Raw genomic sequence first — 72,089 nt, 5'->3', positions numbered from 1 at the left:
TACTTTGTAAAATTAGTTGAAATTTTGTAGAAAATAGGGTAATAAAATTCTCACGAAGTAACGATTGAGTATTACTGAGAAAAGCCTTTGTAGAAGGTACGTCCAGATTACAGTATCGCCCAGGGTCCTTGATAATCCTGATCCAACCCTGGGGAGAATGCGGAAGGCTTATTCTCATGGGCTTGTCGTATGTTTTCACACGCGGCGGGTTCCGAAGGCTGCGTATATAAAAGATTAGGAGATATGGTACACTATACGACCACCCATTAACTTTATTACTTAATTATAGTGTTTTAATTCAGGCTGTAATCAAGGGAAGTAAGTTAAACACCAAACTGTTTGAGAGTATAGGAACAGGGGTTGCGGATGGGGTCGGATTCACTAAGCCTCGATTTATGTTAGTAAGCAGAGCTTTAAATTTAATGGTGTAAATAAAACCTAAACACCGTCTCTATATTCAACTAGAAATTGTTAGAATGAGATTTACAATGTTAATGGAATAACTCACTTGAAAATAGTAAACTCTTCGAAAATTGTTTTGTAGTAGTTAGTACACAAATGATAGTTTGTGGGATTATAAGGGTACGTATAGTGACAATTATAACTTGAGGCACGGTGGTGGCGCTATTTTTGCGATTTTAGTAATGCAAGACTATTTTTCAATCACCGTTCCTCAAGTTAAAGTTACTGAACTCTTCCCTATTAACGTACCTACCAAAGCAAACAAACATTAGGTTTGATTTTATCTTATACCTGGTGATAATACTTAATGCCTGGAATGCATTGTAGCATTTTTATAAGCATTGTTAAGGCTATACCTCAGTTGAGGCATGGTCTAAAAAGATCGTGGCTAGGAGATGCGTGGATTGCGGGTCGCGGGTGCAAATGACGCATGCCGAACGAAATATAATTTGTCATATAAATCCAACATGCGTCCATTTAATGTACTGTTTATTGTTATATTAGTAACAATAATAATATATTCATTGACATGTTTTCTTTTTAAAGTAAATGGTTAACGTTTTTAGTCATCTTTACACGATTTAAGAATAAATACCCCCGTCGCCATTACAAAATTGACGTATTCACACCTCGACGTTCGATCTCCGAGTGCCAGCGAGTCCAAAATTTTGTCACGCCTATAGTTGAAAATTATTTGCCGTTTTACTGGAGTATCGCTTTAATGATTTCGGAGTTATGTTTTATGTTGAAATAGATATTATATAGAGTAAAATTATTGTCAGAAAACATGATGATGTTTTCTTGCCTAAATATTTTACGAGTTTCCAAAGTGGACCACGCCAAAATAATAATGTCTAATATTATATATTTTGAATAATTTTAAAAACTAATGACTAAATCGAAGGCTTACTTCTTTTGGCGACGAAATTTGTGTTATTGTGATATCCCGATATATCTATATGCCTTCTCATGGATATTTTATAAACTTACGCAGGCGTGATATATTCCGAGGTTCTAAACTCGAGAGAGATAGAGAAAATACGCGCGGTTTGTGTTGTAACACATTGTTATTGGGATATTTAGTGTCACTATTCTGGTTTTTGGGTAACTGGACAATATTTCGGGATACAATGTCAACTAACGGCGGCAGTAAAAAATATGTGCTATGCGAGACTTTAAAAAAATACTGTAATACAATTGAGTAATAAAAATGTATCATCAGTTAACAATTTTATATTTTAAATATACCTACCGGCAGTATTCAATTTCCCAATATTTAATATGACTCCCAAATGTAACTCAGAATTTTGTGCGTGAATGAAGTGAACCCTGGTTGTTTTTATCTCCTTCCAAATAAATATCAATTTAATTATTACAGGTAAGTTTACAGATTATAATTTAGATGAGTGAAATCACGGGAATGCGTTCCGATGGATTACAAGTTCGACCGGGCGAAGCTAAAGATAACCTTGCGGCTAAATCTTTGATAACTGAATGACGATGTTGCTTTCTTCTATTTAGTGTTTTATACTGATTCGATACAATAGAAAATGCTGCTATCAACTACTTGAATATTTTTGATAATCATGCTTATGATGTTTTTGTGCAATGCATGATTCGTTTCGTAAATTATAAAGAATTGATTTTAATTTGAACGATTATGCAGTTTCAATAATTGCGCAAGATTGATTTTCATACAAACAACTTTTGTGCATATCATGGTAAACGTACATAGCATTATTTATTAATTTGCGATATTATTCGTTAATTGAATTATTATATTATTTTGCTAAATTAGCTTTCTGTTGAAATTTGATTGACTCACATAAATTACTTGTTTTGCAATTTTAACAAAATTATGTTGCAAGATACATTGTAGTTATAAATTGATGGTTTCCTGCCAAGTCATGCTGGATGGTAGAGTCCTAGAACTACAAAAAGAGACTCACAGACGGCGCTTCCCATTGTCTGGATGTCACAAGCATTACGTAGACGGATTTGGATTTAACCCTATGTTAAATCCGTAATTTTTACTCACAATCTCGCAGCCTCAGCTTAGTCTGACTAGCTCTGAGCCGTTTGATCATAACATATTATTATGTCCTCTATTTTGAAACTAAGCATCTTACACTATCGAGGTTCGTTTCTAGTGTGTTTATCTAGTTGTCAAATGCGATACCTACCTGAACTGAAATAATTCTTTAGTGAGGTCATCTGGTTATTGGGTCGGGCGAGTCATCATATCTCGTTAATCTATTTTCGTGTACCGTTTGAAGTATTCTCTGTTATTTTTGATTAATCTTTGTGAACTCAGAATACATACTAAAACCGGAAATATTTATATGATATAAATAAACCATCCTATAAATTTTAGCTAGAACTGGACATAATACATGTCTGACCTGATTAACCTATCGATATGATAATAGTTATTAACAACCAAAAAACATTTATGTATAAAAATGGCATTATTATGCATTGTTGTTACGTACAAATATTTTATGTGCGATTTTAAAGACAGTTTTCATATTGAATCCGTTTAATGAAGATTAAAAAGTATTTGAATAAAAACATCAAATAGGTTGATATAATTTGTTTATTTCAAAAAAAATATTTTTCAAAAAATAATATTCTGAACGCAAAAAAATAATCTGATTTTTAAAGCCATACAACGTTTAATTTGAATCTAAAATTATTTATTTGAATCCTGGCAATATTAAAAAAAAATAATTATACTACACGGCAAGTGTCTGTACAAATATTTTATAATTGTTTTTAAATAATATACAAATTGTATTTTAATAAAAACCATTTATATTTAAAGTGTTTTTCAATCAATTTTTGTTTTTCAATCAATCAGGGACATTTTTAACATGCTGAAAATGTCAGGAAATGTCGGAAAACCGGTCCTAATTTATTGATTAAAAGTGGTATAAGTACTACAAAAAATGCGTTTTATTAAATTAAAACAACAATACAATGCAGTTCCACCATAAATTGACAGTTAACAAAATAAAAGAAAAAAAAATATCGAGAATTTTCTTATTTTAGCGTTCCATTTTTTTAACAGCACTCTTATCAATCGCTCGTGGCATACCAGTTGGGAATTTCTGGTATAGTAAAATAATAATAAACTATTTTTTAAAGCTAAAAATTTTGTAAGAGCTGGTCTTGTGAAAGTATCTTGAAGGTTCGGCGAGATTTCGTAAATATCAAATTATGGAACTGGACTGCCCCACAAAAGGCCCTGTGCTACTAAAATCCCTAAATTTAATACTATTTGTGACAATAATGAGTCAGAATTCTTGCCGAATTTCAGCTCGCTACCTTAATGACTACGATCACGTCCATACATTTGTGCCAACCTCAACTAATCGATAAGTAAAGCCAACATCAATTTTATTAATACACGTTATGTAAATCAATTGATTATTACTGCTGTTGCTAGTATTTATTAAATATGTGCGTAGAAAGTATTTTCTGAAATATTTTTCGCACAGAAATGGATAGCGTTTGAATATATTTCTGCCAACGAGAAAATGATCCAAAAAAGAAAATAAACTGATCGTTTCGAAGTCAGCTGAATTTTTCTGTCTGAATCTGATTGATGATGCGCGAATGTGTTATTTTTCTTTTGTGTGCTTAACAATCATTCTTCAATTTTATTTTCTCAACGTACTGAATCAAACATACAAAAATGAAGGTTTTAACGATCACAGACTTATTGGCTGTTAAAAAATGTGTTTATTTTCAGTTATTTGTGAATGTTGTTTAAGATCATGCAAGTCAACTATAATTGAGATGATATTATTATGAAATAGCGAAGACAGGCGTTTAGTAAACAAGACATAGTAATGTACCAACTATTTCGTTTTTTTTAAACCTTTTGTTGTATTGTTCCGTTGAAAGTTTTCGAAATATTCAAAATGTCTATTAACAGTTACGTAATTATCGTTAAGAATTTATTTATAGTCATAACGAATTATTTAAAAAAAAATCTAATTACTCTATCTATGCATGTAAACCTTTGTATGTGTTGAAGCTATAAGTGCCTGTGATCATGAAAATCCTAAATTGTTTTGGAATTACGTAAAATCATTAAGAAGAGATGGTGGTTTTACCGATAGGAGTTGGAAGGGCGAAGAGGTGACCGGACATGGAGTGGCGGAAGCATTTGCTGGTCATTTCAGGTCTGTCTACGCAAGTAGTATTCCAAATCTGGATGTTGCCTCAACGTCAAGAAAACCGTCACGTGGTGCCCAATCCTTCGATATTTTTTCAATTAATGAGGGCGATGTACTTAAGTTTATTAAAAAACTAAAGAATACTCGCTCTTTGGGACCTCATTATGTCCCTACATTTTTTTAAAGGTTTGTACTGACTTTGTCAAAGGCCCGCTTTCATAAATATTTAATCTCGCAATAGAGACAGGTATCTTTTCGGAAACGTGGAAGATGTCAAAGGTTACTCCAATCCATAAGAGTGGTACAGAGTCATCAGTGGAGAATTTTAGGCGGGTAGCTGTTCTTTCTGCACCAGTAAAAGTTCTTGAGATGATCATGCACAAGATGATATCTCCAAAAATTGAGTCATTTATAATAAATGAACAGCATGGATTTAGAGCAAGCCGATCAACGGAAACTAACCTGATGGTACGAGTATTTACCGATTATGTGTTATCGGCATTGGATAGAGGCCATCAGGTTGACTGTTCTTAGAATGACTTCTCAAAAGCATTTGAAAAAGTCAATCATGACATCCTGATGGAAAAACTCTAACTTATTGGATTGTCGGATCGATTTTTGAAGCTATTCGGGAATTATTTTAGGAACCGTCAACGATACGTATCGTACGGCTTTTATCAGTCACAGACCTTTTACACATTTTTTGGTATCCCCCAGGGCTCAAACTTAGGGCAGTTGCTGTTCACGATTTATATAAATGACATAGCATTGGTAATAAAAAATGCTATGTTTTTGTTGTTCGCTGATAACTTGAAACTCTTTTTGGAAGTTGTCACCTTGGACGATTGTCGTTTGCTCCAACTTGATATATATAATATATTAAATTGGAGCAGGCGTAACAAACTAGAATTCAATATTGATAAATGCAATCTTTTATCGTTTACCAGAGCCTCAAAAGTGTTGTTTTTCCAATACTCGATGCATGGCAGAGTTCTGTCACGAATATCATCTGTAAGGGATCTTGGCATTACGTTTGAGAGTAAACTGACATTTATTAGCCATATAGTTACCATTTGTAACAAGGCGCTTAAAATGTTGAGCTTCGTCATGCGTACTTCCCGTGTCTTTTCAGATGTTACGGTATTAAAACTTTTATATAATGCTTTAGTTCGAAGCAGACTTGAGAGTGGGTCTATTGTTTGGGCACCGCATCAGTTGTAGTATGGCCTTATGGTGGAGAGGGTACAGAAAAAAATTCTTAAGACTCCTTTAGTTGAGGTTGTATGGATACTATCCGTGGTTTTATCCAACTGACTTTCTCTTAGGCATGCTTACATACTGCAGTCTGCAAATTAGAAAATCTTAATTTAGCTACCTATTTTTTTTCGACGTATACGAGGTATAAATGAGAATTCTGCCATTCTGGGCAGTGTTGACCTGTATGTCCCTGATAGCTATCTTAGAAATAGAGACCATCAGTTGTTTATTCTCCCAAGGCGCAGAACCAACCTGCCACTGGTAATGCCAATTGGGAGGGCGATAACTATGTTCAACGAAATGGCTTCGGGAGTTGATATATTCCACCTACGTGAGAATGAGTTTAGGTGGACGTTGTTTTATAAATTCTTAAAATAGGGTCTGCTTTACTCATCCGGTGTACCTCCTTGTACCTATCTAATTTATCTACTGATCTATCTCTTTTTTATGTAATACTGTTTTATATATCTTTGTTTCTAAATGTCATGTTTTGAACGTCTTAAACTTATAATTTGTAATGTCCACAATATGTTAAAAAAATAAATAAATTGAAATAAATAAATAATTTATGCTGACGATGACCGAGTGCTTATGCGTCTGGCATAAAATGTCGTGGGTATCGAGTTCGAATCCCGGGTCTGGAAAATTCACATATTATTTTTAAACATGTGTTGGAACCCAGAGAGTCTATTTTCTGTTTCAGTAGGTTAAGTAAGTGGCCAATACTCATATATAAATTTTCATAACTTTATAGAAGGTACTTATTTATTTGCTTTGCTTGTGTATATTGCTAATACAGAAAGACCTTTTACGGTAATCAATGGACATTGTACCCATTAATGAGTGCATTAGACTCAATAATATTATATAATAAAAAAAAAATATTTATATTATTTATATATAGGTACGTAGTGTTTTATTATGTGTAATAATGTAACAGAAGATACCTCCATTAAAATGATTGGCCTATACCTTTTCCAAAATATGGTGTTGTATGTGAAAATATATTCCCAACGAAAATGTACTCCATTTGCATTCCTAAACTCTAGCCATTCAATTTTGTAGTAATTAAAAAATGATTACTAATAATACATATTTTTAAAACTAATTTTATATTGAGAGTAAATATTATACAGCCTGTTATTGTCGTTCATTGAGCCATCCACCCTGGTCGCCAAAATGGCCAATTTTACAGCTTTTAAAAAAATCGGCGTTTTAGTGCGGACGTGGCTTTTTTTATTAACTTAGATCAACCTCGTAAACTCGGTTAAAGCTCACTTGAGAGCCTTGCGACATCTGTCTTGTGTATCTGCTCCTGCGACATTACCAAGCTTAAACAACTGCTGATTCTTCACATACATACGTAGATCCTCGTGATACGTAGAGGGTCATCGTTAATGGTTATCTGTCGCTATTCGGGGTGAAGTGTCGAACATAAACTAGTATATTATGAGGTTCATGCGACAGGATATTTTTATTCTGCCAAACTGTCACACATCGGAAAATACACTGAAAAACGAAATCAAATAAAGTTAATTTTTCTTTAAATTCATAACTGTATTGTGTATATGGGTTTATTTTATATTTTTACATGAAAACCACGGTGAAAGTTTAGATATACATTATACGAAACATTAACAAAAAAGTTTATGAATGTTAGAAAACAGTTTTATGGGTACTATAATTAAGTAAAATGGTAGTAAACTACTTTATTGAGGATGTACATATCCCTACATATACAACAATTTAATGAAAAATCTTTTAGAAGTGTTATGAAAAAACATACTGTCATCACTTTTATAGCATACTAGCTGCCAATTCATGGAGAATTGACATTGTATTATTTAAAGAAATGTATTATGTAATGCTAGGTAAATTTGGAATATAACATTATTTGAGTAAGATATTATATTATTAAAAATATATATAATTAAAATTTGTACGTACTTTGTCTTTTGGTTGCGACCTGTTAGCCTTGAAAATCGTAAGGTTATGATTATGTGAAAATATTTTTTTTCTGTTAATAGTAGATGTTTAGTTATTAAAATTATTATACATGGCAATTTCAGAAGCAAACCTATTAGGAATCGATGTTAGGTTGTTCCAAAGTATGTGAATTTATGCATTGAATAAAATCATATTTTTAATAGAAATGTCAAAAGAAAAATATGGCAGTATGGAGTATTACGTAAAACTAAAATTTGCAGCGATCCTAAAGATATCTAGGAGCCAAAGTTATTATCGATAATTATTTATTATCTTGATTTAAATTACAATAAAATAATTAGTCAATATTAACAAAATTTGAAATGCGTAGTATAACTGAGAGTATAATTGGTAAAAGTTACTGTCTGGATTGCGGTAAACCTAAGTCTAGGGATTGAAATAGCGAATGAAAATACCAATACTAAATTCGTAAAATACTTGTAAAAAACAGAAATATCTAATAAATATATACCAATGTAAAAATCTCTTTAAAATGTTAATATTTTATAGCACGTGTCATTTCTGGTCACCAATCAGTCGATGAAGAGCTACGGAAGTAAATCAGACATCACGTAATCTGACAAAAAATTAACTTGTTTAGCCTTTTATGTTTATTAATAGCTTATATTGTGTCGACTTTCAATATCGAATATATCGAATTCGTTTTTCGTCGTAATCGGTTCGATTATTATTCTGAATTGTTTTTTATAATTCATATTTGAGAGGTTGTTCGAAATGTATATGTAAAACGTTAAAAGTATGTATTATGCAATGAATTAAACAATTATTGTATAAAAAAATAATATTGTCAATATGGCCAGTGAAATTTCGTTATTAGACGAATATTTATTTTTGTAGATTCTTTTAATAATTTCAGTTATCAACTGTTAAGCATTTTCCATTGTATTGTAATGCGCTGATAATATAAATAGGAAAATAGGAGTTTGCAATGATGGTTTTCACAGCCCACCCCTTTGTGATATTTTGATCTCAAAATTATATTCAAATCATTTTATTCGAGATGTATGGACGAGTGTATCTTTACACACTTTATCAAAGTATAGAAAAAATGTATTTTCAATGTTGGTATAAATTCTAAAAAAACTACAGAATTTTTTTTTTATTTTTAGTCTATCAAACGCAGTTTTTTCAATAAAAAAATCTGAAACTAATAAATTGATGTTAAGTAAAAAATTAACAGTAGTTATATTATTTATAGTATAAAGTAATGGTGTTTAATTGCATGAGGTCGATAATAATAATACCTATATAACTAGGTTATGTTTTCACGGTTAATTCATAATGGAAAGACATGCTTATAAAATAAACAAATATGTTTAACAAAACCTTTTTCTACGGAGATTAAGTTTAAATGTGCATAACTTAAGAAAAAAAGGTACCCATGGTCTTCTGATCTAGTTATCTATATGTAATTCTCGCAAGTTTTTCACATAAATGCATTAAGATATAAAGCTTATATGACTTTTAACAGTTCTAAAAGTCAAAATGAAGCTTAAAAAGTATAGTATGTATCTACATTGAATTATTTTTTCTCAATAATTTTGTGTGTCAATAAGAAAATTATTGATGGTCGGAAAACCATGGTTGTAAAAACCTACAACTCATTTTTGAATTGAATGAAAATTTTATTTCTACAGTATAGATACCGTTAATATTGAATTAGTGTTCTTTATGATTAAAATATTAAAGTATTTTTAGTAAAATAAATAAAAAAAGTTTAATATTAATTAATATCTCAAAAATTACATACATAATAATATACTTACTTAATAATACAGTAAATTCTAAAAGTTTGATAAGCGAGTGATTGGACAGAAATTGAATTTGGATCATTGTTCTTGGTTTCATATAACGACATCTTTTGATTTTATACCTACCATTGGCAAATTTAATATGTAGTCATTTAAAAAAGTGTCGAAAATTTTGTCTATTCAAATTTGCCCCTGCCACTAAATTTCATACAAATGACGTGTTTGTTTATTTTGTTGTTAATGGGTAAATGAAAATAACTGACATTTGCTTCAGCTTTTTTGTTAAGGGAATAAAAGAAAACTACATCTTCTACGCAATATCTGTGTTAAATATAAGTACAATATAAGCGTTTGTTATTAAGTTATAATCATTCAAATATTAGAATAAATGTTTAGTTCTCATATAATACCTATCTATGTTGCTTCTTCTTATTGTGCCATCCCCTAACGGAGGTCAGCCACCATCGAAGCGATCTTAGATTTGTCGTCTGCTACCCGGAACAGTTCAGTGGAGCTGCACTCGTATGAATCACGGAGGTTCTTAAGCCACAAAATGCAGCGCCGTCCTCTGCTACGATCATTGATCTTTCCTTGGATGACAAGTTGGTGAATGCTGTACTTGTGTCCTCTTATAATGTGGCCAATGTACTGTAGTTTCCTGGTTTTGATACTACGCAGAACTTCTCGGTCCTTCCCCATTCGATTGAGAACTTTAACATTTGTCACCCGGTCAGTCCAAGGAATTTTGAGGATGCGTCTGTACAGCCACATCTTGAAAGCTTCAAGTCTCCGTGACATCTATTGATGTAACATCCATACTTCCAAAAAAGAATTGAGAGAACATAGCAACGTGTCATACGCAGTCTTAGACCTAGGTTAAGGTCTCGATTGCTAAGAAGGCGTTTGTTTACTGACCATTTATTTTATAACCACAATTTTAACTAAGATATTCTTTACAAAATACGAGTACATAATGATATTATGTTACTTTACATTATTAAAAGTTTACTCAATGAAAATCTTTTGAAATTATAATCATCTTGAATGTTAAGTTTGATAAGAAAATTTCTCAAAGAAAACTCAAGGCAAAAGATCAGGCGGTGTGAAAATTGAAAATTTCTTACGAAGAAATGCCTTGTCGAATTACTTGTAGACTATAATAAGTAATGCGAATAGACAGAAAGGAAATGCACTCACTGCTAGAAGTATATACGTGAAGCTCACATTGTCCAAACGGAATATTCTAGGTTCCCTCGAGAATATGTGAATGCCAATTATTATGCATTAGCTACTAACATGGTGAAATTTATGTCAAACGCTTTGTTAATTTAAACTACGGATTTAGAGCAATTGAATATTAAGCATTTCTATTTTCCTTTTCACACGAGATATACGACATACAAGTTGATGGAAGTAATACAAATAGAAGTGAAGGTTTATGTAATAATAATTATCAATATGTGTAAGGCACTTTGTCATTATTAGTGATGAAATATTGGTTTATTTGTTTATGTACTGAATAATATTAATCCCATATGGTGCAAAACTGCTAATAAAGTATCAAACATGTTTCACAATGAGAGGTAACCGTAATAAAAGAAAGAATTTCATACATAATAAATCATTTATTTTATTCAATGAATAGTTGATGTATTACATAACATTAGTTTTGAAAATCTTGCTCAAAGACACCGGCCCGTCCGACCTGGTCACCACAGAGGCCAATAATTTTGTTGCGTTAAAAAATATTCACATAGTTTTATATGTCCGTGTTGTTTCAGGTTTGTTTTTTGTATACTATATAAATATTTATAAATTAAAATCATTTTTTTTTTGTTAGTTTACCATGCTCATCTCTCCTATATGCTCGAGAGCTTGGCGACCTCGTGTCTTGAGGCTTGTGTATTTGCTCCTGAGACATTTTCAGGCTTAAAAAATGCTGATGCTTTACATCCAAATGTAGAGACTCTCAATGCGCTCGATTAATACCAAACGTAGTGAGGGGCGGATTGGTTTAGAGGGGTCTATGTTTATGTTGATCAAAAACTTTGCAGTAAAAAATATAGAAGAATCAACTTTTCAAATATAAACAAAAATGAAAGTAAAAAAAACCATTTTAAATGTTACTATAAATTTTGTCTAATTAAGATGAATGTATATATAAATATATAAAGCGCAAAGTATTCAACCAGTGTGTACTTCCCGTGATCACATATGCGTGCGAAACATGGACCCTAAGTAAAAGAGAGATCCAGAACCTTAGAGTAGCACAACGTGGTATGGAGAGGTGCATGCTGGGTATAACGCGAAAGGACAAAAAGAGGAATGAGTGGATAAGGAAGCAGACAAGGGTTTGCGATGTAATAGAGTTTATTAAAAGCCTTAAATGGAAATGGGCTGGCACATAGTTCAAAGAAGAGACAATCTTTGGACAAATCTAGTCATCCAGCGGTATCCACGAAGTACAAAACGTCCACAAGGTAGACCTAGAGGCCGCTGGATCGATGAAATGATAAAGTTCTGCGGAAGTACGTGGCAACGCAATGCACAGGACCGAGAGAAGTGGAAGCAGCTTGAAGAGGCCTTCATCCAGCAGTGGATAGATTCAGGCTAATGATGATGATGATAATAAGTAATATATTTATGGTTTATTATTATTTATATTTTGAATTAGATATGACCTACAAGCAATGACATTGTCATTGCCTACAAGGGACACTGGACCTGAAATATATTTCGTCGAAGTAAAACAACTTTTTTTCCTACAAATATTTAAATTAATAATAATAAGCTCTATAATATATATATACTAGCTGACCCGGCGAACTTCGTACCGCCTCAGAATCAATAATCTTGTGTTAACTTATTAGCTGAATTAAAATACTCAAAATGAATTAAGTTCAATAAATGTGCAAAAATCAAATCAAAATGAAATAGATTACATAGTTTTGGTTGGTTCAGATTTCGAAGCATGATAACTACCAAGTTAATCTTCAGTTGTAAATTGTGCGGTGGCAAGCCAGGCAGATCCAATAAGTTTAAAAATTCAGTTGGATAGTTGGTTGCTTCTTCTTCGTTTATTATACAGTCGATAGATTTGAAGGAATGCATTGGACCAACGATTTGATTTTGAATTGTGGAGTTTAAGTGATCCACATCTTTGTTCTTTGCCGCAAAAATTGCTCGTTCACTCAACCAATTGTGATTTTTGTGGTTAGCAATGACGTTCGGGAACACTTTGTTGATGAGGTCGTCCTTCGCTGAGACGAAATTTCGATAATTCGGCGGAAACGAAATCAATCCGTTCGATTCGTCGAGAGGAACACGGCAGTTACCGATAGTCAGCAATTGCTTAGAGAAATCGTTGGCAGATGGATCGTTTAGCAATGCAACTCGCATGTTCGTCGTCTGCCGAAGTTCCTTCACATAGCGCCACAGAGTCTATGATTTGAGGCAAGCGTTCATTTCATCGGCAGCGGTCGATCTTGCAATGACTGGTAGTGTTTGGCAGAAATTGCCAGATAGTAGAATCATTGCGCCACCAAAACATCTTGAGTAATTGCGCAGATCTTTCATAGTTCGATTGAGTGCTGCCAATGTGCATTTGTGCGCCATTGTGCATTCATCCCAGGTGATGATTTTACTCGCTACCAAAACTTTGGCCATTGCTGAGTGTTTCGCAAAACTGCTTGTCGGTGTTTCAGTCATTTGAAGGTTTAACGGCAATTTCAACGCTGAATGAGCCGTTCGGCATCCTTTTAACAACGTGGCCGCTATCCCAGAAGAAGCAACTACAGAAATTTCGGATCTCGCACGAACAGTGGCCAAAATCAATGTCATGAGAAATGTCTTCCCAGTTCCACCAGGCGCATCGAGGAAAAATAAACCACCATTTCCATCATCAATTGCCTTCATTAAGGTATCGTACACTTCCTTCTGTTTGGGGTTCAACATTGGTACATTCGATCGAACCAATAGGTTCAATGCATCTTGATCATATTCACGTTCACGTTCCAATTCTCGATTAAAAGCGTCATTCATTCCACGATCAGGCGTTGGCATTCCTAACTTGACTAACAAACTGCCGCACATGAGATAACACATGTCTTCGATCAAAAGCAAAGCCTGGTTATGTATTTCCTCATTCACTTCGAGATCGGGATTCTCTGAACTGACACGAATTCGATGTAAAATGTCTTCTGACATGTCATCCTTGTACTTGTTCCAAAACTCAGGTGGATTTGATGGGAAGCATCTCGAAATAATGATAGCAAATAATGTGCGTATCTGACTTGGAGATGCAGAAACAAATGCTTTAGTGATTGTCATGTCCCAATGAGTACCATTTTCAAGCAAATTGAGCTTTTGACATGCAGCACAAAATGTTGGGCACACTACACCATTGACAGTTCGAAGTGATTCAAATGATGTCGGCCCACGAACATTTACCAGCAACAACCGCAAGTAGAATCATTCGCCATTCTTCGGATGAACTGTGTAAATGCGACCAAGAGCATCAGTAGAATGCACATCCGGATGATCAGGAACCGCATCGCCTTGCTTCCGACGTTGAAATTTCTTCGATGAAGCGTTCCAAGTGTAATAACGTGGCATCTTACAGTAGAACAACGTTCGTGCAAACGGATCGCTTTGGCAAATCGAAAAAAAACTGGTCAATGTTGGCGCTGGAGATATTTCAGCACGTTGAGCAACATTCGATGCGTTAAAATAAACTTGTTGACCATTCTCCAGATGCACCGCCAAATGTACAGCAGTGAGATGACGTTCATGAATGGAGAATGAGAGAATACGCCAAATTGCTTCATTGCAGCTCACATATCGAATAACTTGATAGTGCGTGATTTCATCGTTGATATTGGGAGTTTGAACGCCAAAAACTACAATATCGCTGCCTTTGGTGACATATTTGCAGATGTATTTGATGGACTTCACTGAATTGCAAAACTCCACGTTGCAATGCGCCTTGAATGTTTTGGAAAAAAGTGACGAATACGGAACAATCCAAGTGTTGTCGACCACGATATCATTTCACTTCATTTTCGTTGTGATAGTTCTACCGTTATCATTGGGTGATCGACTCCGATACAGTGGATAACCATCATTGGCAGTGATAGTCTCCGCTGTTAAACTTTATGGATAACGCTTGGAACACTTGCCGTCGACCATGCATGGTGATTGGGGGTTGATGGCGCCACACTGTCCATGAATCATGTAAGTAATTACAACATCATGCAGGTCTGGATCGGTTTCGGGATCAGGAATCTCGGCACATATGATGTCATCTTTTTGGTCTGTTCGAATTCTTTCGACTCACCAAATAAGAATGTGTGCATGCGGCAAGCTTCGTTTTTGTCATTCAATCGAATACATCCAGCATCGAGTATCCCCAAAGACGCGATGATTAATAATGTAGTTCATCAGCGACAGGATTTTTTGTTTAAACACACGTGCGGTGATGTCGTGCCGATCACTTGATGTTTGTCCGGGGAGTAGCAGTTGAACAATTTCTATTCATTTCGGATTTCATGTAAAGGTGATGAATAGATCTGGACGATCGTAATGACGAACAAATGTCATTGCATCTTGCGCATATTCATGCATATGACGTGGGCTGCCAATGTACATCGCCGATAGAATAGTCAATCGACCAACATTAGCTGCATCTCCTACGGTGCTGATTGCATCGCGTAAATGAATATACTCCTCCGATCGCAGTTTGGCTTGGTTCAACCGAATGAAAGTGAGGCGCTCCGTCTCGATTTTAAGCAATCGACGAAATCGCAGTAAATAGTTGTCAGCATTTTGACGAATCATCAAATGATAAACACTGGAAAATTAATCACATAATTCAAAATTACATAATGAAGCAGTTATCGATGCACACACAATCACAAATTTGATAATCTCACAATTGAACATCTTCGAAGGCAACTTACCGTTTGAAAATCACGATCGAAATAGCTATTTGCGCACCTAGCTGGTAATTGGCTCGATTATTCACGTAGATCGATTGTCGAATGAAGTTCGAATGATGGTTTTTTGAAATTGGTAGGTAAATAATGAGCAATACCAGCAATGAGATCATGTAATTTTATCCTCGGCTTTATTTTTGGACGCTGTCGAAGAAGTAAAAAAGATTCAGGCAGGACAACTTCCTCTAAAATTCGCCGGAGTATACAACAAAGTCTTTCGGGATTATCTGAGGCTGAACTGAATCAACTGTCAAAGGATAGATAATGCACACAACGCCTTTCATTTGTTTCTTGTTTATTCTTTCTGTCATGTATCGTTGTATATGGATTTAAATTTTTTGTGATTTTCTTTTATTTTCGAATGCGCGAGGTCATTTTTCAAAATGTCAAAATGTATGAGAAAATGAATTGTCTTCATAATGTATTTTTTCCGTGATTTATCCGATATTTTAATAGTTATTCTGCTATTCGAGGCGGAGACAAATCTAACAAATCAAAGATCATAAAAATCGGTCCAGCCGTTCTCGAGTTATAAATGGTGTAACTAACCCGACTTTTTTTTATATATACAGATATATATAATTGATGATTTCTACTTTATTGTTTCTGTTGAATATGAAGCAATTTTCTTTCGAGTTTTTGCAATAAACTCATTGAAGCATGAATATTTATGAAAATTATTCATAAATTTATTCATTTAATCATTAGAAACATATTCCACCACTTAGAAATAGATCATAAAATATTTCTTACGTGAATGCGAATATATAAATAAATTAAAATCCGACATTATTTTTTCATGGTGTAATTAATAATGTTGCTATAATTTATTCCACAGCGCTTTTACGGAGAGTTAGATAGATGCCTATTGGAATACATCCAAGCCGACAAGAATGATTTCAATAATCTAGAGTTTGCTTAGATGGATCAGCTCGCGTGAAAAACTTTTCCGCATTTCCATTAAAATATTTAATATCACGCAATGGTGAGTTGTTTTCCAACGGATGTTGCTCCCCAAGGAGTTTCGTCCGTTTCTTCAGGTGGCAGTGACGTGTAATCTACGATGTCCATATTTGAGATTGCAATAAGTGGCGCACCTACAATTTTTTATATAGTTAAATATAATTAAATATATAGTTAAATATAAATATAGTTGTACAAATAGTGGTATACTATTATTTGTGTCAAATAAAAACAGTTATCCCGTCGGAGATAAAAAGCTCTTCAATTTTAAATACGTTGATGACATATTTCTTAATGAAAAATATCCTAAGAGATGATCTTACTCTATCTAGCCAGATGAATAAAAGTGAATTCATCTATCTAAAGAAATATATATCCTTAATCATATTGATGTCTATTTAATATCGTAGTAATACTATACTAAAACACGGTCTACTGCTGAAAGACATAGAACCGGTCAGTAAATATGGTTCTTTAGCATCGAACGTCTCTGATAAAGGTAGAGGCGAAGCTGGAATCAAATGAAGAATAACAATAGATATTATATAAAAAAAACTGCAATCAATTTGGAAAACTAGTCAACTAAAATGAATCTAGTTAGATCTCTTGTGTATCTCATTTTTATATATATTTTCAAGACTTAACTTAGCAAAAAAAAGATAGACACTATACGCGATTGAAATGTGGTGTGGACGAGAATGTCCAGACTATTTCATCATCGACGATCTCCAGATTCGAGACATATTCTGCACGGTTAACTTGCCTTGTACACTCCATTTTTGTATATATCCCGCAGAGAGAATAATAATCTCATGTTAAAAGTAGTATGCAACGAGGCTCTCTTGAAGTAGATGAACCAAATCAATAATATGATGGTGTATCGAACTGATGAATGTCAAGAAGGATGAAACCAAGTAATGTATAAGCCTGCCAGATAACAAAATCAACCGGGTTACAATCCTTAACCATGAAGTCATGCGAATAAGAAAAAGAAAAATTAACGATGTTATTTTACTGTATCAATTTATTAGATCTAAACCAGTGGTATCCAAACTTTTTCGATCACTTACCCCTAAAAAGTAACGAAGTTCTCCCACGGTGCAGAACTAACCTGCCATTAGTAATGCCAATTGGGAGGGCAGTAACCATATTTAATGAAATCGCTTCGGACATTGATATATTCCACTTACGTAAGGGTGAATTTAAGTGGACGTTGTTTTGTAAGTTTTTAAGATAGGGTCTATCAAAGTTCACTCTATGTGGTTCCATATACTTTTATTTTGTTACTTATTTTATTTATTTTATTACTTATTCTCTGTATTTTTATTTAAAAAAAATATTAACACTTATTTTATGTCATGTCGTGAACGCTTTGAATTTATAATTTATTATGTTCATAATATAATAAATAAATTTGATTGATAAATTTGATTTGATTGATTATATTATAATAAACAAGCAAAATAGAGTAACATTATTTTTTTCGTTACAATTATTATTGAGTGTGAATATTGGTACTGAATTTGTTTATAATATTTGAATGTTCTGATTTGATGCGCCTTGATGTGCAATATAATCTTGTTCTAAGTTTAAGTTAACTATTTACTAGATTTATAGGACAGGACAAAGTAGCACCTCACAGAGGTGTGTAGAACGAAACGGTAGAGGTACGAGTACACTGGTTGCTGTGCTTTCTAAATTAGGATACTTTTCCAGGTTCCCTTAGCCATACACAAATTATAAAGATTTTTTTTTGTTGAAATTTGTTAAAGTTGTATTTATTACCTAACTTTCCAAAATTTCCATTTTTATATCTTCAGCAAATGAGGATAAAATCCATTGAAAGTATTCAGTAGAAATAACTGTGAATAGATTAAAAATATATATTACAAAATTTTGGCGTACACCCACGGACCGACTAGAATACTCCCTGTGGTACACGTATGCAACTTTGGAAACCACTGCTCTAAACGACCTAATAACTGAAATTGTCAAAATGGTAGTTATTCATATCTTCGCACGCGTCACTGTACAGAGGATATGGGAAAATCTGCGAGTATTATGTTCCGCAAGGTGACACCTCGGGAAATCTAATTTGGAAGACCGGAAAAGTCTAGAAAATGCACATCTCCTTGCCAACTACGTATTAAAAATAGTCTAATAAATGATACTATATACGTACGTAGCCACGTGTTTGATCCAGAAGCGCTGTCAAGATAATATTACGTGTTTTTTACCTATTGCCTATGAATATATCGATAGCAATACTTGAATATAATATTATTATGATTGATGTAAATAAAAAAAAAAATCATTGTATATTTTTCAGTTTTAAATGATTTTAAGTTCTAATTTTTATATAATGATTTATTTTTTACAATCCTTGTCAGATTACATGATCCTTTCCTGATGATTCCAAACCCACTCGATTTGTTATAAGAATTCAAATTTTAATTAAAAAAAACAGGGAACTTTACAAATAATAAATCCACGTCGTTCACAATGTGACATGAGAAAAAAAAGAAGTTAAATAACAGTATTTAAATAATATGTAAACAAAAAAACAACTAATATTCAAAAAATCACCTTCATAAAAAATATAAAAAGTATATGGAAGTACACGGATGATGTTAAGTTTTCCCTGTCTTATGAATTTATAAAATAACATCTACCTAAATTCACACTCAATTAAGTAGAATATATTAATATCCAAAGTGATTTGGTTGAACACAGCTATTAATTGCCCTCCAAATTGACATTCACAATGACAGATCTGTCCTGAATCCTAGAAGAACAAATAATTGATTATCAGGTGACTTCCATGTTGAACTTATTCTAATTTTATTAGTCTTGCAACAACTATAATGCCTTCTGCTCTTGATAACATACATCTTCAATAATGGTTGTCCTTTCGGGTGACAGTTACCATGCTTATTTTTTATATTTACTGTATTGATGTTCAATGTTTTCCATGCATACCTACTTAAACACGGGTAATACAACTTTTGAAAGATTTATATAATGAAAAATTTACGAGGTTTTTTTTGACCATGTCTGATCCTAATGAGATCATATGGGCATCTTCACAGTGGAGGTTTGTATTAACAGATTTGTGTTTTTACGAGAAATAAATGTCAGCAACTTGCCCAACCTATTCGGTCCATACTCTGACTCAAAAACAAATTGAAAAGCAATATGTATATTTGCCAGATCCAGGATTTGAACCTGGGACCTACGAAGAGGCCGACGCTTAAGCCACTCGATCATCTTGAGCTTTATTTCGTGATTTATTAACATGGAACAATAGTATACAAAAAATCTGACGTATGCTCCCAGTGGCCATTAAGTAGTAAGTTATGGAGATGAGGAGTGGGAGCCACGACCACTTCCCGGCCTGGTACCATGACTTTTCGTATATACTATGATCTCAATTAGATAAATTACAAAAGAAAATGCGTCTCTCTAATTATGTAGTTATACGGATTTATTGACAGTAGGTACTTGGTTTATAATGGAAGTAGATACTATTTAGTTGTCCAAAATTTCTTGCTTTTGCTCTTCATACAATACATTTTTTTTATCTGATATAGACGCAATTGCTAATTCGCTCGACTTAAATTCCATCTACTTCTACTTCTGCATTAGAAAATAAGTTTGCCATATGTATTCACTAATAGTTTGTATCTAATATTAGGATAGCTAAATATCGTACTAGATACTGTTCCTATGACATAATAGATAATACCATCAGTAAAAAAACTTTAGTAATGAAAAGTATCCCTACTATAAAGTTCGTTTATTACCACGTTTTTATTAGCTCGTATTCTTGTTTGTCTAGAACATTTTTTTTCTTGTTTGTCTAAGATTTGTATTAGACGATTGAAGATTTTTAACTAACTTCCCGACTAGCTTGAAATTTTTTGAAACTTTTAGAATATATCAGAACATGATGATAATGCAGTCTTTTAATACTTTTAGCCATCTTTAAGCAGAATTGAATTTATTTTCAGTTAATTCTGTTTTGTATGTATGGAACATTTCAGTATTCTATATTTATTCAGTATTTCTATCGAGTACAAAAAAAGTATTTATTAATACATAGAATTGTCAAGTTTATATGATTCAACAGAAAATTTAAAAACGTGGTATTTAAAAAGTTTTTTTTATCATGCATAATTTCTTGCAAAATATCTCGCGGCGTTTTATCTTGCCATAGGAATAGTTAGGCGGAAGTCCGTACATAAATTGCAATATATTTCACACTTGTTTACCTAGACGCCCGTCGAACATTCTCGATATATTGAATGATGGAAGCTTGACGATGTTGTATCTTATATATATATATATATGTATATGTATACACTCTTGTTTTGTATATTGATACTAAAATTTCCAACGAATGAGTGATGCAGATTATAAAGTTATCACCAATAATAATTGTGATGAACAATTTGATATATCCAGTGGTCGAAATATAAAAAAAATACAATCCGAAGCACTCGATAAGTGTGCTCGTTTTTATTATTATATACCTCAACACCATTAATTGACAAATGCAATGACAGTCATTACCACAGTTACTGCTCACCAGTTAATTACCACATCAGTGCTCAAGACACGCCTGGCGTGTAGCAGTTAGCATGATAATGAAATGTGGTAATTAAATGGTCAGCAGTAAATATATATGTATCTAATAGCCATACACCAGGCGTGTTCTGAGCACTGACTGTGTTAAATAATATCTAATACACACTTACTGGAGATTAAGACAGAAAACGCATTTCAGGGCATGAAATCCTGTCGCTGCTTCTAAGAAATATAATATTCTTATATTTTCTTCCTTTACATGGTCTCTATCCACCACGTATATATATATATCGGAAAAAATATGCAGTAAAATACACATTCTACCAGTGGCGAAGGGTGACTTTTGGAAACAGGTAGGCTGTGTAGAAAGCACACTTGTTAAATGTATGTACGGGAAATAAGAAGATAATCCGACATAACTACTGATGGATAGGTAGGTACACAGAAACCGATGAAATTTCAAAAGCTCACTGATATAAAATTAAGCAATTAATTTGAATTATGTATTTTCCTAAATATAAACGCAAGATACGCTCAAAATATATTGAAAATATCCGTTGATGTGAATCTGTTCCAAAAGAATTTATAATTTAACCCGTAAACTAGACATTTTAAAATACTTCTATATTTAAAACACAGACTTAGATACAATAGCAGATTTCAACTTACATAATTGGCTGAATAAATTGTCTTAGTCTATGAATAAACTAACTGACAAATAAAAATCACGAGGTAAATTATTTATTATTTTTAACAATCAATATTTATATGTGATTGAATCCCATAGAAACTATTTTTTTTTAATTATCTTATTATTTTATCTTATATTATTTTGAATAAATGTGCACTTACGTAAAATGTAAGCGCTCGTTAAATAGCTTACCAATTAAATGGGCCGCCGCAGACGTGTTGAAAATTATGAGAAACAATCTTCATATAAAAAAAGTTTTCGATTCACGCGAACGTAATCCATACAATATGTGGAGCGAAACGAGATGTCGCTTATTTTTTTAAACCTCCGAGACATGCCATAAATGGTGCTTATTGAAATAGTGGAAAAGATCGTAAAATTATTATGACAATTATACGATAGATGTCGTTGGGAATATTGAATATATTATTATGTGATTATATTATTTAATATGTCAATATAAAATTAAAAAATATTTTTCTTAAGAGTCTTCGCCACTGCATTCTACAGTCTAATAAAGTATTTTAAAAGTAATTTTTAAGGTTTCCTGGTTGTCTTATAGGACCTGAAAGAATTTAAATCAGTAATACTGAATGAAGGGATAATAATTATTTACAAACACGCATTTTTCTTAGCCGTAACTCTTTTTTTTCAAAATTATTAGAGCAGTTTGGGGACCAACATTCTGAAGAAAAGACTCTACACTGAGGCTGTATTTCAATTACTGATGTATTATACAAATAATAGACCCACTCTCGAGCCAGTTTTGAAATAAAGAAGTTTAATATTGTGATTTTAAGTCAGAATAGATGTTGTAGTAATGCCGATAAAAAGGCTACATAATAATGACTGTTATTTTCCGGTGTCTTAAATTTACTGGTATCTACGTTTTAAACAAAATTTGTTCGGTTTCTAATAGGCTGTATTGAGACGTGCAAATATCTAGATCAGTACTCACTACACGTGTCGCAAGCTTTTGATAAAGCTACTAACTCCAATCTTACGATCGCTCATAACGCGGCGCCCAGTCTTTGGAAAAGCTGCTTGTTTTATGGATGGAATATCGCAATCTGATATGAGATCCTGTGATAATATTTATTTTTTCCTTGGAAGAGTGTAGTGCTACTAAATTCAGCTAGCAATGCAATTAGCTGAAAATTACCAACAAGTGTTTTTATTAATCAATACCTGATAAATTATGATATATAAGTACTTTAATATATTTTTTAACCCTTGAATACATGATTTTAAAAAAAAAATTATAATACATATTATTTTTTCATTATAATAGGTATTTTAACAATGGTAAAAAAAATAAATAAAAAAAATAGTGTGTGTACTATGTACGCGCGTTAGAAGTTATATTTCTTTGGCGTAACAAAACAAAACTTGTGATAAACTAGATTATTTGACTAGCTCTTATTTATCTTGTTAAATTACACACATAACATTTTACAATTTACAGAAAAAGGACCGCTTATTGGAACGCTGTTGGTTTATCTCTATACACTTTAATTTATATTACTAAATTATATAACGGTTTCTCGTTGTTTTTATTTTTAAAGTACCATTTGTCACTCTGAAGTTTAATCGTTTGTTTACGTAATGAATAGGAAATGGCCGACAATAATAAATTCGCTGCCTAGGCAACGGAAAAATTCTAAACTATAATATTATACTGTATAATCTTCACGATTGCAGTATCATACTGTGGCGTAAAGGTAGTGCGTTCGGCTGATAACCGAACAATTGGTGGTTCGAATCCAATTTAGTGCGTTTTTTTTCGTTCGAAAAAATAAATTATGTGTTACATGTCACACGCCAAAAATACACTCTGATCTGATTTTCCAAACACGCCAAAGGAAGTATAACTTCAAAAACATTCCAAACATCATTTTAATTTTTTAAAAAAAATCAGTCGATTCATATAATAAGATATATTGTTTGTGCATTGCGGGTCTTAAAAATATATTTCGTGAAAATATAAATTTATATATATAATAATTATAATAATGGAAATATTTTTTATTTGCTGTAATTCGTTTCATAATAACGAAAATAACAATGATTTATTACGACAAAAACGTGTAAAATCCAAATTTCACAAATGTCAAATCGGAACTAACATAATTCGGAACCAGTACCAGCTATGTTAGTTTTTAAAGTTTATTATTAAAAAAACAACAGTAATAGACCTTGCTTCTGAAAAAATAGGTGTCCCTAAAAGTAGAGAATTAAAACATAATATGTAGCATATATGCTACATGATGCACTAAAGTGTTAAAATAATTTAACTATAATATTAGTCCAGACTATCATAAATCTACATGTAAACAGATAAAAATTGTATTCAAACGTTGTAAAATTATTATTAAAAGTTGTATAAAACTGTTACCATCATTTTGTTCCATACATTTTTTTGGTTTCCGCCTTGTATGGAGAATATGACAACATATACTATTTAATAGATTTATGTTTGGAGGGAAAGGAGTTGGTGTCATTGGAAGTAACAACTAAGTAACTGAACTGTCCAAACTCTAAATTACGTTTAATATTACGTTTATGCACTAAGTCTCAAACAAATGATCGTACACGTGCATTTATGTAGTGGCAAAAGCTGACAAACCATTGTATTATTAATTATTCGCAGGCATATTTATATTGGTTCGGAACTGATTTTATTCAAAATAAAACTTTAAATACGGTAGATATAGTTAGGATACTAACTGTACACATTATGCGTTTATATTAAGCTTAGAACACGTGCAAAAACGATATTTTCAATATTTACATATGTATCATAATATGCATTAAAATTTGTCAAGTAAATGTAACGCGCATTCAATATATTTGAGAACATTCAAGTGCTCTGTATTTTTTGCGTTTAATGCCTTATTAAGTTTTAAATCATAACTACCGTCAAAATATTGATCTATGGTGACTGGCTTTCGAATTTCTAATTTATTATCTGTTCTGTGATAGGCACTTATTTAGACTATACTTCAGCTGAGGCATGGTCTAAAAAAAACCTGACTAGGCGATACGCGAATTGTGCAAATGATGCGAGCCGAACGAAATATAATTTGTCAGAAAAATTCAACATGCGTAATAATGATAGTATATTCATTGACATGTTTTCTTTTTCAAGTACATGCGGAACGTTTTTTAGTAATCTTTACACGATTTAAGAATATATTCCTCCAACGCCATCACAAAACAAATTGACGTGCTCACACCTCGACTCTCAGTCTTCGATTGCCGTTTCACTTATGTACGCTTTTAAAAGATGGTAATCATAATAATAAATAAGGACTTACAGAAGGTCAATAAAAAATTGTTAGTATTATTATTTTCATATTATGTTATTTCGTATTACATTATAACTACATTTCATGCTGTACACATTCTTGTTTTTTATGACTGACAGATTGGTCTAATATTTGACATTTTATTTCAGTTAAATTCTGTCTTAATCTCATGACAGACAATCATTCCAGTTTATTTCGGAAAGATAGATGTACAGAGGGTATATTACATTGTTATGTCTGGAGTGAGAAATTTCACTTTGTGAGGAATGATGAAAGTCCAGTCAGGTAGAGCGTGCTGGCTCTCGCCGGAAATTGGAAACGTGCCGTGGCCCTCTGCTCTTCATCATGTTCCCTTGGTTCATTTGGGTCATCAACTTGTGTATCTAAGAAACTCACTATAACTAAAAGAAAATAAATTCTTTTATCAGTATATTAACCGATTCTCTAGAATGTTATGAGAATAAATATACAGTGTATGCTTCCGAGAAAAAAAACAGTAAGGACATATGGTGAAAATACGTACATTTGAGTATATTAGAGTACTATTTAACAAAAATATACGAAAAAAAAAGTTGTAAACTGTAATGACTTAAATAATAAATTAAAATAATTCAAGTAATCACCGATATGTTGTATTTTATTTTTAACATATTGTTTTAACTTGAAAATACATTAAAATGAAAACACTTGAAATATAATAAGTATACTCCTACCTAATATTGTTTTTGGTGTTAGTTAGTATAGTATAATTATACTCTATAATTTTTTTATGTCAAACAATGATAAATCTAATATATAAAAATCAATGTATGTTTGTTTGTTCGTATTTTATGCGCTGCCATACCGTTCATCCGATTGCGATAAAACTTTGTCAACTTATAGCTTGCACTTGCGCAAGGATTATAGGCTATATCTAATATATAAAAATGAATGTCAGTCTGTCTGTCTGTCTGTCTGTCCCGTATGCGTTCCTATACCATTCATCCGATTGCGATAAAACTTTGGTGAGTTGTTGTGTGCACACCCGCAAAGGTTTCTGAATTAGAAAAAAATCATCTTCTTCTCCTTCTTCATTCTATCTTCTTTTATTCGTATGGTTCCTATACCATTCATTCGATTGCGACGAAACTTTCGTCAGTTGTTGTGCGCACACTTGCGAAGGTTTCTGAGTTAGTATTATATAAAATACAAAGTTTGTTGTTTGTTTATTCCATCCAATTTTGAATTTTTTTACTGCATATTAATACTATTAATAACGTTTACATATTTTGGATTCGATTTTAATTTAGTGTTCTTTTCTTTGACCTTTACTCCTATTAGAATTACTTTCATATTGCCATATTGTATTACACAGATATTTTAATATTAAAAAGATTTATTATTATTTTTGAAATATCTACGATAAATATAACCACGAAGCGACCCTGTGCGAAGTCGGGTACTTCAGCTAGTATATTATAAAAAAGCTTGACGGTGACAAAATATATTAAAGTGAAGCTAAAGAAATTACTACTAAAATACATGTCAGTCAATTAATTGCATTGCAGATAAATATTAAGCAAATTTCACACTATTATTCCCTACATCTATCTATCTGTAATAAACCGAATGTATTTTAATACAATTTTAGATTCACTCAATCAGTCGATTCTATCCATTTATTATCAATATAAACAGTAAAACTTGAATCTGTTATTCATGCATGTTATTATTTTAATAATTACTACATATACATAGTAGGTTTTGTTGATCATTTATAATACAAAACACATGACTTGAACCAGAACAAAAGCATTTAGATTACCAATCATTATTGCTGTTTATAACTACCTATGAACTAAATACACGAACTCTTCACTATTTAGAGTAATATTTAAACAAGCAATCATAATTAATATCGTGTAAGTCATACGCATATAAAACAAAACGTAAAAAAATCTACTACGGCATAATTTACCTATATTATTTCGTTTCCTATATATAAATGTTTAAGAGCGGTGAATCAATTTATATTAAAATATATTATATCTAAACACTATAATATACGATCAAGCATATCGATTTAAAATAAACTTCTCCTATGAATGGTAACATATTATACTAAGAAAGTTGCGCATGATAAGAATAGCATACTTGTAATATAAATAAAAAACGATAACTGTAGAGATGAGGCGGTTCATTAAAACATCTAAAATAGTGTTTCAAACTGGATAAAAGAACATCGATATCAGGGCCAATTTGGTACTGTTGTTGGTGGCCCGACTTATTTCTATACGCTCATTAAAAATTCACAAGCTTATTATTAAAAAAGACAGCAATATCTTCGTAGTTTACATGTCGGCAATTTAACAAAAAACTTTATGATTATTTTGTATTTTTATTAAAAAAAATGTTATTTGTATTTCTGGGTCTCGATTCTCTTCAAACTTTATACATTTACCCAGAATGGGGTAATTTAATCTTGTTTTTCAGCCCCCATGTTAGAGTGAAATGAAATTAAATTATATGGAAATACTATGATAATATCATAACAGTATTTCATGCTTTTATAAATAAAATTAAAACAATATAAATGAACCTGTTTTAAGACAATAATAATATGGTGTTATCATAATGTTTTTTTTTACTTAAAATAATCGTGTTTCTTTCTGGTATACCTATATTAGGGTATGTTTAGAAAAAATGGTAGTGAGATTACCATCAGATAGTAACCGAAATTGATTTACACAAAAATTAGGTCAGGCACCCCAACCGAACCTTTAATAATAAGAATGGATTCCTGCACAATTATACCGATAGCAGTTGCGTACAAAATTTTGTGAATTTGAATATAATATTTCTGAGACGTTTTTTTACATAACATTATTTATATGAAATATTGTTTTATATTATATTAAAAAGCAATCAGCACCTTTATATTATTCATTGTCACTTGGATTATAATTTGTTAACAATTTTGAAAGCTTAAAATAAAATTGCATAGTGGTTATCAAGTATTTTCTATTATATATAATAAAATAAATATAGTATAAAATTCATTCATACAATCATATTTTGTTTTTGAAATTGTCTAGACTTTGAAATAACATAATTTTAATAATAATTTAAATAATAAATTTTATATATATCAATCTGTTTCAAGGTTTATTATTTTCATATCACGTACCTACAAAAAGTTATGCTTTGTAGATATTTTTGTTGAATTATCGTGTATACTGTATAATATAGTAATTAATAAAAATAAATATATATATATATTTTTTTTTACTAAAATATAATCAGTATAATTTGTAGCCTGCGAGGGAATGGTGAATGGGTAATGATAAGGCAGGCCAGAGTGATGGAGACTTTGTAGACAAATGCGTAATACATAGCCGAGACAGGTGCATTGTCGCACCCACCTTATCATATTTTGTGACAAGACGTTGCATGATCCGCTCTCATATTTTCTGTCGTATCTACATATTAGGCAAGTGAGATAACTGAGCTGCCATATTATTTCACTTTTGCTGCTTAAGGGGGGACATGCTCAGCGTAGGTCAAAATGGAGCTTTTTCTATTTGCGTTTAAAAAAAAATCGGTTAGGTGCATGTTCAAATACGCGCGTTAACATCATTTTACTCCCTACTTCAATTATAGTTTGTCAATTTATGGCTACGGCCGTATGTTGTAGCTTAACCACTGGGGAATGCCATAAGAAATGGCGTATTTCAAAAAAACATTACCTTATCCTTAGGTCAATAATTATTATAAAGCAAACATTATTCGTAGAATATTTATCACACTTGAATGGTCAAAGACATAGCTTATAATTAGTATCTTTAGAATTATCTTCAAATGTGTTAATCTTGCCAACTTTTTGAATAATAAAATGCCTAATTCTTGTCAAATTTGGGATCACAGAGATTATCAAAATATATTATTTTTCGTAAATATGTCAATATAAATTATAGTGATGGTTTTATAAATGCGTTTAAAAATTAATAAACGTAAAAAGTTTAAACACCACTGCACATTTATGTACTGAACTATGACTATATTCTAAAACATTAGAGCGAGAGGTTTAAAAGAATACTATTTTATGTAATAAAAATACTTTATGCAGTCATCAAATGCTTAAATAAATATAAAGGATAATAAGGCTTAAAAATAAATAAATAGATTATCTACAACGTTAAAGGAATGTACAGGATCATGGTTTAAAAATACAAAAAAAACTCAATTTTGACCTACGACGAGCATGTCTCCCCTTAATATTTTGTTTATTGTCGGTTAGTAATCACAGAAATAATTAAATTACAAATTATCAGAACTACCACGAAACGCACGGTAATTTATAAACAATCAAACTCATTACTCAACATTACAAACTTGAAACTACAGAGTGACTCAAAAAGTCCAGTGTAACCGGGAGAGTGTTAGTGCTAGTGAGTGAGAACCAGACTAGGGAGCCAGCCTCATCATCATTAAAGGTCAATGCCTGGAATCTTTGGTATAAACCCCCCCTCTCACAGCATCCAAATCATCTCAATATTTTGAATCGGATATCGAGCTTTATTTATAAAAAGCCATCTACTTTGACGTGCATCCTCAGTTTTTAAAATATGTCGACACCCATGATGATTTATCTGTCGCTGATCAAACGGAAACCTGCTATTGTAAATACATATTCTTGGAAGCAACGCCTATTATCCATATGCTTCAAATTCAGGGTGAACGTGGAAAAAGAACCTGCCAATATTGATATGATTATTCAAAAATAAAATATGAATAATTAATTACATTGTATTTCCTAACCTTTTTTTGAAAATATGAGCAAATGGGCTTCCACAGAGTGAAGATAATATTATTAGTTTTTTCTACGTAAAAAACAAACATTTTTGCCGGCTGTCGGATTCGACTGCTACTCGCGGTTTCAGTGTTCGCCACACAAAAATAATTTATTACCCAATTAAATGAAATTTGAGATACGTTTTTAATTAAAATATCCCCCCGCTCGGTGCCACTGTGGGATGTAAAAAAATCACGGGTGACCAATTCAATTTTCACTTTGGGTCACACAGAAGATGGACAAGATTCAAGAAACGTGTCGGTCGCTTCTTTTCGGTCGATAAGGCTGAACAAACCATAGAGATAACCTGTCGTATAATGCGGTAGTGTTTTACAATTACAAACAAGAGTTATAATATAATTATTTTTCGATTATAATTGCAGAGAAAAACTTGTCCTGGCGAACATAATCAACGTCAATATACACTTAAGCCGAGATGCACAGTAAGTTAAGTTAAATCAAAATATACATAAAATTAGCTATTTCTTTTATTCAACGAATAATTCACAAGATTTAGGAATATATCATTCTGATTATTGAACATATGTTATATATATATATAAAATATGATAATGGAATGACAGCTGCAAAAATTGTATTTAGTGAGGCAACGTCGGAATTGTTGGCATTTTTTTTAATTTTAATGAATAAAATTAATCGACAAAAATTAAATAATATATTATATTACTATAATATTCCTAACTAATTGTTTTATATATTGTTTTGTAAGAACCCCTCTTCGGGTGAAGGTTTATATGGTTTTATTTTGATGTTTTATATGTAAACATGTGTCTTGAATTCGTACGTTAATTTATAGTTTCAAAGATATGAAAACTAAAAAATAAAATTTTGGACGCTGTTCAATAGAATTTATTTAAATAATTATTGACTAAAAATAAACCATATTTATCTTCCATTATCTAATACTCAGGCTACAGCTTATGGTAATATTAATAATAATTATGAAACAAAAAATATTTGACTTGTGACCAAATCTAATGCAAAACTAACAGAATATAATATAGCTTTGGTAATTTAGTTGTATAATAATAATTATTAACATAGAAAAGATACTGCCACTATCGGGTAAAGTGGGTATGTTTCAGTAACTGACAAGAATAACGAAGAGTTAAGTAATTGGTTCTAATCTTTAAGGCTTATCGCTAACTACTAATACAACAGAAACACTATAAAATGTGAACGTCGTACACAGCTCCAATGTTTTATGTCTGACGTCGGCAACTGGTGGCATACAAGCATTATAGGATACATCATTTCATACAATATCTGAATAATTACATGGGAACTTATTTCAGAAAAGATTACAGACAACTGAAAAAAATTATGATAATCTGCTATGTAGTTAAACTTAAATTTTAAGTAAGTAAAATATTTATTTTTACAATAAGTATATGGTGTTGGTCTCAAGATGCGTTCGGTGGAGTAAAATCATAATGATGTATATAGATTAATGCAACTTTTTTACAAATTATGCAATTTTAATGCAATTTGACATCGAATATTAACAATGCAGTTGAAGTTCATTGTTCTTTCACTTTCATCTGTATTTATCAAAACTAAACATGATCAGTATGGTTATGTTTTATTATTTACTGCAAGAAAATATAAAAATAATTACATGATAAAAAGAACTTTTTATATACAACATTTTTAAATTTTCTGTTGAATCATATAAACTTGACTTGACTAGCTTAAACGATCAAAAAAAAGTATACTTGATAGAAATACTGAATTTTATATATATACTATTTTGACATTTCATATTGATTTCCATAGTAACGCACGTATATATTAATAATTTAGTTGCTAGGACCCCAGACCCCTAGCAACCAATAATAGTGTTTTACTTTTTACGAACTTATTCCGAAATAACTTTTCATACAAAACAGAATTGACTGAAAATGAATTCAATTCTACTTAAGATGGCTAAAAGAATTAAAAGAATGCATTCGCATTGTGTTCTGATATATTCTAAAAGTTTCAAATGTCTAGCTAGTCGGGAAGTTAGTTAAAATCGATTACAAGATTTGTACTGGATAAACAACCACCGGACAAACAAGAATACGACCTAATAAAAATGTTTTAAGGGGGATGTCATCAAAAATTGTGATTTCATAGAGACATATTCTATTACACGATTTGCAAAGCATATACGAAAAATCATATTATTGGAATATCATTCCAATTCAATGAATGCAATTTGCAAATGAATCTCACTAAAATGCACGTAGAGTTAATTTTTCCATCACTTTCATCTGTAATTATCAGTTTAAGTATAGATGATAATATGGTGTCATTTTATTATTCTATGTGTTAAATTCTGCTTATTTCCATCGAGTTATTTTGACTTTTTCAGTTAATTAACTGCTGTTATCATCATCATTTCTAGCACAATATTTGGCTGATCACGGCTTCCTTAGAAAAATTTTTTCACCATGGAAATCTTATCCAGTATAGATAACTGTGGATATACATACACTAGTACGTAATTTTCTATACTAGATAATCGTCATTTACTAGAGCTACAAAAAGTACATGAAATTCAATATAGTAATATGTTTGTAAATTGGTATATAGTTTCCGATTATTTAATATAACTAGATATATATTATTATCTTTATGATAAATAATATAAGGTATTTAACTGATATATTGTAAAGTATAGGTAATATGTATATTATTTTGCAAAACTTTAAAAACATACTTATTAGAAAACATCATACAAAAAAATTAGACCGAGTGGGTCTCGAACGTACATCTTTTAATTTGGTAGCTCTATTTTTAAAGCTGTTCACAAATAATTTAATATCATTTTACCAGTATTATAAAATTTTAAGACGTAAGTATATTTATGTAGAAATCTCTATAGTGTCCGTTATTCAATTTATTTAAAAACCATCACTTTAAATATGTTATATTATTCATATATGTCTCGAAAATATGCAATTATTGTCAAATAATGTCATATAAAATTCATGCAATTCTGAGATTCAATCTCTTTTAAAATCAGGATTTTGAAATTATCAAAATAAATGAGAATCCGGCGGTCCGGGATTTTTGGACTGCAAACCCTATTTAAGGGGTGTGATATATTTAGCGTATTTTATTAGTATTACGAGAAAATGTAATATATTCACATAGGGTTATGAAATCTGTGAATATGTTTCATTGGGATTATGTATACGGAACACATCGGAGCTAGCTATTTCCCAGATTTATTTGTTCACACGCTTCCATGATTAAACAAAATATTTACAAGTTTATCGTTTAATATCCGTTATTAATAGTATAATCAACTTGATTAAAAATAAATTTAATTATCTCGAGCACAATATTATATAAGTTACGCCGAATGTGCGAAATTGACCATTACATGAAATTGGCAAAATTTTGCATAATACTTGTAATAGTCAAGCCCGTTGCCTTATTCATGAATTTGGTAAATTATCTGCCGAGTGCGTGAATTCGCTAGGGTATGGAATTATTAAACTGTCAACATGACAGTAGAAAAAGTAAATTTAATACGGATGGTTTTATTAGTTATAATTGGACATAATATAATAATATTATTATTAGGTTAGGTTAGGTTTTGTAATTCTGAATTTAACTTAATGTCCATTTTGAGGTTTGCTAACAAGTGTCAACAAACTATCAAATCATATTATCACAAACAAACAATCGACCATTGCACGATCGATACCGAAGCACGAATCAAACCGCGAAAATACCTTTTAATAAAATTCTTCCGTTGTCATATTATAGCTCTAGATTTTTTTTTGGGGATAGTAAATGGATATGAACGTCATTGTAGTTATTGATTGGTATATTTTTATATTATAATCAATGACTTTTGACACATTTGGTTAGTTTGATTAGTTGCAAAAAACACCACCGGAGCGCTACTATCTAATTTGTCCAATGCATGAACTAGGCAGAAAAATTACTGCCGAATTAACGCACTTGGCAGATATTTTGCCTAAATCATGAATAAGGCAATGGGCTTGCATTTTTTATGATTTAGGCAAAATTTTTCCCATTTCATGTAATAGTCAATTTCGCACATTCGGCGTAACATAATACATATTATTAAGGATAATAAAGGAGTATTAGAGAAGTTATGGTAAAAATGAATGGTATAATAAAATGTGGCTATATTATATTTTAGAACATGGGTTGACAAAATACTAGATTTTTGATCTCTTTAAACTTTTAATTAAATATTTTTTTTTATTCAATGAATAATTCACAAGATTTAAAAATGTAACATTATAATTATTGAACAAACATAATTTTGAAAACACTTCTGAGAAAATGTATTATAACCAATAGAAAAATTCTTTTTTTGAAAAAGTTAAGGCACCCAGCAGGAACCAAACTTGCATCTCTCAGGTTTCGCGCCCATGCACATAGACCACTATGCTATAGGCGTCATACTTAATTGCGACAAATTTTAACTTTGAAAGTACCTACGCAAACGCTGAAAATACACTTCCGGCAGCGTTTATAAAATCTTAATTCGAGTGCAGAAAATATTTCCATATTTTTATATAACATTATTTCTTTTTACTATACAATGAACGAGTTTCTACTTAACTTTCGTTTGGAACTGGTAAATTTGTAGTATGACAGCGTGCTTAAAAGCAAATTTCAACAGAACATTTCTATAAATGTTTTTTAAGCAATTACTTTAATAACAGTAAACAAACATTTTAATATCGATCATTTATATCTAGGTATATTTGGTAGCACTAACTTGTGTGAAAATACATTTTTATAGATGAAATACCCATAATATGTAAAACCTCATTTAAAGCCGGCGTTAACAAATGACGATTTAGTTGATAGCGTACTAGAACAAAAGCATCTAATTAGTATAGTTTTCTTCTTGGCACACCGAACCTAAAACATTTACTATGTGGATTTTACAAAAAAAAGTTTGCTGATCTCTGATTTAGAGTATTATCTTCAGCAAACCCAAAAGTGCGTCAGCAAGAGGTGTTCATTCACCAAGTTACAATTATTTTTTGGCAGACTAGTCAGTGAAACGTACACAATCAAAAATATAAAAAAAACACAATTCTCTCACGTAAAGTTACAAGTTGTCACTACAAGCCATTTTGTATTAGGTAAAAAGTCCGAAAATGATATTAGACAAAATCTGATTCAATATAACCAATTCAATGTACATCAAATACCTCTTTACGAAAACTTTCGAATATATGTTGAAATATTATTATTATTAAGTTTGATATTTCTGTGACATAAATTATAATTAATTTTGTTATTGAATTTTTATTTTTTTATTAGATATTATAAAATCATAAATAATATGACTATGTTTTAATTTATAAACTGTTATCGTTAAATAGGAATCTATCTGATTCAGATTAAAAAAAAGCTTATAGTTAATTCGTGTTATTTTAAATATACTTAAATACTTTTTATTAAGTTTAAAAAATATGTATTTTTTTTATTTGTAAACTTTCCTTTTACCATGACGTCACCTTTAATTACTATGATATGGTAATTGACAATATTATAGTAGGTAACAGAGAAATGTATATTTTGGCAACATAAATAAGTCTAATCAGGTTTCATCATCATTTTTTACATTTTGTTTTATCTATAAAATTAACAAAATGACACCAAAACTCAAGTTGAGTATTTACATACTCGTACATTCTTATAGCCTACCAGTCATAATGCTATCTTGATCTCACTCTTTACTTTCATAGATCTTACTCATAATTGGGTATGTCTTTGCTGCATATGTATTAGCTCGTAATCAAATGCCACGCTCTGTTTGCAATGTGTATTTAAAATTAATGACAGATAAACAGATATTTATCAATTATATGTATTTACTAGATAATGCCATCGATTTTAAAATAATAACATTTTAATTAGATATAATATTGATGACTCTAGGAATAGCCGAAATATGAATATGACGACGTGTATAATAATTGAAATATTTGCAGTTGAATGGGCTGGGTAACCTATGGTGGCATTACATTAACGAGAGTATTAAGCATTAAACTAATTTTATATGAATAACGTCTTTGCTACAAAAATAAAGTAAAATAAGTGTAGGTATTTCTACTTTTCCACAATACATAATTTTCTTTTTAACGAAAAAAAATAGTTTAATATAGGTGTTCAGATACTTTCAAGCTTCATTCGGGCTTGCAGAAGTTTGAAGGGTCATAGTCGTTTTATGTCTGAATGCAGTCCTGTTAGGAAATTTGTGAAATAAACTACTTAATCACTAGACAGAACAGGGGTGGTTTTTTAGTTTATATGAATATATTTAGGATCCATCATTATAAGTAATTCTTTGTCATTTTTGTGGAACATTGACAATCATCAGAGTGTGATTTTCTTGGTTCTATAATAATCAACAAATCAATGCTTAGGTTTGTAACCAGTAAAAAACATGTGTACCTCCTGAATAAAAATATTGAAATATATTATACCTACTTTAAAAATAGACTTTTTTTTTCTTTTATTGTGTTAACTGTCAATGCATGGTGGAACTGCATTGCAGTGGCGAAGGGTGGAGGTAAGCGATTAAGATACGACATTGATTGTGCATACCGAACTTTGTCAGTCACACGTATTTTTTTTCATTGAATTAAGACTACAATGTGTAGAAAGTGTTTGTTAGTTTTTAAATTCAATTACATTTCACCTAATTTATGCCATTGAAGATAATTGTCAAAAAATATTCGTTTACCTATAACATATTTAAAATTATGCCATTAAACCATATGTAATTTTAGATATTTATAGAGAAAAGAATATTTGTTATCGTTTATGGATTGGCTTAGGCAGGGCTTAATGGATTAAAAAAAAACTAACTAACACCATCTGTAATATGTGTTCTTAATTCAACTAAAACCAATAAGTATGACTGAAAAGGTGTGCACCATTTTTGTTCAATCGTTCATATTATCATACCTAAATTATTATGGTTTGGCGAGGCAGGGTTTAATTTAATTTTAAAAACTAACCAGCACTATCTGCAAATTGTATTCTTAGTACAATGAAAACAGATAGATATGACTGAACAAGTTTAGTATGCACTATTTATCTTGAATCTTAACAACCTACCTCCACCCTTCGCCACTGAAGCATTGTATTATTAAAATTATTATTATTACTGACAGATAAGCTATTTTCCAACATTTCGTTATCTTTATTGAGGATTATAAAATAAAATAATAAATTGAATTCGTGAAAATGATTTGGTCCAAGTAAATAGAAAATCTTATTCATACAATATTATGTAGCTGTATTTTTACCATCATTTCATGTCGTTTGTATGCAGACAGGTGCTATTGGTGACCTTAAGCTTAGACATAAATATATATTGTGAAAATAAAATGAACAGTCACTTGAGAGGCTGTATCTACCTTTATGCCTCTAAAGGACTCTGGAAAATGAAACACAGCCTACGAGCGCTGAGTGCAGACCTCATCCAGGGGGATTAGAGTAAATAGAGTTTTCAGATATTCCCAGAAAATCTTTGCAGATTTGAAAGAACTTGCCAACCTTTTTCACGCTTTAAATATATTTTCCAGTTGTACTAGAAATACAAATATATTATATACAGAATAAAGAAATTAACAGATTTTTTTTTTCAGACAGGATTTAAGCGCACGCCATCTCCGCCGCTGCTATCTGACCAACTTACAGTAAAAACAAAACAATGATTCGGTTCGTGGATTGTATGCGTAGGAATACGTATACCGTTGTCAGTGCTACGGGCACACCGACTGCCAGAAAATTAGTAGCACTAGTAGAGCTAAACATCCGTATGCACACCATCAACCAATTGAATCATTATTTTGTTTTTACTGTACCTCCAATTAGTAATGAATTGTTGGAAGTGCGTTATATGATAACAATTGGATTTGGTCTTGAAGTTTTTGAATTAAAATGGAAGGAACGAGAACGGTAATACATACAGATCTTTTTTTTCTTTCAACCATGTCCGATCCTGATAAGATCATATCGGCCTCCATAGAGTAGAGGTTTGTATTGACAGATTTTGTTTTTACGAGAAATGGATGTCAACCACTTGATCAACCTATTAGGTCATAACTCTGACACAAATTGAAAAAAACAATATGTGTATTTGCCAGACCCAGGATTCGAACCTGGGACCCACGACGCAATAGGCCAACGCTTAAGCCACGCGGCCGTCGTGGGTAAAATAATAATAATAATAATAATAAAGATAATTGAACTTTATGCTTAAATTAAAAATCTATCAAATCACACGGTGATTATGTAAATTTGAAATTTTTAGCACCGTTTCAAAATTAGAGGGGTTTACGTTAATTTTAATCATACCTTAAAAATATCCCTGGAATATGCCTACTAATCATAATTTTATAGAGTTAATGGTTTTATAAATAAGTGTAAAATTCATTAGATTTTTTCAGCTATGTCACCAGCAATACGGATCGGCATATACTATATACGGTCTTAAATTATGCGTATTATTTATTGAATTAAAAAATTGTTTAATAATAAATTATTAGCAAATATATAAATAAAAAGTATATTGACACAATCACTGCTGAATTTTTAATTACCACATTTAAATAACACGTTAATTATATCTAATGGCCAAGGACTCCAAACGCGCCAGTCGCGGTGTTTAATGTGCACTAAATGAGTTTTAAGATGAAACTTTGGAGACATATTGATGCTATCTAGGTTTCAAGGTAAACACTATATATAGTGACGTTGCTACCAAAAATCGGTAAGTAAGTATATATATTTAACGATGGATTATGTGTCTATATATATACATATGTATGCTAGAAAATAGATATATCGTAATAGGTAGGAAATAGCTAGGTAATCTGATATATAGAATATGCACATAAAGCACAAATATATTAGCATTATGTCTGATTTTAGTGGGCATGTAAAACTTAAAATGGCAATTATTACCCAATAACATGATTTTGAGACATACCAACTTTTGGAATTAATTATTGTAAATTTCTTGTTTAAAAATCACACAATGTTATTGACAATTTAAACGAAATTTTAGATAATATATTTCCAGATGCATAATTTACAAAATTTTGTTGTAATTAGTATCTACATAATATAATATAGGTATCATATAATTTTAGAAAATACAAAATGAGATGGATGTAAGTTTTATCCTGCCAGGTACACTTAATATAATACATTTCTTCCAATTGGTAAATTTATAACATAATATCAAATTATGTATGTTCAATAACGAATGTCACAGTACTAAACATAATGTATTATTCATTGAATAGAATATTGTTTAATTAAATAATAATATAAGGGTATCCATTTATAATTCATCCATTTTAACACATACTACGAACTATACCGTAGGTTGTTTATCCATTCGAAGAGGATGAAACATAAGCCTTTACGAATTAGAGAAGCATTGTTCAAGCGCGGAGTTAGTTATTTTAGCTAAGTCCTGTGAAACTACGTGTAGCTTTAATAATAGGCTGGAGGTAAACGATTATTAGTATTAAAAGACAGGTTGTTTGTCGATATGGTTGTGTTATAAAGAGAAGATTACAAATATAATACAATATTTAAATCACGTTTCTCTTCTACTGCATATCGAGAATTACTATGAGAAAAATCATTACTGGAAACGAGCAAATAAACTTCCATATTGGTAGAAACTAATAATATGTTTATCTATATATTATATATAATAATAGTCAACTAAAGAGTATAATTAAAAAATATATCAACATGTTATTTCATCATAATATTTTAAATATATTTTTCTTTTACCTGCAGTATTAGAATAATTACTATAGGTAATAATATAAACCCTAAACCATAATAATTACTGACCTCATTAACCTTTTCTACCAGTTGATTTAAACTCTTTAAACTATCAGCAATCAGCACAGTATCATCGGCATATCGTATATTGTTAATATGTTTGCCATTAACCATAATACCCACCAATTCACTTTGTAAGGTTTTCCTTGAAAATAGCTTCTGAGTACATGTTAAATAGGAGAGGTGACAATATACACCCCTGTCTTACACCGCGACGAATTTTTACCTCTCCACTGATTTCGTTTTCGATCTTAATACTCGCTGTTTGATTCCTCCTCCTCCTTAGCAATCGAGATCTTAACCTAGGTCTGAGACTGCGTATGGTACGTTGTTATGTTCTCTCAATTCTTTTCTATGGTATGGAAGTATGGACGCTAAACCAAGAGATGACACGGAGACTGGAAGCTTTATATAATACGCTATATGGCTATATAGACGCATCCTTAAAATTCCTTGGACTGATCGGACGACAAATGTTGAAGTTCTCAATCGAATGGGGAAGGACCGAAAAGTTCTACGTAGTATCAAAACCAGGAAACTACAGTACCTCGGCTACATTATGAGAGGACAAAAATACAGCATTCCCCAACTTGTCATTCAAGTAAAGATCAATGGGAAGCGTATCAGAGAACGGCGCCGCGTTTCGTGGCTTAAGAACCTCCGTGATTGGTACGAGTGCAGCTCCACTGAACTGTTCCGGGTAGCAGACGACAAAGATAAGATCGCCTTGATGGTGGCCGACCTCCGCTAGGGGATGGCACAATAAGAAGAAGATAACCCCTAAACTATTTGCTGCGTTCTTACTAAACCATATTATGAAGTTTATAAAGTAAACACATCGACTGCCTCATGTAATAACACACCAATTCGAAATAGTGTGTTTTATGTTTTTTGAGCTATTGTTGCATAGAAAAAAATACCACACCAGCCAATTTTTTTTTGGATTTTTTTCTCGAAAAACACCCAAAATACTGTTTAAAATAATACTCGTAAGTAGAGTTATGATTATATAACATTTTTTGTAAAATCTTAAATTACATGGAATAATAATCCACTTGTAGTTGGTGTGTTATTACTCGGAAAAATATACATGCTCTCTACACAAATCATTTTAGTGTATCATTTAACTATGATTTCACCGTGGAATATGACACTAATTCAACTTTCACCTTCAAATCTCGCCTTTATCAACATATAACAACACTGTATTGAAAAATCATTATCCTTTGTAATGAATCGCACCTACTTTCATTATCACAAATTGCTTTTGTGACAGTGAAATTGTATTATTTTTGTTATTGTGTACAAATGACTAATTTTAATATTATTATTAATACTATCAGCCTATGGTAGGTACTATTGGAATTTGAATTTAAATTCTAATGGATTTAAGTTATGAACTATTCCATTTAATTAATATGTCGCCAACTAGATCTCGGCGAATATTACAATAAGCTCAAGAGACTAATAAAATAAAGGATGGAAACAATAAAAAAATAAATCTCCTATTTCAGACAACACATTTTTAGGTTATAATTATAAATGATTCAACCTTAAATATTCTGTCTGTACTATTGGCTCATACAGGATTTTCAATGTTTATAATATTCTGTGTTTCGTAATATAAACTATAACGTCTTCCTATCATTAGTAAGCATCGTATAAATGCATATTTGCACCATTAGTTTCCAATTTACAACCTACAATAATTATTCTTCTTGTATTGATTCCATGACGACTTGTGATAAGTAAATAAGGTAATACTTGCCTATTTTTGCACATGTGTTGACCTTTTTACTATAATTTTATGATAAATATGGTAGTAAAAAAAGTGTAAAAGGTTTATTGCATGTTTGGGTGAAAATTGGATAGTCCAGGTTGATTTTATCCCCATCTGAAGACTCCGAATAGTCCTAGTGATCCTGGATTGTCGGGTTTTAGTTGTTCTTCCAGTGTGCTATTATGACGCAAAAATTTGGAGGAGATTTGGGAATGATTGATGATTTGATCGAAGAAATTACGAAATCTCCAGCAGATCTTACACAGAATGAAATATATCGCTCTATTTTAGAGCATAATAAATAACAGTATACTTCTGTCAGTACTTTGCCACCTTGAAACATAAATGCACTTGTAGACATCACGTAATCAGACATGACGTTGTACCTACTTAGTGCATCTGTACAAAGTATTTTCACTATAAATTGACACACTTGAATCGAGAAAAAGAAGACAGCTGTAATTTAAAACTTGTGTAAAAGGAAGACAGCCAAAAAAGCATTCAATCCATATGAAGAATATGTGAATGAATATAAGAATATTTGAATACCATGGAAGCACTATGTAAAAATTCTTGCCAATTCAAATATGTGCCCTAAAATGAGTGAATCCGAACATCAAGTTAGTTTTGATTCATTTTGTATTATTGGCAATCATGAGAAACAATGGGATTACATCTTACGATATGACAAGTCAGTGCAAAAGAAAACCCAAAAACTACCAGTTTCTTTAAGACGTTTAAAAGCACTTATTTATGGTTTGTCATGCAATAACGAAATAATAAAAGTATGTAAAACTATGTTTTTACAAACACTTTCAATTTAAAATATGTGGGTGGTGAGTGCTTTTAAAAAAAGGAAGAGTCAGAATTGCTATTGTATAGTCAAGGCAGGTACAACAACCGTTCTCATGCACTCAAGGAAGCAAAAAAAATAGTATAATTGAACATGTTAATAATATATTTCATAAGAAAAGAATCCCACTATGTTAGAAAAAATAGCCAAAAAGAATATTAAGACGAGAATTTGAATATGGTGAAAATGTTTCCCCAATATAGCATATGATTTGGCTCAAAATAATATCAATTTCCAATTGCTACTGAACGCCAATATAAAGGCATATTTTTCTCGTATTTCTTCGTCTGAACAGGAACGGAAACAATAATTGAGTAAATTAAATATTTAATAAAAAATAAAGTGATTATCAGCAACATTTATTATTTACAGAACGTTCGAGAGAGATGAAACAGGGTGATATAAATCGTGCAAAAGAAAATCACATTACAACTGTTACAGCATGTTTTGATTTACAAAAGTTTTAACTGTGTCACAAAGTGAAGTATGAGTCTTTCATTATAAGAGAAAATAATATGCCATCTATAATCTCACTGTTCATGATAGGATGGCTATTAGTTGTTACCTTTGGCATCTACAAACAGCTAAGTGAGGTGCGATAGAAATAAGTAGCTGCATAGAAGTATAGAAGTCTTATAAGTACTATTTTTACATATTTTAAATCTAATTTTAAGAATACAGTTGTATATTATATGATAGTTTTCCTATACTTAATTTAAAAAAGTTTAATTTACATAACGTTTATAATGCTGCAACGTAATTTACGTAAAATATATAGGTAACAAACTATCCTATCATTTTTTAATTTATACTACCAATCATTATTATGTTGAGTGGAATATTCATTAAGTAACTTTGCAATTATTTTACTATAATATTATGTTCTGTAAAACAATTTCCTCAAACTGACTGAATGGTTAAAATACAGTTTATTGCGATAAAATATTGTTTAATTAAAAAATCTCTTCATATTCCATCAGAATATCTAATCATATTTTTGGTTTAATCAAATATCATCGAGAGAGAAAACACTAAGAGCACATAGTATGTCATTCCCCGTAAAAGTCAAAACAAAAATCTCTCTAAGTCGAGATATTTAAGATTATCTTTCAGAATTAGCATGAAAAAAAACACCATTTCAAGTTACGTGGTACCTTTTTTATGAAAAAAAAAATAATTACGTGGAAAAACACACCAAGTATAGATATATACACCCTCTAAAAATATATAAACGGGAAAAATCACACCAAATCTAGATGTAATATATTAGTTGTCAAACTTAACGTGGAAAAACACATTTAGGGTATTATTTCCCAAATTATTAAAAATTGATTGTATGCTTAAATGATACTCTATTTAAAGATATAAATTATAATTTAAATAATATTTGCACATAATAAACGGCTTTTGCTACACATTTTTTTGAATGGTTTTTTTGCTCTCCTGAAAAGTTGATAATTTAGAGTTAGTGTGTTATTCCATGAGGTAGTCGAGTCATGTTTCTCTTTAATGTATGATGTTTTAAATAATTCCATATTTATATTATTTTTTAAAGATATTCATACAGGTTAAATCAGAGATCGGTAAAATGCGTATTAATCTTTATGTATGCGTTGATAATACAAGAAAACAAACAGATGACGAACTTTCTAAAATTATATGACACATTTCTGTCTTTAAATACAATTCTCTAGTAATATTGTAAGCATGAGTTAAAAATTCATTAAAAGGAGAAAACTATTCACAAATGATTGTTTTATAAATGTATTCAAATAGGTATATAATCTTCTTTGTCGTTCCCTTATGGCTGAAGATCTTTGAATTTTGTCATATCTTGAGTGACCAAAACTTTTGAATCCCTCTCGATCCTCTGCTTCTATCAAAGCAGAGTGAATGTTACCCTCAGTCAGCTTCTTTACTCAGTCGCTCCAGCGTGACGACGCTCTTCCTCTGTTTTGCCTACTTCCGAGGCCACCCAAAAACCACCAGTCTCTACAGGTTGTCTCCAGAAATCCTTATATCAGTTTAAAGTAATGGCTGAGGAAATGATAATTTTGGGGTTAATGAAGACCCATGTAGAAATAGAATTGTACATTGAAAAAAATTAATAACTAAAATGAGTCTTGTATTCAGGTACCATCTTTTGGTAGATGTATGAATGCATTGAACAAAAAAGCAAAATATGTCAGTGACCAAAAAACGATTTTAGTATTTGAATCAAAGCTTTTGTATAAGAGCCTGAAAGTAGAATTTGATCAGATTTCGGGCTTTCTAAAGTCAGTAGGTCAATTCTATTCAATACTTATCGACCAATAAAGGTAGATATTAAGTATATAAGTGGCATCAATAATTCAATTGTTGGGTCCTTACTACACACATAAAGCGATTCTTTGATTAGTTTCCAGACATTGATTCACATACCGTCAATTGGATTGTGAATCCGTTGACTATGAAATTTATGATGTACCAGAAGTACCTAAAAGATTGACAGAGACAATAATTGATACAGTCTGCTACAATAAAATTTTATATTTCAGGAAGAAAAGCAGATGTCATTTATTTTGAATGTCAAAACCTGCATCAAAATCAAACACGAGGGACCCATACAAATTCTGCTGCCATCTACAAAAACATATATTTGTGAAAATAAACTTTACAGTCTTACTTGACGACTTACGTGACTTTAAAAAATACAATTATTGCAGAAATCGGTTTCACTGTAAAGATAGTATCAAAATTGATCTAAAATCAAAAACGCCCAATTTTGATGTTGTATTAAAAAAAATATGTAATAAAACTTTCGATGGAATAATTATTAGCTTAATAATGAGATTTCTTCTCATTTAGTCTCAATTTTTGTTTAATGTATTGCAGATTATTTAATACTATGTTTTATTTTGTGCTTTATTTTAATATGTATCATTATTAATCTTCATATATACGCTTCCATTAAAATATTTTGATTTAAATGATCTTAGACTTTTCATTCTATGACCTTTGGCTTATACCTATAATTAATGATTGTGCGTGGTTTATTTTTAGCAAAATTCCAAATCATTATGATGCTTATATTTGAAATTTTTGTTACAAAAAATCATCAATAATTTAGTTGGGGCATATTGTTTGTTTTTTAATAAGCAATGCATGCGTCTATGAAAGAAAGTATAGAAAATAAAACAGTAAAACACGGAATAATATTAATAATAATTAAATATTACAATTATTGTTATAACACAATCAAAGATAATTGATCGTGAAATTTGAAATTAGAAAAAGAGTGCAAATTATAAAAACATGTTGAGTAAGTAGACGTCAGAAAAAAATCATTCAGTGTTTGAATGGAATGGATGGCTGTCAATAAAAGAATTATTCAAATACTTGGTATTGAAGAATAAATTTGAAGTTGGATTTTAAAAAAAGAATAAGAAAAGATCTCGATATTTTTATCTACCGGGGGTAAAACTGTGTCATAATTACTGCTCTGCTAAGTAAAAAGATAGTGTTTTGGGTTTAGTCAAGTCAGAGAACCCAAGTATTAAAGTAAAGTACTTATACAGTTTTTTTTAGTAAAGTAGTTATATATTATGTCAAAACAATCCAACAATTTTGCATAATATAAGAGAAAAGTTGTTGAAAACTTGGGTTCTCTGACTATACTAAAACTAAAATACTGTATTTTTTTAGAAGATAAGACTACTTATATACGTACTGATTATTTTATATTACGTATTTAAATACAATCAACTCAAAATAATTTTTAATTTGAGGTTCACTCTTGAATAACCATATTTGTTAAGCTTTAATATTTAAAAATATTTAAAAAATTGCGTAGGTACTTATTTGAATATAAAAAATAATCCATAAAATGCAATAAGTAAATTAAAAATATAAGGTTTTAATACGCATCAAAAAAAAAACTTTTTTTGAATGCCAAAACTAAATTTCCTTCTAACCAAAGCCGATTTATTAGAAGCGTTAATTCAAATTGAAGAAAAGTCAAAGAAAGCCTCAGAGGAAAGACAAGATTATCTTCTTTTCTAGATGGAAATGTTTTTTTATCTCTCTCAAAAGATTTCATTTCGTCAACGTGTCACGCGTTTGGTTTCTAGCGGATGGAGCTTTTTTCTTTATCAACGCTTTAAAAATACGAAAAAAAAAATATGTGCAGGGAAACTTTCAACGAGAAAGTTCATCGTCGGCATATTCATCATAATTATTTTCTACGCTTGCTTTTTAGCTAAAGATTTTTACTTTTATATGAATGACTTTATTACTGTTATAACTTTGAAAAAATCGAGTAGTTAGTTAAATTCAACAAATGGAAAATATTCCCAGTGATATTAAATATATTTTTAGAAAAGATTTTTATTTGAGATATTATAAGATTTAGAAGTTCTGATTAGATGAAAACAGGAGATTACATTAAATGGAGTCTTAATCTATATAATAGTAGTTTGCTGATAACACAGTGTTCATTGAAAACAGTCGGCAAGGTTTACAAATAATAGGATTAAATAACAAATACGGCCTAAACCAGAATACCCAAAAGACAAAATACATTAGTATAAGTTAGCCCTCTATACAGAACGTGCGAAATAAATGGAGAGTCTTAAAAAGAAAACACATTTCCTTATAAACTTATGTTGTATTTGTCACCATCGTGAATTATTGTAATTGTGATCGATTGACGAAAGCAGAGGCTGTTTGATTTTATTTTAAATTTGCGCAGTTTTAGCAAGACGCGCTCTACCTTGCGGTGAAAACAAATAAAATAAAATTTTAATGGATTTAAGTTTTGTACTATTCTTGCGACCCGGGTTTCGCCTTTCGGCATCTTCAGGCACACGCGTACTCACTGTTGGTAAATATACACTGACAACGAATAGAGTTAATTCTTACATAAATATAATAAATTAGTACAATAAAGAATGTAAAAACTTTATAACCCACCTATCAATTTCAGGATCACAAGAAAAACATATCAAACAAATTATGAATTAACAGTTGAAGTATTTGTAAAAAATCCCTTACTACCCTACCGAAAGACGAAACCCCGATCGCAGAAAATAAGTCGAATGGAATAAAACAAAAGTTAAATCCATTAGAACTTAAATTCAAATTCCATTGAGTACCCTCTTTTGTATTAAATTAATACTATCGACCGAGGGTTATTAATATTATTAAATATTACAAATAAAATAGTTTTCAATATCAGATTTTTTTCATATTCTCTTGAAAAATAGTCCATTCAAAAAGTAGCTTCCCTTGACTCGTTTTTTATTCGTATCGAGAGAGCATGTCGCGATTTCGGCCAGTACCTAAGTTAAGAAGAAATCAATTACATAACCGTATGTATTGTATATTTACCATGCAGCTGTACTTTGTCGAAGGTGTAATTAATTAGCCCCGAAATAAACATGTATTCGTATGAAAATGCAGAACCGGTTGTCGATTACCTATACTAAAATTAGTAAAAATCATCGCTGAAGCCCGATAGTGGATATTTCACAAAGAGAAAATGGAAATGACTTTTATGATAAGTACCTACTAAAAATTTTAGCTAATATCATTTGTTACACCATTAATTAACCGTTAAAAATATTTTAATTATGACTCTGAATTGTACAATTGAGTTTTACTAAGTAAATACAACCAAAATTTAATGATAGTTTGATTTAAAATTTTTGATATTATGGATATTGACCATCAGCCCAGAATAAAATCAAGTGGTATATTAATCAATTGGCATAATTGGGAGAAATACTTGTTTGAAAAAAGGTGAGATACATTTAGTCAATATTATGTAGAAAATATCTTTAAAATATTATATATATAAATATAAAAATGCAATACAATGCACAGGAATTATGAATAGAAAATATTTCTGAGAGATATATAATAACCAATAGAAGAAATCTTTTTGAAAAAAAATATGACTCCCAGCAGGTTCCAACCTGCATCTATCGAGATTTGCGCCTACGTGTATTGACCACTATGCTATCTATAGGAATCTTATCTAATTGTGACGAATTTTAACTAATGGTTCTTACAATACTCTCTGAAGCACTTTCTACTCTTTGGCTTTCTAAATTGAGTTTCTATTGGCTATCTACGAATGTATTAAATAATTTTCTTTTTGAATTACCTATCTTAATCATAAGACTAAGAGCATCCATATGCTGAACTTTGAGAACAGATATTTAGGTATGTGGTGGTATAACTTTAACTATAACGACGAGATGAGAGAGCGGATTATACAACCGAATCACACTGAGAGTAAAGAAGCCTGTTCTGCGAGCTAATCGTCGTCGTCCACAGCAGTGGCAAAAAGTGGAGGTAGACTATTAAAATACTACACAAATAGTTCACATTAAACTTCGTCAGTCATAGTTATTTATTTTCATTGAAGTAAGAATACAAATTGCAGAATATATTGTTGGTTAGTTTTAAAAAAGTCAATTAAGCCCTGCGCAAACAAAGTAATAAAATATATTCGTCTATCCATAAAATATTTAAAATTGTCCCACAAAATCATACATAATTTTAAATATTTTATAAAAGAATATTTTTCTATTGTAGTTTGGTTCAGGCAGGTTTTAATGAATTTTAAAAAACTAACTAAGACCAGATACATATTCTTAATTTAACGAAAACAAATAAGTATGATTGAAAAAGTTTGCACTATTTTTGTTGGATCACCCATACTGCCGTACTAAGCACAGAGGCCGTAACTGACGTATTTAGGTATTTTCATGTTTTTAGATATTTGGATTCTGCAGAGTTTTTGTATAAGATCGGTGAATAAATCCAAGCCGTAACTGCTATAGTTACAGAGAAATCAAGGGTTTTAATAGCCGTATCTACGGAGTTTGAGAAATAAACTCGATAAATACTAAGCGATTTGGTTGTAACTATCATTTACTAAGGCATATTCGCCGTATCTGACATATATATGGCTAATATCAATACATAATAATAATAATAATAATAACATAAATCAAATTTTCAAGGTATGTAAACAAATCTTAAACCAAAATTAACTATCATAGGCAAATAAAATAAATAAAAAGTTCCCCAGTATTAGCAGGAAAAGTAAAATAATATGAAAGCTCAGATCTCCCACTTGCCTAAAATGCAGATACGGCCTCTGTGCTTAGTACGGCAGCATAGCATACAACAACTATTATTGTTTGGTTTAGGCAGGGTTTAATTAAATTTTAAAAACTAACCATCACTATCTACAAATTGCATTCTTAGTTCAATTAAAACAGAAAAATATGACTGTCAAAGTTTAGTGTGCACTATTTAAATCGAATCTTAACTCCTCACTATTGACCCTTAGAGTTTATACGGTGGAACTATGAGATACCATCATAACCTGGGAAGATGAGAAAGGATGGAGAATGTGGTATCCATATATTCTAACTAGGAAGCGGATAATAAATGGTCAAAGAACAAGAAGAAGAATTTGAGAAACCTTTATATGTATTGGTTGAGCTTTTAAGTGGACTGTAATTATTTTTAAGGGAAGATGAGGAGGTCGGATCTAGGAGCGGAGGCGATGGAACAGAATGCCAGACACTGACCTTTGTGATGATGTTTGATGGCTCCGAGGTCTGGTTTCAACTGTCACTCGGGCGGTATAGTTGTTTTGGGTCACCCGGTTCGTACACTCCCGCACTTTGTGACACAGTTTTATGAACGATTATGATGGTGAATGATATGATGCTGATAGATTATGAATGAATCTGTATCTATTGAGTCAATCAATCATGACCCCTAATTGCTTATTGAATGTCTGGTAACAATAACACTGAGGATGAAGAAGTGGGTGAGGAGATAAGGAGTGGAATGGGAACATAAATGGCCCAACCATGGATATATTTTTCATATAAACATACTAAAACTATTTTTATCAACGATACTGTTATTCATGTCGCGTTTGCAATCACAAATTTAAATTATGTATGTCACTCGCATTCACAGAGTACAAAACTGCAATGTGATAAAAGCAGAAACCAAAACAGAAGTATACAGACGGCGCTAGTAAGCAAAAATTAACCCCGATTCAGATGTTTTGAGGTTAAATCCAGATCGCGCAGCGCACGTACAGTAAGCTGATTATAGGTCGAATCACAATAATTGATTTATATCATTTTGCACAAAATGTTTAAATGGAAGGTTTAACTACTGACACAGGCTTTAACGGATTCATATATAACGAAACGTACAAATACCTCAGGGTACTTTAAAACTGCAATTTAAAATTAAATTCTTACTGATTCTAATACGAAAGATGTCCTTTATTCGTTGATAAATACCCAGGCTTTGAAAAAATTATATAACATGCACCTACTGTGATGTCAGCGTGGATTGAATCCGGAGTTTTAGATAAGAATCCAATGCCTTACGTACTGAACTATGAAGGCCGCGAGGACAATGTGGTTTTCGACTATTCAATATTTCAACAGTATGATCATTTTATAAAGATTGATTTTTTAATGCATTAATTTAAAATATTCCTTATTTTTATCACTGTATTCGTGCCAGGATAAGTGTTCATTGAAATCGTTTCTTTTTAGAGTAAAAATATAAAAGTTTATATATCTATAAGATCATAATACGTATCTGTATTTAAGCTGACTTGTTTATTTTACGTGTAACCAAATATGCAAATGTGAGGCCAGTTTGATTTTACTCAATCGAATTAGAGTTAATATGTCATCATGGTATGGCAATATTTATGACATATTTATAATTTAAATAATATATCTTAATCGTGATTCAACTTATCATGAGTTAGTAATAATATCTACTAATTGATTCATTGAGTAAAGATATCTCTCAGTATTCAAAATTTTAACTTCGTTTTTTAGTGTAAGTTTTTTAAAGTAATGCCAATAATTCACTTCTAGTATTTTGTTATGGGACGGCGGGATCATTTTCATATAAACACCTTTTATATTTAAACTGGCTTTATTAGAATGTAATATATATACCTACATAATAGATTATGTTTTAGACCTTGTTAACAGTCTGATTTGATACGGTGATTGAATGTAGTTGATGCTGAAAAGCTATTTTGATTATATTACAAATATTAACGTCACGTATGGCATTCTTAGACAATAATATCCGCTAGAAAGAATTTTGATACAATGAACGATAAAGATGCATTGTATTACAGTCAATTAGATTGATAAGAAGAGTGGTACGATAAAGAAAATCTTTATCAAATGCATTCTCAGCCATTCATTATGCGTGCTTATTAATACTTGAAAATAGGCTTAAAGCTGCTATAACAATTTATTTACTAGGAGGAGTATTAGTTATAATAGGCACATTGTATATACCTAATAATATTATTAAATCGTATTACAAAAAATGTCTATACACAGCTCACTTTAGCGTTGCACATATTCGCTGAGAATGAAATATTTTATATAACAACGACCTCTTGCAAATTTGTACTCGAGGTGAGATATAAAGATAGCGAGAATTCTCCATGGAAATTTTTACGACGTACTGTCTGAAAGATTTTTTAATTTAATGCAATACTAGTACGTTGTTTGCAATACTAAATGTACGTGATATCTCCATGCATTTGGAGAGCTCAAAATAGGTTATCAGCGGTTTCCAATTCATTTTAGCCACGACGCTTTTTACATTTTGGAGAAAAGAACCAATTTAATGTTATAACGTAGGTAGCTAATTCATATTTTGGTCCACAGCTGAAGTCAAAAAATGCAACTTACATTATATTATTTAAATTGAAAAAAGCTGGTTATAATCAAACAAGTTAAATAAAAATACACACTTGTCTAATAAATATAACACATCAATATTAGCTTCACAAGAGAGACAGAAAAAAATAAACAATGTTTTGCAATAAAATAAAACTTTTAAAAAATACGTATCACATTGACTAAAAAATTCTATGTTTTTGGATATCGCACTGACTAGTCTCGCTCCTCTTGATAATGGTGACTGATAAGCTTGATACGAGGATACAGTACTGACCCAGAATAGACAATGGCTGAGACTATGTAGGTCATTGACAGATATATAAATAAAAATGCTTTAGAACGCCGGGATTGGAAACCATCCCTCGTCATAGCAAATAATATCTCTCAGTAGTAGAAAAGAGTCAACAGAGTGAAAAGCGATCGTGTCTTGTAGAAAGGCAGTCGGTAAATAATCGTTTGATGAATTATCGAAAACAAAATAGTTATATGTTTTAAAATAAATAAGCGCTAAAATAAGCTTGTAGGAAAATTTGTAAGGACTAATAAAAATAATAGACTCATATTCAAGATTTTTTTTACAATATCCGATCCTAATAAGATAATAATATAGACCTCCACTGAGTGGAGGTTTTCCTTTTACGAGAAATGAATGTTTGCCACTTGATCAACCTATAAGGTCCAAAATCTGACTCATACACAAATTGAAAAACAATATGTGTACTTACTAGACCAAGGATTTGAAGCTGGGACCCACAACGCAATAGGCCGACACTAACCTAAGTCGCATGGCCATCGTGGGGTCAAGAATACTATGCACCTACGAGACACAGTAGGGTATACGTAAGACATTTGAATTATTGAATGGTTTAGCTTATCGCATGGTGGAATCCAAGAAGCTTACTTGCTCGTATAGCTGTAGAGATTATATGCGAGTGAAAAGATAAGGCAGATTCAAAAATTATGTTAAGATTTTTTGCCTCAAATTGACGCTTTAATGATTTTTTTTGATATTATAATATAATTATATTTAATCAGAGTTCTTGACCTAGAAAAAAAAACGCTTGCCAGTATTCAATATAAGTTTATTGTTTATTTATAAACTTAAGTTTCAACAAAATTTGCAATGTATAATTACGTCAACAAGATCTATAATTTTGAAAAACAACGAAATGTTATTTATATAAAATTTATGATTCAGAAAATGTTCCAAAACTTCTCGAGAAACCTTGAGAAATATCTATAGGAGGGAAAAGTGGCGATTACCTACCAATATATCGACAAATAATATAATTTAAATTGTCATGAATGTAATCGCCGTGTCAAGTGTTTAATAAAATTAATAATCTGAACTGCTTTATATAGTAAAATTTTAATGTGGCTAAAATATAGTTTTCAATAATCATTTTGCTAAAACCGTAACAGGAATTCACACAGAACTCAATCATACATACGCTAAATATCATCGTATTACTGGATAGCCTAGAATAAACTTTCGCTTAGTCAAGCAGAGATAGTTCTCTGAAATTTGATCGCCCCTGATAATTCAGCGTAAGCAGAAAAATTAAGTTTATTTTGCTAATAATATCGATTAATACTGTCAATACTACGTACTCGAAGGAATTTGAATTCTAATGGATTTAAGTTTTGTACTATTCCATTTGAGTAGTTTTTTCTAATGATCTATTATTAGGGTTTTAACGATTTATACGCATATTGATTGTATTATTAGTGATAACGTAGGGGTTTTTACAAATACTTCAACTATGTATTCATAATTTGTTTGTTATATATTTTAATGTTGTCCTTTAATTAATAGGTAGGTGATAAAGTTTTTACCTACTTTATTGTGACAATTTATTAAATAAGTTACAGTTAATTGTATTCGTTGTCAGTGTGTATTTACCATTGGTGAGTACGCTTAGTGCCCAAGATGCCGAAAGGCGAAACCCGGTGGTCGCAAAAAAACAACTTAAATCCATTAGAATTTAAGTTTTATTTATTATTTTTAATGTTTTAACTCTTACTTTGTTTGTTTCATGGTTGCTACAATATTCAAGAATGAATAAAACATAATTATGTAGCTGTATTTGAATTATTTAATTGCATATAAACGGGCAAAATTTAAATTTCAAAATGCGACTCTCCGGCTTGTATTATAAAATATTATTTTTGGTGAAAGTAATCGATAAAAATACAATTAATATTATTTCCAGTTTCATATGAATTTTTATTTAATATTGTAGTGAGAAAGTAATAATTCTTTGAATATTCTTTCTCTTCGGATGAAAGAATAGATAATATCCATTGTGCAACTTCTTACTTAAAGATTGTTCCGTGATTTCGGATATTGAGGTATTTTTACTTCATCCATGAAAGTTAAGGTTTCACAACAGTACGTCGCGATTCTGATATATATATACAATACTTCTTCTTCTTCTTTGGCCATATCCACCCCTTAGCTGGAGCATATGGACACCACGCGGCGCCTTTCTTCGAGCCAGTCTTCTTGCTTCGTTCCAGGCAAACCAGTATCCCGTAGCTCCGCCGTATACACTCTGTAGATTGTATTTAGCGGCCTTCCAGGACGCCGGAATCCGGTCGGCTTGAAGAACAGGCAAGCCAGGTTGAAGTTCTCTTCTGGCATCCGCAGCACGTGGCCGAGCCAGGTCCAACGTTGCCTCTTCACTTTCAGCGTGATGAGAGGCTGCTTGGTGCGTTCTCTTATCTCCTCGTTGCTCCTAAGGTCATACCACCGCACACCCAGTATTCGTCGCAAACATCTGTTTTCGAAGCTCAGTATACGGTTGCTCTGAGCCTTCGTAAGGTGCCATGATTCGCTACCGTAAAGCAGCACCGTCAAAATGCAAGCGTCGAATAGGCGGCATACAATACAGATACATACAATAAATACAATGGCGAGACGATATTCCGACCATGTCCGATCCTAATAGGATCATATGGGCCTCCACAGAGTAGAGGTTTGTATTAACAGATTTTGTTTTTTTACGAGAAATGGATGTCAGCCACTTGCTCAACCTATTAGGTACATACCCTGACTCACACACAAATTGAAAAACAATATATGTACTTGCCAGACCCAGGATTCGAACCTGAGACCCACGGCGTGATAGTCCAACGCTTATGCCGCGCGGCCACCTTGGGTGCAAACGACGATATTAGGAAACCATTAAAAGGCATACTCAGCACTGACAAGTTTATATATTCATACGTCATAATAGTATTACTGGAAAAAAAAAATGTTATACGGTATGAGCCTCGGCTATTTTCATTGCCTTTGAGGACTGAAATTTAGAAGCATTGCACATAATTTTCTTCCATACATTGCGACCCTGCTCTAATATTGCTGCACATACATCTTGGGCCTTTTGATGATGTCGCTCTATCTGAAAAGCGGATTGAAAAAGTAGTGTGCAAAAAATTAAGATGACGCAGTGCGCCTTGCACGTTTAGATAAGTTTCAGTGAAAAAGAAATCTTCGCTGCCAAGTCAAGGCGGCAGCTGATTATTATCCTGCTCACTGAGAAATTCATAGGCTATGTGCAGATAAATGACTTCAAGAGGCCATCATGCATTGTAACCCCGTTATAAGAACGTCAGTTTCATCCTAATCTGCGAAGAAGCGTCAATTGAGTGGATGTTAATAATTGAAATGTTATGTAGGTACATATAGTTATATCGTTGTGACTAGGAGCATAAGTTACAACTAAAAAAAGTGGCAAAGTAATTATGACCAGTGAAGAGATTTGACATTATTTTTTAAAATTGAATGCATGATATCGTTCAAAAGATCTTAAAAACTAGTTATTTTACATAGTATGTATTTGCTTGTTTCATACATATAATGCTTATCAGTCGTATGTAGTTTAAAGTACTATAAATGTTCCACACCCTCAGAAATAATCAATATATTCAGTACTATAGTAATCGACACGTATGTAATATTATTAAGTAGATATTTAATGTAAAAATAGTCTGATAAGTTTTACTTAACTTTACTTAAAATGGTTTTATATTACTAATATTATTACATAGTAATTATTTAATTAGAACTATCAGAATGCGACATCGGCTACCCGTTAGAGTTAAATCAGTTAAAACCTTACATATAATATGTCGCAAATTATAGATTGTGTATTTTTAACAGAATTTCTACAATAAAAAGTCACACCAGGAAACTGATATTTAATCATGTCATCATCATCATCAGGGGCGCGACAACCCGGTGTGGGTCCTGGCCTTCTTCAACAGCTCCCTCCACCTGTCCATATCCACTGTGGCCACTTTCCAATTTGGAACCTCCAGAATACGGCATTGAAGTTAAAGTCCCTCCACCAAACCCGCCCCGTACCACCATCTGTCTTAATCGAGAGTATCACGGGACCCGTCAATTGGTGATGTGAAGCATCTAAGAATTGGCCTGGGAGTGTCCTGGGAGAAGATGCTCAAGACTTAGATTGCTACGATCAAAGTGAGCTCTGACTAAGTTTACTCTAATGCAAAGTGCCAGGGAGAGAAAAACCACATGGAAATTACTAAAAAAATGAAGCTACTTGTTTATTAAATTAAAGGACGAAGCTAATTATACAGGCAGCAAAATTTATGTGAAGAGATCTTCACGCCCGTAGTAAGGCGCCGCAAATTTTTTGAAAGCAAGATAATTGGCCTTAGTAGCAACCAGATCGGACGGGCCGATAGGTCCAACAGCTGGTTGGACCGACCTGAGCATTTCCTCCCGTTCGGAGCACATACTCAGACACTCCCATAGGATGTGGTTGGCATCCTGTATTTTCCCTCCGCATGGACATGTCGGACGGCTTGCATGACATGACGGAGTCCAAGCTCGAAGAGCTTGCCAGCGAATCCACCATAACCAGTCACAAATTGACTGGTGTAATGGTCTGGAGTCAGATATTTGGTTATCTCCATTCGCCACTGTACGTCTGGAAAAAACGTATATGTGTGCCGGCCCTTGGTCGATTCGTCCCACTTTCGTTGCCAGATCTTAATGGCCGCATCGAGCGCCATGAGTCTAATTCTGCGCCTCAATAATGCTACTCCTTTGCCAGCTAGCCGAGGGGGGGGGACGAGGTGAAAATCATCAACTTCGGCCTCCTCGCCCTTGAGGAGCAATATTGAAGCGCCGCTGACCTGAATGTGCAGGTCAAGTGGGAGAATGCCGGCCAGGATTGGGAGCGCGTCAGTTGAGGTAATACGGTAGGCCTTGGTAATGGACAAAAGCGCGATGCGCTGTCTTCTTAAAAGAGAGATTCTAAGTTTGACAATTTTGGGAATGCGCAGGCACCAAGCACTGGCGGCATAAGCCGCGATTCCCATAAAAATGGCGCGATCTTGAGCGCCCTTACTTTTAAGCCCTTTCACCAGCCATGCGGCCGATCCTCTGGAAGGCCACCCCAGCCTCGTGGATTAGGGTTTCGGCATGGTGTAGGAAATTTAACATTGTGTCCATTTTGACGCCTAGATAGGTGACGATCTTCGATACTTTCACTCTTGTGTCACCAAATCGGACTGTGGGTAGTCTCGAACAGCTAAGTCGTCTCGGTACTTTGAGGACAACGGCTGCTCAATTGATGTTAAGGCTTCGCCAACGGTGCTCTCAATCTTCGCCCTGCTGTTGTTCTGGACCAGCAGCAGCGCATCGTCTGCGTATGCGATGACAGTACAGTCGGTTGGAAGCGAAATTCTAAGGAGATCGTCGAAGAGTACGTTCCAGAGAAGGGGCCCGAGGACTGGGCCCTGGGAACATCCCATGCTGATCTATTGGTGAAATAACTTTGAATTGACGCGAACAAATTTCCTGGTAGTCTCTTCAGCCGGAGCTTTTGAAGTATAAGAGGACAGGATGCACTATCAAACGCACCTGCAATGTCCAAAAAAACTCCAAGGACGTATTTACGGCGGGAATTTTCAGCAATGGCAATCACATTCCTTATGGCGTCGACTGTTGCTTTGCCTCTTCTGAATCCAAATTGCTTATCGGAAAGTGGTGAGTGTGTCTCCAGATGGGCTTCAATCCTGCGGCACAGTAGCTTCTCCAGCACTTTGCCCAGAGCGGGCAGAAGTGTTAGAGGGCGGTAGGCTTTGGGGCTATACGGTTCCCGGCTGCCAGCTTTGGGGATTACCTTAAGTAAGCCTCTCTTCCAGCAGTCGGGGAACGTGCCGCTCCTGATGCAGTTACTGAAGAAGGCTGTAATCTCTGGCGCGGCGATGGCCCATGTGCATTTGACAAGTAAATTGTCAATGCAGTCCGGGCCTGGGGCTTTGCCAGCAATCAACGTGCGTACGATGTGGTTGATCTCCTGTTCGGAAGGCAACGATGAGTGATCCGTGTCGATGGGAAGAGAAGCCTTGAAGCGGGCCATCCTCATGACGTCATCATCCCTGGATACATCATCCAGGGGGATGAGAGCCTCGAGTAGGATCGCAGCCGTTTCAGACTCAGTACTGGTGAATCCGCCACCCAGTTTCTCGATACCACACAAGAGGCTCGTCGGTCTGAGTCCCAGCCTCAATGCGCGGTATAGAGGACCCCAGGGGTCCGGACCTCCCTCGACGGTGACGAAGTTACGCTAGTAGTCTTTCTTGGCTTGAGTGATTGCTTTCTTGTATTCCATTAGGGTAGATTTGGCCATGGTTGCAAGGGGATTGATGGAGGCAGATGGTTGCTTGCGCAGGCGTACACGTTGATGGGCCTTGCGTGCTTTTCTGTAAAGGTCTAAAGGCGCGAAACATGCTGCGTCCACCACGGCGACTAGCTTGGTGATGTCTGCAGTCAGTCGTGAGGCGGCCGAGTGTAGGTCCGGAAAACGGGTTCTAGATGTCCTGTCAAGCTTTTTGGAAAGCACCTCTTCAAACTTTTCCCAATTCCCGTCGCGCGTTCTAAATCGCATAGGCGGGGGTGGGGATACGTCAGAGACGCCATCGTGCGAGGAGTCAGCGGCCAGCTCAAAAGTGATCATCCTGTGATCACTCATGGAAGCGCTTTCATGGACTCTCCAGCCGCTGATTCGTCTCCGACGGACTCGTGGCCAGGGTGATGTCGATGTGGGTGCTTCCGCGGTTTGCGTGCGACAAAAAAGTCGGCATGCTGTTGGGGTCGTTGAGGACGACCAGGTCGATGACGTCCGCGTCGCACAGGGGGATATCCACGGGCACCCAGAGGGGGGATTGCGAGTTGGCATCCGCACAGATGATGACATCCCTGTCACCAACTGCGCGTAGAATGCCGTCGAGCACTGATGCCACATGTTCCTTTGTGCTCTTAAAGCTGAAGTAGGCGGAAATAACCACCACGCTGCCTCCTCCGGGAAAGCTTATATCCGCGCATGTAATTAGCTCAATTGACAGGTGCAAGAGCGACAGCACGCCAAGGCGGGGGTCAAGAGCAAATACACAGGCCTTTGGTTCTGCACATCTGGCACTGGCGACAAGGCCCGCGCACCCGAGTCCCTTATCAGTAACTTTGGAGCCCTTTTCAGAGCCCCAGTGGTACGGTTCCTGAACCAGCGCCATAGACATGCCCGCGGACTGCATAGTTTCAATCAACTCCGCCGAGCCGGCGTCGCTCAGGTTGACGTTCAACTGAGCGAAGGTTGACCAGAATACGGCAGTCACTGGCAGCTCCATCCAACCAGCAAATCTTTGGCCTCCCTCTTCTTCTACGTCTTATTGGATTGCTGGATATTACTCTCTTTGCCGGTTCATTGTCATTCATACGGTGCACATGACCTAGCCATCGCAGTCTCTCAATCTTAAATGATTAAACTGCGCTGCAATCTTCGTACAGCCCCTAGAACTCAGCATTATATCTTCTCCTCCAATTGGTACCATCCCTGATCGGTCCATATATACGGCGGAGAATTTTGTACTTGAATTGAATTGAAATGAATGAATTTTGTAATCATGTACCTACACAAAAAGACGGGTGCTTATATTATGAATGTTTTTATCTCGCTATGTTTTTTTCTGTATAATCTTTAAGGAAATATTATAGTGAATAAAAGACATAGTCGTCATAAAACTTTTATTAAAATACTTACAAAACGTAGTGAATATACTTATTCTCCGTGTTGTAATGGCCTTGGTGAAAAAAGTGACAAAATGGACGTCGAATAACATATTCGTTATAAGTAGAAAATATTCATTAGAAACTCCACATACCATAAAAGACAAATTATAATCAATCAAACGACGTTTTGTTGTTGTTTATTCAGTCATAAAACATACTGAAACATCCCAATCTTTTCATATATTGCCAAGCGTAAAAAGTTTGATCCCATTCATTAATATATATCTACACAAAAAGTATTCGGACTTAGCAAATCGACGGTAGTTTTTCAGCGGGGAGACACCTCCATTAATCTTCCCTTCGCTTTCTCCATTGCTTATAATCAATTTTCCCAGACGTCGATTGACAATTGGAAAAGAACGCGAGACTATAACCTGGCTGGCGGAAAGAAATATATGAAAGAGTGACAAATGACCCCAAGATGCTGTGATAGGCGGGATAATTAAGATTTTATCAAGGAATCAGATTTATTTGAGCTCTCAGCGCTATTTATTAAATTAAATTCCCGGTTCAACACACAAATCAGTCTTGTTTAATAGTGATGTGAGAATTTCGTCTAACTAGTGAAATACTAGTATGTAATAATATTATGTTCTTTGTATAATCATTTTCAGATGGATAAGACGTTTTCGTATGTTATGACAGGTATATACTAACTAGTAACACTGGGTAGGAAATGCAATAATCAACAACATGTAGAATAACGATTTATATTTTAAAGGTCAAAAGTAACGGCGCATTGTTTAAAATAATAATATTATAAATTTGTGATTTAAAATTAATCGAGCTGCTCGGCGAGGGGGAAGTTCTCAACTGCGTTATCTGAAATAATTATCGTCTAATAGTATGTGACGATACTGTCTTATTGTCATCCTCTTCTGGTATCATGTACCGGTATGACCTTCTCGGTAATGGCTCACTGGCAGAACATTCAATTGGAAGGTGAATTACTATTTTACGCTTAATTTTTAACACTTATAAAACTACTTATTAAAACATAATAATATTAAGATATAAAAGAAATGAGTCCTCCAATCCAGTAGGTAACGTCGAGTCTATACGTAGGTACTATCATAAAATGAAGATTTTTGGGTACTACGACAGTAGATACGTATTACATAATATTTACAAAAGAACATTATATATACCTGGTGACACGATTTATCCTTTTATAGTAATGCTTTGCTTGTCACTCTGAGAAACTGGTATCTTTGATGATTTTTTTATGATTCGGACTTAGTTGTCCGCCTGCGGAGATAAATAATTAATCGTAATAAATTTAGATCAATGATCTGCGTGAATCTTTTATTACGTTAAGTAACTAAATAAACCAAGGCAGCGTTAACAAATACTATATTTTCACTTAAAAATAACTCGTACCTTCAAAATGTTTGCCACCTGTCTTGGCAAAGGGGTACTGTCACTCTGCCCTATCTCTTCCTCTTTCCGAGTGCCGAGGCTGCGAGGTAAAACTACTTCACCTAATATTTTGTTTATTGTCGGTAAATATAATTAATATGTATATTTTTTTAATTATCTTGATAATATATTCAGAGTAACTATTTCATTGTGTGATAGAAAAGGACACTTTTACGCATTTGATTAATAATTAAATCGAATTAAAAAATATGTTACTGTTAATTATATACCACGTAAAATTTAGTTCAATTATCAATAATTCATTTAGATATAGTATTAAATAACTCTGAATAAATTATTGACTCTTTATCCCGGCAATATGTAGGATACATGACAGTACTTATTCATAATATTAAAAAACCGGAATACATGGTTGAAATAACTATAAAAATATAGTGCTACAAACTATCATCATCATCATCAGCCTGAATCTATCCACTGCTGGATGAAGGCCTCTTCAAGTTGCTTCCACTTCTCTCGGTCCTGTGCATTGCGTTGCCACGTACTTCCGCAGAACTTTATCATTTCATCGATCCAGCGGCCTCTAGGTCTACCTTGTGGACGTTTTGTACTTCTTGGATACCACTGGATGACTAGATTTGTCCAACGATTGTCTCTTCTTACTACTTCTTAGCTACAAACTATATTACAAGTTAATCTACAAGAATTTATGATAAAAAAAATTCTTATGTAATAATTGTATGATATTATAATATTGTATACGTTTTTATTTAAAGAGGGCATTGAGTAAATATTAACATCGTTTTTAAGAAACATACATAAATATTCTTAGCACGCCCTTCACGGAAAGGAACTCCAGACACTATGGTGAAACGGGAGTTCATTTATGACTAAGCCTGGAAGTGCAGCAAAATGTAAAGCATTGAACTCCATATGATTATTATGAAATGTATTCCCACTAAAATGCAATATCAACGAGATTTTAAAAGTTGAGGCAAACAATCTTGCCAATGCTAATTTCTGAAAAGACACAACAAAGAATATAACGTCAGAATAACTTGACAAATAGTTATTTTAAAATTAAATTATTTCTTGTTTTAAATCGCAGTATTTGTCTGTCACACATTTAAGTTATTGTCGTGGACCTACCTAAGTAATAAATTCCTCCCACGGGTCTCATTTTTTTATAAAAAGCTTTACCGAATCTCATAACTCATTTGAATTTGTTTTTTAACGTTACAAATGGAAATATACTGCGTTTGTTGTTATTTTGTACTGAAAAATAATGCTTTATAAACACATGTGAAATAATTCAATAAAGTGCTCATATTTCATGATAAATATAAAAAATAGCGCTATATGGTATTAGATTTAAACTCGGCTCAAAATAATATGCAAAACGTCATACTATACTTATATACCAACGTATGTATTTCATTCAAGAAATATATTATTAATTACAAACAATATATATAGGTACACTATAATAGCCACTCTAAATCAAATTTCGGCAACCTTTTTGCTATGGACGGCGCAGTTTTAAATTAAGTTACAACGTTATAAAATTAAAAACAGCAAATACATACAATTATTTACATTACAATAAATGTATGACGTGATAAAAAAATATTACAATTTACAACATTTAAGAGAAACTGGTGGGAAAGGGTCCACTGAGAGAAGTATTTTACAGTTAGTAGCGGGCATTTTATACATATTTTGGAAGCCACCAACGCTTTCCTGATCTTTTATCTATAATATAGAACTATACCTACATTATTATTAAATTATAGAATTATATGTTTACAGTATGTAATATTATGATTATAAATTCATGATCAATAACAATAAAATTATGGTAGAGTTGGAAAGTAGAGTTACAAAAAAGACATTTTCTGGAGGGAAATAAAAATAACAACAAAACAAAAGCGACAAAAATATTCGTCATTTTTATTGAAAAGAAATTGATGGTTACTATTAAACACGGACGGACTACAGATTTTTTACAAGTAATGATTGTTAGCTATTCGCCCAACAAATTGGATGATTGCTATGGATTAAATAGACGTGATTTAAATGCGCACTTCAATTTAATAATTTTATGCAGAGGCGGAAATTTTTACATTAATTTAGTTTTTAATTTAATGTCTAAGTGCGATATTAAAACGAATTAAGGGTAGTTGTTTCTACAGAAGACCCCGTAATTTCTCACTTACATACATTCCTTATGACCAGACACTCTATGTGTTGGCTCTAGCGAAGAACGTCTGGCCTGCAGTCACCACTGGTGATATGAGTTCTTCCAAGCTGTTATACCCACAAAATGGTTAGTGCGTGCACATATCCTAACACTTATAATAATTATGATTGGGACAATCTCTGTCTATTTTTATCGTCCGCGCCGCATTGTCCTATCTTTTAGACACCGTGCATGGACATATTAAAGCCAAAAATTTTTGTTAACCCATTACTCAGAGATTGGGACACTGTCACTGGTTCAGTGCAAGGCCCCACTCTATAATTCTAGTGTGTGAAATAATTATTTACAAATATAAACGTAGTCACTAGCTACACGAAAGAAAAAATGAAAAATTAAACTGTTTTTTCAGTCTCTTGCCATGAAGATGAATTTAATAATCGGCGCATAAATTTAAAATAAACCGCGAAACTTATTCAATTTTAAAGTTAGAATAATAATTAGGTAGGTTGGTACATACTTTGAAAATTTTGCTAACAATCGAGGTGACTAAGGTGATTACTTGGCACTGCAGAATATAAATTGTAATATTAATATTATTATAATAATAATATGTTATACTGTATTATCTACATACTTCTGATTTGTCTTACTTATGTATATTTTAATAATTATTTGTGACTTTTATCCTAGAATACGATGAGTTTAACTGGGGGCGGTCGTGTTGCTATAAAAGTACTGTGAGAGTAATGCCAGGATTGGAAAATATTATTCCCCCACTTCCTTGATGAAACAGTTATATAAATATAATGACACGGCAATATTTTCCCATTGAATTCATCTAAGGAGTTCTTTTTATCGTTTTTCTTCTTTGCAATACTTACCACATTATTTATTTTTTGTATTTTTAACATATCTAAATGACTTATAGCACACAAAAATAATAAACGTCAAATTAAGTACTTACACTGAGGTACCGCACATCAAGTTTTATTTATCTTTTTACATTTTATGCTAATAATATAATAATATAAATATTTAATTTAATTTATTTATTTAAAAAAGACACGTTGAGTACATAACAAATAATTAATTCAGGACGTTCACAACATGACACTTAGAATAAAAATTACAAGTCATCAGTTAGAGAAAAAACAAGATAGTTAAAAAGTGTCATGTATATTTCTATAAATACAACTTTTCAATGTATTCTCCAATACAAAGGGGTCAGTAATTGTCTATTAATATGTTCAAGTACTCAAGCATTGCAATAACTGGTTTTTTATGTCATGTAATCAACTTGTCTTACGATAACTTTTTTTATATTTTTAAACTTAATGTTTATTGATGACTTGTATTTTATTTATTTACCTATGATATTTTATCTTTTTATAATCTTTCATTATTATTATATTGTATTTTGTTACATTAAAATTGTATTATAACCACAGCTGTAAATACTGGCGCTATTTGTAAACAGATACATTATTGAAATAAATAAATTTACCAGAGTACAGTTCTTTGTATTTTGTAGAAGCAGATAGAGGAGATCGTGTAAAAGATAGTGATAGAAAGATTGGCATGAAAATATGGACACACCTGCAAAGCAATTTTTTTTCGTCTTATTTAGGGTCATAGTTTTTAGTTTTTGATAGGAATCACCTCATCTGGCGGCTATCTTGTTTTTACCAATGGTCATCTAAATTACCAACAAATAATTGGTTTATACAGCACTTAGCATCACAATCTTGGTGTGTAAATATAAAATTTCGCGGTCACGGAATACAACTATATAAATCGACGGCCCCAGGAAAAACCATGATAAGTCTAAAATCATAAATGTTCAGGAGAGCGAAAAAACTAAAATATTTACGCTATTAAATTCATCATATAAAATGAGTAAGTTTTTTCTTATCTTATTTAAGTAAATCAGATAGAACATTTTATGGTCTATATTCCTATCAAAATTTAATGGTGATTCATTAATTAACAGCTGAGATAATGTCCAAAAATCGTTTTTATTTGGAATAATATTACGCACTTTATATTTTGACTCGATTCAACATGCTTTTGCGCGGCCGAAATAGATTACTGACTCCGCATAACACATTCATATTCTGAGATAGAAACCTTATTTTACGTCGCATTTTTCTTACTCCATACGATTTTATTAATTACAACTATAGTTATAACGCTCTTTTACGGAAAAATTGACATTGCGCAATATTTAACTCGAAATAGTACAGCGTGTCTATAAAATCTTAACAAGGGATATAGGGACATATTGATATATATATATTTTTATACGGAGTTTTTATAATTTAAATGTATTTAAGTATGACTTTTTATGTTTTTTTGCAAATTATTATTGATATTTTTATAAATAATCAGAATATGTACATTACGAAATAATAAACATTCAGGAAAAATGTTTATAATGGAATAATAAAGAAGTTATGAGGAAATTAGTACATAACACTACTTACTACACCATCAATAAAATATCTATTTTTTATACCTACTTCGTAACAAATATTTCATTAAAAATATAGAATAGATAGAAAAAAACAATGTTATGTTAATGGTCATGTATATCGCTAGAACAATTTTAATTTAATTAATATTCAGTACAATTATCGAAACCAGAGAGATAATATATTTCATTAAAAAAATCATTATAAGTTCGTTAATGGTTTACATAAAGGATATACTGAGTGAATTAAATTAGTAATTATCACTTTAGAACACACATAATTATTATTGTTCAATACAAAAATACAAAAATATTAAATAACTAGTGGAATATAATATTATACATAACAATTTGGCACAAATGTACCTACCAAAGCATCGAAACGTTGGAAAAAATATATTTAAGTAGGTTTATTAGTTTCAAAAATTTTAATACTAATAAACCTAAGGAAAGTGTTATTTATAACCTAATAATTATTATTTAAAGACAGCTGAATTCACTTTCGTTATCAAATGAGATCTCATTATTAAAATGTTCATCAGCAGAAGTTAAATTCATATAAAATTTATACTAGGCTTGTATTACATACACATTCTATAATCACGATTAGGTAATTACCTATCTAAAATAACATTGATACAACATTATGTAGTTCTGCTGTAGCAAGAGTGATAACCTTTCTACCGTCTATTCACTTTTTTCAATTCAATTTTTGCAACATAATATCTTTCTGTAATTGATCTTGTAAAATTGTAATTAAAAGCTTATAAATACTGATACAGTGATCATATTAACTTTCGTTTTGTTTTTCTAATGTTTATTGTTGATATGAGTTTAATTATCGATTAGTAAACATAGTTGAATTATATTTAATTGTCAACATAAATCATGAAACATCAGTATAAGTACGTCTTAATTGAACTCAGTTATGTTAATTAATACGAGGTGTCATGATTGCAATAATTTATTTGGAAAGATAAAATAAATATGTACCTCCCCAACATTGTAATATTTAGTTTAAAATTTAAATAATCGTGGTACGAATCTGCATTTTTCTAAACGGTTGGCTTTTAACTAGTATTTTCTTTAAATGATACATTATATTGTTATCTAATCTAATCAATTACGTAGAGTTTTATTAAATACTTTCTCAAAAAAACATAGTTTAATATCAATTATCATTCATAGCACTTTATTTAACTTACTATTTTGATCGATCTATATAACTCCGACCGATTTAACTTAGATAAAAAATAGTTATTACTATTTATGCTAGTTTTCATATTTTAAAACAATCATATTCAATAAATTAATACGAGGTAAGTATATATGAGAGTAGGTACTAGATTTTTCAAAACCAATTGATATTTTGTTTGATATTATACCTACCGGGGATACCACAATATGTTAATCCCATCTCATACATATTATTTACCTAGATTCTAGACAACAATAAATGATTCATAAACTGACTATTATACACGTTTTTCGGTAAAATTCTATTGAAAATAATAGATAAAATAAGTTTTCAAAAAACCCGGCTAATCTTTTCTTTTAGGTGACCGACATGTAATAATAATTTATAATCCACAGAGCTCGTTTTCGAGAAACATTCAATGTACAAAGTAATAATAATATATACCCTTTTATATTATTGCAAACATAAAATTAACACGTCGGACGTATTTAAGTTTTACAATGAGCTTAAGGGCCCGTTGAAGAGCCCGCCGTTCAAATATAATTCAGTATAAAAAGGACCTCGGCGTCGTAACTACGTCAATTTAAATCGATCTTTTCGCAAAAATCACTAATCATCGGAGATTTTATTTCAAGAAATATTATTATTATTACTGATAATTTCTGCCGCGCGGAGAATTATTATTATTTTATGAACACCTGCGAGATGAAGCCGATCAGAAAACAGGGCTGTCAAAATAATATTAAGCATTCATATTTTTTAAATGTTAATTTCATCATGGTTTTTAATCAAACCTGTGCAAGTACGTACTGATAACTTGGGTGGATTTTGTAGCAAACATACTATTGATATATATACGGGTATATTATTATTATAACCCAATTCAAATTGAACATAGGTTGATACTCAAATACTATTATAGTATGTTTATGATTTCGAGAAAATAATACGATGGTATAATTAATCCATATCAATTATTTGAAAACATTACATTCGCACTTTGCACAAAATTACAAACACATTCGAAGTTTGCCGCACACGTACAGACCACGTGATATTTGTTTACGCAAAATCGTCGCTTTTCAAAATGGCGAATTTGATTACCAGATTTTACTGCGATGAATCAGTATGTTCCTTTTTGTCTTTTTTTATTCGTAGGTTTGTTTACTATGTACACCGAGAAATTTCCATTTATAAACTCGGACACGATTTTTACAGAAGAGTTTTGGAATATAATGCAACCAAAACTGGAAAAAAATTCTATCATGGGTGTTGACTTCCTGAATTAGCTAACCCCAGGTCCATGCCACTACGTGAACCACAGTGGATATTAAGCCATTTCCACACTGGCAACAAGTTGCTGGCAACCTCATTAAATTTTACGATACTTACCATAATTGCTTAAGAAATTTTACAATAATTATCGTAAAATCTAACGAGGTTGCCAGCAAATTAACTTGTTGCCAGTGTGGACCCGGCATTAGATGCACAAAACTTAAATAATATATATTATAAATAAAAATTTAAAATTATAAATATATATTATGATTTATGTCTTCGACAGCCCTGATGAAATAAATGTGAAATATGAGTCGGATCAGTCACAGAGCAAATTTATTAACACAAACAACTTTGACACGACCTTTTTATATTAACTAGTAGACCAGATATTATGGACCACATGTTAAAAAATCATATTTTCAATTCTCAAGGCCAATTCTGTAGAACGTCCTCTTAAGTTGGTCCCAATGTGTACAAATCAATTAGTAAGCCTTTCGGAAATTCTCACCATTTGAAAGAGTAATAAAAATGATTTTTTTCACTTTCTTAAGTCATAAATATTATTCCGTAATTAGTAAGAATTTTACTAAGAGAATAATAAAATAAACTCTTTTGTATTTGCTAGCTAGATAAGTCCTTCCTTTTAAATAATAAAATATTTTGTAATTTAAACATGAAAATACTGCCTAGTTGTTATTATCGATGTACAAGACTAATTTAATCAAAATGTGTCATACTGTACCGAAAATAAAATAATTTTTTGAAGTTAAAACATAATATTATAGGTATAAGCATCGGCCTATAACATCGTGGGTTCCGAGTTTGAATCATGGGTCTGAAAAATAGATACAAATTGTTTTTCAATTTGTGGTCGGAGTCAGAGTACGTACCTAATAGGTTGAGCAAGTGGCTGACATCCATTTCTCGTAAAAACAAAACCTGTTCTCCAATCTGTGGGGGGCCTCATTATGATCGGACATGATCGGATATTTTAGGTGTGTACATTTTTAATTGCAAAACAATTTGTTTTCTAGTGATAGGTAATAATATTTAATTAAAATATGTCGTTTTCCGCTGGGTATTTATTTAAATTAAGTTTATTTATAATTACATACTTTTTTTACTCATCTAAATAATTGAAACAGTGAATTATTATAATGATATATCCATATCGTTTTCTATTGGATGTTTGTTTAATATCAAATAATATAACAATTTCAAACTTAAACATTACCTACAACATTGTTTTTTGGGTATCTAAGTAGAAGAGTAATTAACCGAAAATAGTCGAAGAAAGCTTGTGGAGGTCTTTATTTTGCGGTGGATTGAAATTGGCTGATGAATCAATATAATGAATAATCAATATTTAAACATTATTACTGTGTCCTAGTATAGTAAAAGTACCTACCTATATTAGTACAAAATAATTCTTTTCTATTTTGTTTGTTTTATATTCAATAATATAATATTTTGATAATAAAACACTAGTACTAGTGACTAGTGAGTAGCTTTTTAACTAAAACTGCATTTACCTACTGCAAATTCCAATATTTTCCGAAGATAAACCAATATATTTTTCAAAACTAATGTGATACGTCAATATAAACCATGCCGTATATTAGAATCTCCGTTAAAGACTGTTATTGCAAGTATAACAACCTTCTTACTCGTAAAATAAAACGCAGTACACTTTTTTTATTGATATATGACTATACTCCTCGGATATTTATGTGAACACAAATTTGGTCGATGCGATATGTAGATATAGAGCACCATTGTCGAAAACCTAACTTTGTCAATTTTTATGCTAGAGACCTGAAATTTTTACAGGACATGCACAAAAAATATGATATTATAAAAAGCTAATAAAACTTAAAACGCTATTTTCAGACTTATCATGGTTTTTCTAGGGCACGTCGAAATCTTTTAAATGCATCGGACGATAATGAAAGGGCTATTTAAAGACAATGAAATGCCACAGAAACATAGTTTGGAGATATGGGCAATTTAATGTTCTTGTTCGTTCACTATTGTCACAGAAAAAAATACTATCCCCATTAAAATGTTCGATATATCTCACATCTAATTAATTTGTTTGGAGCAGAAGGCATGGATGACTGACCGGTATCAATTTTGACTGGCATGGCATATCATATTATTGTTATAACCATTTTTATAGCAAAATTTGGATTTGTAAGAACTACACATTGATAATAATTATTGAGTTATCTTTGTATTTTTTTTTAATAAATGTCTTAAGTAAAACGTGAGTGTATGCCCTGGGAATAGGTTTTATTCAAAATTGAAATTCAAAGCATTTGGTATCGTTATTACATTTCGATATCGTTAATTGTCTTGTATTGTATTGATTTTCTGTTCTATGAATTGACATCGTACAATTATTTGGAGAACATTAAGCGTATTTTATCTTTCTACGTAAAACGTATTATAACATTATTAAAAATCTACTTGTGCCTTCTAATCTATCTACATTTTAGGTACCTAAGTAAAAATGAAAGAATAACAACGTTGCTTTGTAATATGACTATGTAAATGTCAGTTCACGTATTGAGTACCATAAAGCTTTGAAAATTGGAAAATTATTTTAAATCGGACTATTATATTATGAAATAAAAATTAAACTTAATCCTTTAGTGCGCAATAAAAACTCTTTGCGTGAGTAATGCCTCTATTTGACTTTTTTACGATCGCTTTCCGTAAGTGAAAAAATGGTAATAGTCATTTTAACATCATCGCCGGGACAATAAAAAAGCAAACAATAAAGGTGAAGTTTCTCGCAATTTCCAATTTCCCCTCATAAATATTTACAATTTGAGTGTTGGCAATAATGGTTTCCGCCTTCGACGAATTCGACTGAAGGGAAAAATAACAAATGATTTCGGGATGGAATTTTTTTTATATGATTCATATGTTACATTTTTATTATTGCTATGCCAGCCACTGTCGTCATTTTTTCTATACTGATTATAGTACACAAGTAAAAGATAATAATATATAGTACACAAATTTTTTTTTCGTATTGAATCTTTAAAAATATAGTATTTTGGCATATTTAGCGTGTATTTCGTATCGTAATAGATTTTTTGGTATTCACCGCGTTCCTCCTTCTTTCCTCAAAGTTTTGGGCTCTA

The sequence above is a fragment of the Rhyacophila brunnea genome, unplaced genomic scaffold, assembly GCF_057557595.1.
Source record: "Rhyacophila brunnea isolate RB1 unplaced genomic scaffold, BYU_Rbru_1.0 scaffold_12, whole genome shotgun sequence".
Lineage (NCBI taxonomy): Eukaryota > Metazoa > Arthropoda > Insecta > Trichoptera > Rhyacophilidae > Rhyacophila > Rhyacophila brunnea.
This window is presented reverse-complemented; position numbering follows the sequence as displayed.